The 58,929-nt window shown below is 39.1% G+C and overlaps 1 protein-coding gene across 1 annotated transcript; it reads left to right on the top strand.

Annotated features, from left to right (window-relative positions):
* The first annotated feature begins 5,272 nt into the window (after positions 1–5,272).
* On the top strand, positions 5,273–39,708 carry PPIL4 (peptidylprolyl isomerase like 4). Its single transcript, XM_082669153.1, has 13 exons — positions 5,273–5,385; positions 10,278–10,345; positions 10,433–10,497; positions 11,065–11,182; positions 11,781–11,923; positions 12,426–12,522; positions 13,271–13,387; positions 17,717–17,841; positions 19,332–19,398; positions 24,567–24,678; positions 27,409–27,505; positions 32,262–32,409; positions 38,400–39,708. The coding sequence occupies exons 1-13, from the start codon at positions 5,316–5,318 to the stop codon at positions 38,649–38,651; spliced, it is 1,479 nt and encodes a 492-aa protein (XP_082525279.1). The 5' UTR covers positions 5,273–5,315; the 3' UTR covers positions 38,652–39,708.
* Positions 39,709–58,929: the final 19,221 nt, after the last annotated feature.

Below are 58,929 nucleotides of genomic sequence, written 5' to 3'. Positions count from 1 at the left end.
TATTTGAGTCCCTAGAACACAGGAGCCGCACTTTATCATCTTCTACCGCATTTGGTGGCAAAATTATGGGCAACTTCATAATCTGTATGTATTAACTATATTTTCTTATTTTCTGTATTCTGGATGCTCTGTTGTCTGGGGCCTGGCTGACCCAAGAGAGACTCCCAGGGCTAAGCTAATTTCTAGAGTTAGTAAACTGCTCCCCTGTGAGCCTGCCTTTCATATGTAAACCAACCAATCCAGAGCATATACTCCAGATCACCTCCACTATCAGGCTTTTATTAAACTCCAGGAGGCAATATTTCTCTGCCCTAATCATCCCAGGGCCAAGTGCCAGAAAACTAGAGATAGCCTCCAACCCCCAGAGCCCACTGAAATTATTCAAACCAGACAATGCTAATCCTGCTTATGCTCCCTTGTCTTGCCTTCTCCAAAGAAACCACAGTAAAGACTTCTGTCTATGCTTTCCTCTTGCTCCTTCTGCCTCCTGACCCACCCTGGTGCTTTCCTGTGTGGTCCTTCACGGCATGGTGTGTCCCCCCTCCTCTTGGGATCTGTTGTCCTCACCACGTGTGAATAATACTAAAACCCACATTTCAAAACATTATACCAATATCTACTGAAAAGGTCATGCTAAAATAATCACAATAAAGAAAGAGCCGTTAGTCAAGGAAGCAACCTAAATGCTCATCGACAGATGAATGGATAAAGAAGATGTGGTACATATATACAATGGAATATTACTCAGCCATAAAAAGGAACGAAATTGGGTCATTTGTAGAGACGTGGATGGACCTAGAGACTGTCATACAGAGTGAAGTAAGTCAGAAAGAGAAAAACAAATATCGTATAGTAACGCATATATGTGGAATCTAGAAAAATGGTACAGATGAACTGGTTTGCAAGGCAGAAATAGAGACACAGATGTAGAGAACAAATGTATGGACACCAAGGGGGGAAAGCAGTGGCGGGTGGGAATGGTGGTGTGATGAATTGGGAGATTGGGATTGACATGTATACACTGATGTGTATAAAATTGATGACTAATAAGGACCTGTTGTATAAAAAAAAAATTAAATTAAATTAAAAAAATAAAATGGCAAAAAAAAAAAGAAAAGAAAGAGCAATTAAAGTCTTTGACAAGGACAGGCAGACGAAGAAGCAGGTGAAGATTGCTCCCAGAGAGGGCGGAATGTCCTGCTTTCCAGCCAATCAAAATGTTCTCAAAAGCCCCTGGATCTAAGCCCCTGCTATAGTAAGTTTAAGATTTTTATATGAGTGGGGTTGGATAGGAGTGGAAGCTTACTATCTCAGGGGACTCAATATTTAGAGATAATCATGGAAAATATAACCATAAAACAATAAAATATGTTAAGTGGTATATATGTAAAATTTAATATTTAGGACTGTTTATCTTTTGAATCACTTAAGTAAAAGTTGAAAATGGTAAATCTTTTTTCTGTATACACACTTTTTTTAGAGCAACTTAAGGTTTAAAGAACAATTGAGGAGAAATTATGGGGAGTTCCTATATACCCTCTCCTCCATCTCCCAGTTTCCCCTATTATTAACATATTGAATTAGTCTGGTACATTTGTTACAACTGATAAACCAATATTCATACACTATTATTAACTAAAGTCCATAGTTTATAATAGGGTTCACTCTTTGTGTCATACAGTTATTCAGGGTTTGGCAAATACATAATAGCCACCATTATAGCATCATACAAAATAGTTTCACTGCCCTAAAAATGCCTGTGTTTCAACTACTCATCTCTCCCTCATTCTGCCAGAAACCTGGCAACCACTGCTCTTTCTACTGTTTACATAATTTTCCTTTATCAGAAAAGGAATAGTTGTCATATAGTTGGAATTACACAGTATGTAGCTTTTTCACACTGGCTTCTTTCACTTACCAATATGTATTTAAGGTCTGCCATGTCTTTTCATGGCTTGCTAGCTCATTTCTTTTGATCTTTAAATAATATTCCATTGCATGGCTGTTTATTCCAGCTTGTTAAACCAGGTTGTTTATTCATTCACGCATTAAAAAAATGTCTCAGTTGCTCCTGAACTTTGGCAGGTATGAATTAAGCTGCTATAAACATTTGTGTGCAGGTTTTTGTGTGGACATAAGACTCAACTTATTTGGGTAAATACCTAGGTGAGTGATGGCTTGAGTTCATGGTAAGGTAATGTTTTGCTTTGTAAGAAAATGCCAAACTGTCTTCCAAAGTGGCCGTACTATTTTACATTTCCATCAACAATTGCATTGTTATTTTAATTTGCATTTCTTTAATTAATCACCAATATTCATTCATCAGTAAATAATTATTCACCTATTATGTGGCAGGCTGTCATAGGCACTAAGGATAAAGCAGTAAACAAAACAGACAAAATTGGCTCTCCCTCTGGAGTTGACATTCTAGTAACAACATACAAATATAAACAAATTCCTAACTAGCATGTTAGATGGTAAAAAGCACTATGTAGAGAAGTAAAAGTCTATGTATGTGGGTTTAACTTTTTTTTTTTTGGCTGCACCACGAGGCATGTGGGATCTTAGCTTCCCCGATCAGGGATCGAACCCGTGCCCCCTGCAGTGGAAGTGCAGAGGTTTAACCACTGGACCATCAGGGAAGTCCTAGGTTAGCTTTAATTATAGTGGTCAGGGAAGGGCTCACTGAGAGGTGACATATGAGCAAGGGACCTAAAGGAGGTGAAAGAGAGCTATGCAAATAGCTGGAGAAAGAGGGTTCCAATCAGATGGGACAGCAATGCAAAGGGCCTCAGGCAGAGCCCCTCACCCCATCCCCTCCCCCATAGTGTTCAAAGAATAGCAAAGGCTAGTGTGACCTCATGGGACTAAGAGTGAAGACAGCAAGAGGGGTGGCAGAATGTCATGTAAGGCCTTGTAGACTATAGAAACTTTGGTTTTTAGTCAGAAATAAAGTTATTGGAGGTTATAAGTGTGTATAAAATGGCATGAAAAAGAATGGTCAGCTTGACCAGGAGAGTTTGGGGAATAAACTTTTCATGGAAACCCTCAAAGGAAGACAAAAGTAGTTTCATAATTCTTCTAAGTTAGAGTGTCGATGAAAATATTAATTAATAGTCAACCTATGAAAGAAATGGAAAATTTTATTTGAGCCAACCTGAGGATTATAACCTGGGAGATAGTCTCTCAGAGAGCTCTGAGAACTGTTCTGAAGAGGTAAAGGCGGAGGCCAGTATATATGTGATTTTGGTGAAGGGGTACATGAAATCCATCACCTTAGTAGGTTACTGCTATTCGAGAGAAACAAATATCTTAGTTAATGGTTCTAGTGCTTTTCTAAGTGTGAGAAGATGCAAGAAACCGGGTTCATGAAACTTTCTCCTGTAAATATCTAACCGAGGGCCAGTTCTGTTAGTTTTCCCAGAGCACAAAGTGTCTCATCCTGACCTTCGCCCTGAATTCCTTTCAAGGTGTATTAGAGGCCAGTGACTGCAGTGGCCGATGACTTGATTCTTGTAGAACTGGATGGTGGGCAACATTTTTTAATTTTACAATCCCTTCCCTTTAGGTCTTAATTTCAACCAAGTTTTGCGAGGCATTTCATGACCAATCTATCCCGGGGTGCTAGGAATGCTCATTTCCAGGTCAAGCGAGGATTTCATTGATAGGCCGCTCAATGTGCTATGACTGTACTAGACCCTGTTAACAGTAGCCCAAAGCCTCTAGACCACCTGTCTTACTAGTCCGTTATGGTCCAGGAAATGTTCCCTATTGTTGCTTCTTCTCACATTTAGAGTTACACTATTACAATCATTGATCTTGAACTTCTCTGTCTTGTCTTAAAATTGTTTTCTCTTATTTCATCAAGATTACTGATAAAACCAGCAAAGATACAGGCTGAAGCCTACCATCTTTAGCTTGTTGCACTAAGGACCCACCCACCATCTGCTGCTGTAACAGGTATAGTCTTTTCCCTAGACGCAATTAGCCAGGAAAGAACTGCCTGTTAACCATCTTTCTGGGTAGCAAATTCTGCCTTTAAGGCCTAAAGTTTCTGATTCTGGGAGACAAAAAGAGACCAACTAGGAAACTCCGAGTGGTTGTCCCAGCAGGTCAGGGGAAGGTGGCGCCGCGGTCCCCCTCCCCGCCCGCCCCCCGCCCCCGCCCACACTGCGATGAAGGGAGGGCCTGAGGAGCATTAAAGAAAGGTCCGCCCCATTCTTTATTTTTTTTTAACATCTTTATTGGAGTATAATTGCTTTACATTGTTGTGTTAGTTGCTGCTGTATAACAAAGCAAATCAGCTATACATATATCCCCATATCCCCTCCCTCTTGCGTCTCCCTCCCTCCCACCCTCACTATCCCACCCCTCTAGGGGAACACAAAGCACCGAGCTGATCTCCCTGTGCTTTGTGGCTGCTTCCCACTAGCGATCTATTTTACATTTGGTAGTGTCTATATGTCCATGCCGCTCTCTCACTTCGTCCCAGCTTACCCTTCCCCCTCCCTGTGTCCTCAAATCCATTCGCTACGTCTGAGTCGTTATTCCTGTCCTGCCCCTAGGTTCTTCAGAACCTTTTTTTTTTTTTTTTTTTAGATTCCATATATATGTGTTAGCATACGGTATTTGTTTTTCTCTTTCTGACTTTCTTCACTGTGTATGACAGACTCTAGGTCCATCCACCTCACTACACATAACTCCATTTCGTTCCTTTTTATGACTAATATTCCATTGTATGTATGTGCCACATCTTCTCTATCCATTCATCTGTTGATGGACACTTAGGTTGCTTCCATGTCCTGGCTATTGTAAATTGTGCTGCAATGAACATTGTGGTACATGACTCTCTTTGAATTATGGTTTTCTCAGGGTATATGCCCAGGAGTGGTATTGCTGGGTGGTGTGGTAACTCTATTTTCAGTTTTTTAAGAAACCTCCATACTGTTCTTCATAGTGGCTGTATCAGTTTACATTCCCACTAACAGTGCAAGAGCGCCCCATTCTTGAGATAGAGCACAAAGGGTCACAAATCCTTCACAGAAGCCCCTTTGAGTGACAGGTTTCCGCGCCAGTCGCCAAGGGCTAAGAACGATTTTCAAAAGGGCCGCGCCATGGGCAGGACCCAGGGCACCGCCCGACAGCCGGGGGAGGCGGGGCACCGACCAGATCCGCCCAAAGGAGCCTCCCGGAAGGGGGCGTTGTCGCCGGAGGGATGACGTAAAAGGCGTCGCGCCGAGGGTGACGCCTGGCGTAGTTGACGTCGGGCTGAGCCTGTCACCCCTGGGGCTTGTTGCAGAGGAGGAGCGGGCGCCATGGCTGTTCTGCTGGAGACCACCTTGGGCGATGTCGTCATCGACTTGTACACGGAGGAGCGGCCGCGCGGTGAGGCCCGGGCCCCGCTCACCTCTCCGCCGGGCCGCTATCTGCCTTCCCCACTTTGCCTTTTCTGCCAGGTCCCCGTGGACTGGTTGGAGCTTCTGGGCTGATGGTGCCCGCGACTGCGCTGTTTTATTAGCGGGCCTTGGTTGAAAGTTTTTTTGAGGAGCAGCCCTTCTCCGCATCTGGTGCTGGGTCCGGGTGGCGGGTGCTTGTGGTTATTAAATGCGTGTGTGTGTGTGTGTGTGTGTAATGCAGCATATACAATGCCCATAGCTTTTGCGGCTTTACTGCTTTTCACTAGTCAGAGGAACGCAAGCAGTATTCCTTGGTGTGTAATCAGTATATCCTGATGAAAGCAGGGAGGATGGGCTTGGAGCCGTGAGTGTGGGCATCCCTCGTGGTTGGAGGAAGGGCTGTCCAGAGGTGTGCACCCAACCTTAGCAAACACTCATTGATCGTCCACTATGCGAGACTTTGTGCCAAGCCGTAGAATGGGCCTCTTACCCTTGAGGGTCTAATTTTAAATTGGTGGAAATAGGCGCCGCAACCCATTTAATTTCTTAAGCGTTGTAGTGGAAGAATGTGTAAGTTGCCATGGAAACCAGAGGAGGGTGTAATTTTGGCAGGGGGCGGGGAGAAGCAAAGCTAGCAAAGAATTCAGAGCCCTTGAACTAGCTCTTTGAAAAATGAGTGGGAGCGAGGGTTTTCTTGTTTGCTTGAAATTTAATGGAAATAGCAAGTAGATCCGCGTGGCTTGACAGTGGAATGGCCGACTGCGAGTCTGGTTGTACACGTTTTTAGGTTAGGTCAGGTCGTGAATAGCCTTAAGCCCAGAGTCTTTGAAGGGATTAAGAGCAGGATGGAGGCATGGCAAACTTCTTGTTTTAGGACGATAATAAGTAGCAGTGTGGAGAATGTTTCAGAGTGGGGAGAAGCTAGAGACCAGGAGAGTTTAGTTACAAGCAGGGTCCTGCCCCCACGGAATGCAGTCTATGAAAGAAGATGAAACAAGCTGCAGTATGGTACCTTGAGTGCCTTCCGACGTGCTGCACTTTATCCCACGCTCACTTATCGCCACCCCTCAACGCTCAGCCATACCTCTATGCCTTTCTCATACTGTTGCCTCTACCCCACATTTCTCTCCGCTGTTGTCCTTTTGGCAAAGTTCCTGCTTATTATTCAACTTTCAGATCAAGCATGATCTCTTCTGTGAAACTCTCCAGTGTCCCTAAGTAGAGTTCGATTGGTTTCTTGTGTTCTGTCTCAGGTCTTTTATAAATCACAGTACATATTTTGTTATACATTTACCTATTTTCCTGGAATTAATTTGCAAGTCCTGGGCTCCTCTCAAGAATGTAAACTCTAAGAGAATAGGGACTGTGTCTTAATTATCTCTATATCCTGAGCATCTACTGCAGTGCCTGACACTTTGAGGGCATACACCAAAGGTTCATTATATTGAGTAATGCAAATATATGTATTGTATTAAGATTCTTTGTGCAAGTGATAGAAACTCAACACAAACTGGCTTAAAGAAAACAGTTGATTGCCTCATGTTACTGGGGTAAGCTTTAAGGATGGCAGGACCAGGGGGTACACAGGATTTTTTAGGGAATTGTATTTTTCATCTCTTGGATTTGCTTTCCTTTGAGTTTGACACTCTCCATGTGGAGCAGCACCTGGCAAGTTTGTGGGCTTTTTTCCGTAGAACTATGAGAGACTAAAGGGGAGGTAGGGTTATCTCACCTAATTAACACGGACAAAATGGACAAGCAATGTTTCTGCAAAGATAGCTTGGGACACTAAAAACATAAGTCCACCCTATTTGTATATATTTGTAAGCAGGTGATTGGGTATCTACTTCTATATGTAACTACTTATCAATTTATAGTAAGTATATCCAGACTTACTTTTCTTTTTTCCTCCCTCCTTCTCTCCCTTCTTTTTCTTTTTTTTTTCTTTTTTTTTTTTGCGGTACGCGGGCCTCTCACTGTTGTGGCCTCTCCCGTTGTGGAGCACAGGCTCCGGACGCGCAGGCTCAGCGGCCATGGCTCACGGGCCTAGCCGCTCCGCGGCATGTGGGATCTTCCCGGACCGGGGCACGAACCCGTGTCCCCTGCATCCGCAGGCGGACTCTCAACCACTGCGCCACAAGGGAAGCCCTCTTTTTCTTTTTCTTTAAACCTTTTTGTTATAGAAAACTTGAAACATACACAGAAGTAGAAACATGTAAATGAACTCTCATGTGCTGATGATCAGCTTCTGTTTAACAGTTGTGAAATGTTTCATCTATAGCCCCACTCCACTGGATGTTTAAATTTTTTTATTTTTTATTTTTTTGCCGCACCCCTCGGCTTGGGGGATCTTAGTTCCCCCGCCAGGGATGGAACCCGCACCCCCTGCATTGGAGGCGCAGAGCCTTAACCACTGGACCGCCAGGGAAGTCTCTCTTAAATATCTTTTAATCTGTAGGTTCTCCCCTACCCCATTTTAAAATTAAGACTTTATTTTTTTTAAAGCACTTTAAGGTTCATAGCAAAACTGAGGTAAAGGTACAGAGATTTCCCATATTCCCCCTACACCCAGTGCACAGGCCTCTGCCATTGTCGTACCTCCCACCAGAATGGTACATTTGTAATACATTTGTAATGTTTCTACCATGTAACATTGTACATACTTTACATTTGTTACTACAGTGGTACATTTGATGAACCTGTATTGACACATCATTATCACCCAAAGTCCATTATTTATGTTAGGGTACGCTCGTGGTGGTGTGCATTCTGTGGCTTTGGACAAATGTATAGTGACATGTATCCACCGTTACAGTATCATGCAGAGTAATTTCACTGCCCTAAAAATCCTCTGTGCTCTGCCTGTTCATTCCCCTCCCCCGCATCTCCTGGCAACCACTTATCTTTTATTGTGTCCATAGTTTTGCTTTTTCCAGAATGTTATACAGATGGAACCATACGGTATGTAGCCTTTTCAGATTGACTTCTTTCACTGAGTAATGCATTTTAGGTTCCCCCGTCTTGTCATGGCTTGATATCTCAATTCTTTTTGCCTTGAATAATATTTCATTGTCTGGTTGTACCACAGATTATTTATCCATTCACTTACTGAAGGACATCTTGATTGCTTCCAAATTTTGGCAGTTATGAATAAAGCTGCTATAAACATCCGTGTGCAAGTTTTTGCATAGACCTGTTTCCAGATGCGTTGGGTAAATGCAAAGGAACATGATTGCTGGATTGTATGATAAGAGTGTGTTTAGTCTTGTAAGGAGGTCCATATATTATATTGGTTGATACATCTCTTAAATATCTTTTAATCTGTAAGTTCCCCCCGCCCCCCTTTTTTCCCTGAAAAATTTTTGAGAAAGAATCTGGGTCATTGATAGATTTTTCTCATTTTGGATTTGACTGATTTTATCCCTGTTGTATCTTTTAATATATTCTTCTATCCCTTCTATTTCTCATGAATTGCTACTTAGATCCAGAGCCTTGATCAGATTCAGGTTTAATGTTTTTGGCAAGAATATTTCATATCAGGTAGCCTGTACTTCCAGCTGCATCACATTCAGGAGGCACTCGATGTCTGGTTGGATCTTTTTGTGATGTTAAAATTGGTTAGTGGTTCAGGCCTGTCTACCTGATAATATCTGTTATAGTGTTCCCATTAGCTTTTCACCTAAAGATTTTGGCAACCATTGTTGATCACTACTTAGATTCATTATTTTTGTTTTCTAGTTAAAGGACTACTCCTATATGTTTAACAGTAACTCCAGGAATACATTTGTTTTCTAGAAAAATGATCAAAAACCTGATATTCAAGAACCTCCAATAACTTGGCTCCATCTTACCTCTCCAGCTTTTTAATCCTCTGTTCCTCTGTGTCACTGGAGAAGTTATAGAAGTTAGACTGGTCTCCTGGACCCTCCCCAAAACATTTAAATTCCCACTTCCAGGGTATTTCATAATGTCCTCCCAGCTTGAAATGCCCACTCTCTACTCTCTGCCAATCCAGTTCTTTTAGTGCTCCCTTAAGCCTCCAGGAGGTGTTCTCATTTCCCCAGCCAGAAACAATCTCTTTTCAACTTGTGTGGCATATTTAAAAGCACTTTTAAACTTTGTACCATTTAAGTGCACAGATGGTATTATCAGGTGTGCCCACTATTGTAACTATTTGTGTTCAGGTGAAAGGACCCTAGTTTAGTATAAGCTCCTTGAGGGCAGGGACCACCTCATATGTCTTTCTGACTGTTTGGTTTCTAGCTTAGTGCCTTGAGAAGTTGTTAGCATGTTTCTCTACAACTAGACTGTAAACTTGTTAAGGGCAGAGATCGAGATTTAATGGCATTTGACCTAACAACAGTGACAGGTACTTAGAAGATTCTCAGTCAGTGTTTATTGGATAAATGAGTGAATTTATTTAAAAAACATGGTACATGATAAGTATATGGATTTTTGTGAAGGGCTGTTTAATCATTGTGAAAAAAATGGTCCCAGATATTTTGTTTTCTCTAATATAAATAATCTGTACCCATTTTCAGATACTCTGCTAGATCCTTTGCAGTCATAGTGTCCTCTTCATTTTTTCTTTCCCTTACAAAATCAATTCATCAACAAATGATTGCTTATCCCAGATAAGTTTCAGTTTTCTATACAGTTCAGATGCCCAAGAAATCCAAAGAAAAAGAGAATAAAATGATAATTTAAAACATATTGCCTTTTTCTAGGATTACTACCTTTTTCAGTGGCTTTGGACATTTGACCATTTGGGGAAGTTTTTGTATGGTAACTTAGAAATTAAACTATACTAACTGTGCTTTTACTTGGTTAAAAATATATTTGTGAACTACTGTGATAAATTTACTATTTACTTTCTTTCAGCTTGCTTGAATTTCCTGAAGTTGTGCAAAATAAAATATTACAATTATTGCCTTATTCACAATGTACAGGTGAGTTGGTGGATATTAGTCATGTTCTTTGTTATTGGAACTATCTAGCAAGCTCTCTGAATTAACAAAGTATCCTATATATTATAGAGGGATTTTATCATACAGACTGGTGATCCTACAGGGACTGGCCGTGGAGGAGAATCAGTTTTTGGGTAAGTTCTTTTATTTTCAAATGAGTAAAAATAGAATTGCCTCGGGCTTTCCTGGTGGCGCAGTGGTTGAGAGTCCGCCTGCCGATGCAGGGGACGCGGGTTCATGCCCCGGTCCGGCAAGATCCCACATACCGCGGAGCGGCTAGGCCTGTGAGCCATGGCTGCTGAGCCTGCGCGTCCCGAGCCTGTGCTCTGCAACGGGAGAGGCCACAACAGTGAGAGGCCTGCGTACCACAAAAAAAAAAAAAAATCTATATATATATATATAGATTTTTCCCAAGTTCCATAAATGTCTATAGCAAATAAAAGGAATATTTTGAATCATAGTGGCATTTCTATAAAGAAATGGTAACCTGGGACTTCCCTGGCAGTCCAGTGGTTAAGACTCTGCCCTTCCAGTGCAGGGGGCATGGGTTCCATCCCGCAAGCCATGCGCACAGCCAAAAAAAACCAAAAACAAATGGTAACCTTATATGTTAACCCTAGCACCCTATATGTAACCCTAGTAGTTTTATATTTCATGTTGAGTATACTTATATTTTATAACCTTATTGTATGTATTTTTAGTCAACTGTATGGCAATCAAGCAAGCTTTTTCGATGCTGAAAAAGTGCCAAGAATTAAGCACAAGAAGAAGGGCACTGTGTCCATGGTGAACAATGGCAGTGATCAGCATGGATCTCAGGTAAGGAAATGGGTGAGGAGATGAGTTTTGCTCTAGGGAACCCACAAAATTATCTTTGTAAATATCTAGTAATGAGAGAATTTCAATCAAAGATATTTGTTAGAAGAAAAAAATGACACTATTTTTTCCTATGTTAAAAAAATCCTTATTATTTTGTCCGTTTAAAAGTAAAGCATGTCCATTGGGAGGAATTTAGAAAATACAGAAAAGCACAAAGATGAAAATAATATTGCCTACAATCCCACCATTCCTGGAATATCACTGTTCACAGTGTGGCCCGTTTCCTTTCAATATTGATTACTTATTTCAAAACAGGTCATGTTGAGCACCTTTCATTCATTGTCACAACAGCCCCATTGGAGTAGATGGTTTTTTTCCCTCACAGTTTACATGTGAAAAAACTGAGATTTGGTTTGTTCAAGTGTTTTAAACAATCAGAGCATCTGTATTTATTGATATTTTATGTTTAAGCTTTGTGCCTTATACTTAGTAGTAGTGACAAGTAGGTGAGAATTCATGCAATTAATGTAGTCTTTTGTAACTGATTTCAGTTTGAATTATATATATATTTGTATTTATTCTATGTCTTTCTATATAGTTTCTTATTACAACAGGAGATAATCTAGATTACCTTGATGGTGTTCATACAGTGTTTGGTGAAGTGACAGAAGGCATGGACATAATTAAGAAAATTAATGAGACCTTTGTTGATAAGGACTTTGTTCCATATCAAGATATCAGGTATGGTTATAGTTTACTGTTGAAATGTACTAGAATGTTTTATATGTGATGTTTGACAGGTAATGGGGATGGCATACATAGGACTGGTTTTTGGATAATTCTAAAATGTGTGACTATAAGAATCTTTATAATAGAGAAGACCTTTATTTAAAAAAATACTTGTACTAATTATAAATGCTTATGTTGGGAGGAATTATTAATCCTTTAGCTTTTAAAAAATGCAGATTATTGAGAGCTATGACAAAATTACTAGGATTTAGTCATTTATATTACATCTTAGCATAATGCAGAGTAATAAATATAATATATCAAACAATCAAAGACAGTAACACTAATTGTGAAAGTATACACTAGTAATATCCTTGTGCAATAAAATTTAAGAGCTTATGGTTTTTTTTGGTGTTAGAGATACTTAAGATATTTGTTATAATTTTTATAAAAAGTAAAACATGGATTCTGAAATGACATAAATGTAACATTTGACTTGGATTTATTTTGTAAGGATAAATCATACAGTGATTTTAGATGATCCATTTGATGATCCTCCTGATCTATTAATTCCTGATCGATCACCAGAACCTACAAGGGAACAACTAGATGTAAGTAGAGTCTTCTTGTGATTGAATGTATATACATATTAATGTTTTGCATAAAATTTGCTTTTTACCTTATTAAAACTTATTTCTTCAGAATGATTATCTTGCTTGATCAGTAATACTAGGACAAGTTTAGAGTTCTTTTTTCTCTTCCAGGGAGATACTCATTTTTCTACCTATCTTTTTATTTCCCTAATATTCTTTCCTTAGCTCTGGAAGCTTATATGAATACCTTGGGGAAATATTCTCTTATCTCTTAACTCTAGATAGGAGTGTAGCTTTAAGGCTAAATTAAATTATCAGCTTGTGAAGGAACTTTTCAACTGGGGATACTTTTGAGCCAGGCTAGAACCCAGAAATTTCTGTGGCATAATGGAGACTTTTTCCCTCAGATCTTTTGAGGTAAAAATTTCTGCATATGAGGCTTCCTCAAAGCTGAATTTATCTTTATAGTTGGGATTTAATGCTTAATTTCTAAGATCATTTATCTTCTGTATTCAGCACTTAGTTGGATACCAGGTAGTTCCTATATAAATGTTTATTTTGATTTCAAAATAAATTAGATGCCTAGTCTGGCTAGTATTATTGAATTCATCTAAATCAATTTTCAGAGGTTTGTAAGTTTGTTTCACATTTGTGAAACAAATGTTCTAACACATTTGATGGAACTAAGAATAAAGCATAATGTCTCTCATATTTCTTAGATTTTTCTATTCTTTAAATATATATATGAGTAACTTCTGCCTTACAGAGTGGTCGAATAGGAGCAGATGAAGAAATTGATGATTTCAAAGGAAGATCGGCTGAAGAAGTAGAAGAAATAAAGGCAGAAAAAGAGGCCAAAACTCAAGCTATTCTACTAGAAATGGTAAGATAATTACTTTGTTCGAATAGTTTTTCAGCAATATATTTAATACATACTCATTGTGAGTTTATTTCTGACTTTTTGATAGTCTTTAAAATATTAAAAAATTTAGCTAAGAGTTTTTTTTTGGATTAAATTTTGTATGACATAGTAACACAAATGAAAGTAAACAGATTTGGTGCTAAGTGCCTTTTTAAAAAAATGGGAAGTGGATATCCAGCTTACAAATATTAATTGGGTTTCAGTTGTTTATACTCATCTCATTTTTAAAGAGTTTCTTGGACTGAATTTTAAGTATATTAGAGAATAATTCTTTGTACGTCTCAAGTATTGAGATTAAATAGTAAAATACTAAGTACAGGATAAAACCTGGGCAGAAATTGAACACTGTAAAGTATACTCTTTTTTGTATTACTAGCAATATGAAGTCATTTGGGGAACAGTTATTCAGTACATGATTAGTTGACCTACTAGGCATTTTTTCCATTTCTTATTTTTGTGGAATAGGTATACCTTTCACGTAGTAGGTCATCAATAATATTGGAATGGATGGATAATAATTAAGTTTTTATTACTATCATTATTTTATATAGTAGAGCTTTCAGGTTCATTATGTTTTAAAATTCGTATTAGCATCACTAGTCTGAAGGAACAAATACTAAAGATTATAATTCAAGAAAACTTTACTGAATTGAAAAAAAATTAAAAATATACAGTTTAATGAGCACACTGTGTTATCTGAGAATATTGACCCAGAATAGCCAACACCAAGACAAATTCTAAGAAAATTACTGGACTTAAAAGAAAAATCCTTTGAGCACCTGGGCAGCAAGAGTAAGTGATTTATAAGGGAAAGAACATTAGCTTATCATCAGAGCTTTCATCAACAAAGTATAGAAAGTTTATGCCAGAATAAGAGGAGTTGACATATTCTTTAAACTTTTTATTTTCAGATAATTTCAAATTTACAGAAAAATTACAAATAACGCAGACAACTTCTATATACCTTTTACCCAGATTCACCCATTTTTAACATTTTGCCGCATCTGCTTTGATCGTTCATTTTTTCTCTCTCTCTCTCTCCTCTCCCTCTCTGTCTCTGATTATACATGCACATACGCACATACTGTTTTGGGGGGACCATTTGAAATTGCGGTGCAGGTATCTTTTCTCTTTCATTAGTGTGTATTTCCTAAGAGCAACAATATTATCCTACATATTCACAGTATAGATATCAAAATCATGAAATTTAAAATTGATAGAAATTACAGTCTACCTTCCAGTTTTGTCAGTTACTTCAGTAATATCCTTCATACCTTTTTTTTTCCTGCCAGTCTAGAATCCAGCTCATGATCAATCATCCGTTGCATTTAGTTGTCATGTTGCTCTAATCTCTTTAATCTGGAAGAATTCCTTAACTTGCCTTATTTTTCATTACATTAACATTTTTGAAGAATACAGGTCATTTATTTTGTAGAATATTCTTCAATTTAGGTTTATCTGCTGTTGCCTTGTGATTAAGATTCAGGTTATACACCCATAGCCAGAGTACTACATAGGTGACATTGTATCCTTCTCAGATGTCACATCTGGAGGTGGATAATATCCATCTGCCTCTCATTGGAAAGTGTTCGTTTTGATCACTTGGTCAAGGTAATCCATTGTCTGGGGACTCCACTGCATAGTTTCTGTTTTCCCCTTGCAACTAATAAGCCATCTGTAGAAAGGCACTTTGAGACCTTCAGATATCTTATTCCTTGTCAAACTGTCCCTCTGGATTTCTTAGCCATCCGTGACTATTGCTTGAACCAATCTTGACTCTGATGGGTGCAAAGTGGTGATTTCCCAACTCTGCCCTTTTTTCCACACTTGTCAGCCTGCCTTTTGTAAGGAAGAGCACTCCTTTATTATCTCTACTTATCATATATTCATTATCTATATGGACTTGTGGATTCCTTTTCTTGTTTTGTTTTTAATACATAGAATTTATTTTATAGAGTAGTTTTAGATTTACAGAAAAATTGAACAAGAAGTACAGAGAGTTCCTATGTACTCCCTTCACCCTCCCCAACTGTTTACCTTTTTAATTAGCATCTTCCATTAGTGTGGTACATTTGTTACAATTGGTGAGCCAATATTGATAAATTATTATTAACTAAAATCCTTAATTTACATTAGGATCCACTCTTTGTGTTGACAAATGCCATGTATTGTACAGAATAGTTTCACTGCCTTGAAAGTCTTCTGTGCTCCACCTGTTCATCCCCCTAACTCCTGACAACCAGTATCTTTTTTTACTGTCTGCATAGTTTTGCCTTTTCCAGAATGTCATATAATTGGAATCATACAATGTGTAGCCTTTTCAGATTGGCTTCTTTCACTTAGCAACGTATACTTAAGGTTCCTCCATGTCTTTTCATGGCTTGATAGCTCATTTCTCTTGATAGTTACATAATATTTCATATGGGTCTACCACAGTTTGTTTATCCATTCACCTATTAAATATCTTGGTTGCTTCCAAGTTTTGGCAAATATGAATAAAGCTGCTGTAAACCTTTGTGTGTAGAATTTAGTGTGGACATAATTTTTAACTCATTTGAGTAGATACCTAGGAGCACAATTGCTGGAGTGTATGGTTTAGCTTTGTAAGAAATGGCCAAATTCTCTTCCAAATTGAATTACCATTTTGCATTCACACCAGCAAGAATGAGACTTCCTGTTGTTCTACATCCTTGTTAGCGCTTGGTGTTGTCAGTGTTTTGGGTTTTAGCTGTTGCATTAGGTGATCCTGTGTCCTTTCAATTCTCACAATTAACAAGTTTCCTCTATTTTCTAAGAACATCAGTTTCGCTTTATTTGTGTATAATGTAATGGTAATTCAGCTAGTGTTTTGCAATATTGTTTTGACCTTCATAGCTTATGAATATTTTAAATTTCCTTGCAGTATTTTAAAGTTATCTTTGACTAAGTAGTATAACAAGTTCTTTTTTAACTCATTAACTTTTTTTTCTCATTTGTGCTTCCATTAGATGTATTTCTGCCATTATAGGTGCCTTTTGGGATTTTACTGATTTGCTCTTCCCCATATATGTTGTAATGCTGCTTATTGGGCATAGGTTATTGCTATCTTTTGATAGACTTCAGAGACACTGAGCAGATCTTACTGGCTCAGTTGCTTCTTACTGTTTATGATTTCCAAGATTTCTCTCTCTTTTTTTTGATGTGTTTGTCCAAGAGGAAACACTTTATATAGTAATCTTACCTGAAATCATCTCTGAGAGTTTTTGAATATATGTATGAAGGTATATTGTTTCCCTATCTAAAGGCTCATGGTCAACATACTTTTCCCACAAGGAAAACAACACCATCATTATATCATATCATTATATCATGGTTTTCTCTTACTGTCACCCTCTCTAGTTCTTTAGTAGGAAGTGGTAGGCTCGGCTCAGCACAGTAGTTGACCATGAAGTTGACTTTGGTTTGACTGAAGTAGAAGATGATAGTGAGGGTGAGATTAAAAAGCTAGAAACACTCTCCAGGAATTGTTGGTGTTCCATACTGAGCAATAATGTGGAGAAGAATTGGGCATTACTTATTGCCGAAGGCTAGATTCAGCATGACAGTATTTTGCAAAAGTTTAAAAACAAGTAAAACTAAACAATATGTTACTTAGGGGTATATACTTATGTGTCAGAACTCTATAAAGATCTGTAAGGGAATGGCCAGAAAGGAAAACCAAAAAGCTCATTCGTGGTGAGAGAGGCAGAGGGATAATGGGATCAGGGGACATTTTAGTTCTCAAGCTAGTTGGTGGCATCATGGGTGTTTTTATTTTCATGCTTCATAACTTAGATATACTTACATAAGTTCTTTCAAAAATATATTAAATACTTGAAGAAAGAAAAAAGTGGAGATAAAATTGGGACTTTGAAGCCAGGTAGACCTGGGTTCAAATCCCAACTCTGTTGCTTACAACTGTGTGACCCTGGGCAAGTTAGTTATTTAACCTTTTTGAATTTTTACTCATGGAAAAGTAAAATGGAAATTGCATGGTTGTTTTAAGAATTGACAGTAATGTATATGAAGTGCCAAACATGGTCTTCACACAAAGTAGGGGTCTGGTAAATATTTTGGCTATTAATATTGTTACTGCCAGGAAGCATGGAGTTTTGAATCTTGAAATCTATTAAGATTTCTTTTGCTGAGCCTGTAGTTTATAATGTAAATTTAGAAATTTCAGGGAATCAGCATTGTGGGCTAAATATGGGATATTTAGAATGCAAATTAAATAAAGGAGTTGATTTATATTCTTGTTTATTTGTCATTTAGGTGGGAGACCTACCTGATGCAGATATTAAACCTCCAGAAAATGTGCTCTTTGTGTGTAAATTGAATCCAGTGACCACAGATGAAGATCTGGAGATAATATTCTCAAGATTTGGGCCAATAAGAAGGTAGTCTCTAGAATTAGTGAAAGATTTAGAAAAACTAGGTATTAGTTAGTAGTTTTCTAATAACATTTTTGACGAGTCTGTGAACTCAAAGTGAATTTTATACTGGTGAGTTTTACAGATGAGTCTGTTGGACAGTAGGGAAGAAAAACATGTATGTAAATGTGTATGCGTAGATATATGTGTGTATATATATTATAATGTGTGTGTATGCATTATACATTGAATGATTCTCTCACTCCCAGCACAGACATTTTCAACTCTAAAACAGGAAGTGAATGGAACAGTTTAAGTCTAGTTCTGTAGTATTCTTCTTTAATATTTTAAATATCTATCTCATTTAAATTCTCCCTAGAATTACCAGCAACCTATGTCAAAATTAATTTGAATCTAAGTTTTCTAAAATTTTTCTTTTGGTTAATTTTCCTTGTATTATTAGTGCAAAAGTTTATGAAACTAGTGTTTCTGTGAGAAAGGGGAATATTTTGTAATTGATTAAAAAATATTATTTTAAGTTTAGAATTTCCTTTCATTTCATGTTTTTTCTTCTATGAAGCCATTCTTTATTCTTCCTATTGAAAGAAAAATCTTCCTATGAAAGACTACCTGCCTTTATTCCTCTACTCACTTATAATATATCATCTTTACAAAAATATTTCCTATACTGCTACTTCTTATTTTTAAATTGGAGACATTATGTTCTAACTTCTTGCTAAGGAAGATGAGGATTCACGTCTATTTCTATCCTGCCCTCTTCATTCTCCCTGCCTACAACTTTGGTTGTATCATAATTTTGGTTAGATCTTTGTTCAATATTTACATTTTAATGTATACTTAAATATTGTAGCAGCTGAACCATATGCTATAATGTGATTACTTTTCGTTTCTCTCACAATGTTTTATATCCCTGTTTCATTTCATGTGTTTAAAATGAGGCTTGAGATACATGAGGAAAAAGGATTAAGCCAGTTGCTTTAAATTCCATCTTATTGGCCCTTTCATTTGGTTAAGATGGATTAGTTCTGTTTAATAGCTAGACTTATGCGATTACATTTGAGCTTGGTTTATATTAAAATTCAAAACCCCCAAATCGTAAGTTTATTAAACATATGTATATGTATGAATGTGTGTGCATTATTCTACATTAGAGAATCTGTAATTCATCTGTATTTGGACTACAAATAAATTACGATTTAAAAGGATTTTTAGCAGTAATTTCCCTTTGCCAAAGGAAAATTAAATATTTTTATCTTATTCTTCCTTCAGTGTTTTGGGAATGTAGGATTGTAGGCTTAGATAGGGCATTTATAGTAGAATCTAAATAATTTAGTTTCTAGACTGGTGAACTATTTTTAAAAAAATAGTTATTATTGAAGAGATTTGGAGAAATATAGTTCTGTGAATTTAACTTTGGCTTATTTTGTTTTTTACTTTTGAAGAGTAAGAGTGAATGCTTTTTCTTTAAAGTCACTTTTTTCCAAACTATTTTTCAGTTGTGAAGTTATCCGGGATTGGAAGACTGGAGAATCCCTGTGTTATGCTTTTATTGAATTTGAAAAAGTAGGTCATAATATAGATATATTAAATATGTATTTTTTTTGTTCTATGATATTAAAGTGTGAAAATGTATAGAACTTTTTCTAGTCTCTAAGATTAGAAAATTAGTTTGCCCTTTCTTTAGGCACCCAAGAAAAATAACTTTGTTATATTCAAATAGGGGATAAATTTAACATCTATCAATGTTAATATATGTATCTTTAATTTAGGTTCAGTTTCAACCTACATGAATGTATCTTTAAAATTTTAAAGTTTTAGGTAAAGTTCTTCGCATTCTATAAATAATTTTTCAGTGCTATTTAGGTAGATATAATAATTGAGTAATAGAAAGAGAACCAATCTGGGGGTTATGATCTAGATATTAATTTCAGCTCTATCACTGACCAGCTGTTCTATGATATTTGGCAGTTTATTTAGAATTCTTCTTTCTAGGCATTATCTTCCTTATAAGTAAAGCTTGAGTATTAGGTTAGATGGGTACTTTCTAGATCTATAATAGGAATGATAGCTTATGTTACTCAAGTAATTTTCTTTAAGCAAGCATTATGCTATTTGACCTGCATTTAATCCTCACAACTCTGAGATAGGTACTGTCCTCCTTCTCCAAATAAGTAAACTGAGACACACAGTGGTAGCGTGACTTGTTTAAAATCATGTACCTAGTGAATGTCATAGCCTTCTGTCCTGCTGTTTTATTTTCAAAGAAATAGTTAATAACTCAATTAACATTTTATGTAACAAATATAAACTACCACCCATATTTATAAAATTGTTCAGATTTAAAACGTTGTTAATACTCATAAATTTAGTGTAATTCTTTTTAAAAAAACCATCAAATTTAAATGTGACTTATACAGTGACTAGGAACATTTGTATTAATTCTATTTCTTCTTTGCACTCTTCTTCATCTGATAAATAAATACAAAAGCTTGGGCTTTCCTGGTGGCGCAGTGGTTGAGAGTCCGCCTGCTGATGCAGGGGACACAGGTTCGTGCCCCGGTCCGGCAAGATCCTGCCGTGGAGCGGCTGGGCCCGTGAGCCATGGCCTCTGAGCCTGCGCGTCCAGAGCCTGTGCTCCGCAACAGGAGAGGCCACAACAGTGAGAGGCCCACGTACCGCAAAAACAAAACAAAACAAAACAAAAAAAAGCTTGTATTTGCTCTTAGGATTTGAACTTAGATATGTCTGATGCTGTTCCCAATGTGTTTAGCCATTTTGCTAGGCTACGTTATTTCTTTTTGCAGCTTTGGACTGAAGTATGTCCAATAGTAGCTCATTCTTAGTTATAGTTATCCCAAAGTACTTGTCGAACACCTTTTATATTTCAGGCACTGCAGTAGGCCCTAGGGGTACAAGATGAATAATGGAGGGTTGAGGAAGACAGACACATAACACATTATACCTAGACACTGTGTCAGGTGTACCAGAAATAATATTTACAAGGTACATTGGTGTCAGCAGAAAGGAGATTTCTACCTTTAGTTTGCTATGAATACTTTTTGTCAACTTGACAGTGTTATTCCATCACTGAGCATAGATTATATTGTTTATTTGCTTACAAACATAATTTCATTTTGTTTATGGCAGATTGACTAATATCTTCTGCACGTATCCCATTTGCCATGAATACATAGTTCAGGTCAACTGTAGAGCATAGAGTGGTTCTTTTTTTTTTTTTTTTTTTTTTTCCGGTACGCGGGCCTCTCACTGTTGTGGCCTCTCCCGTTGCGGAGCACAGGCTCCGGACGCGCAGGCCCAGCGGCCATGGCTCACGGGCCCAGCCGCTCTGCGGCATGTGGGATCTTCCCGGACCGGGGCACGAACCTGTGTCCCCTGCATCGGCAGGCGGACTCTCAACCACTGCGCCACCAGGGAAGCCCTAGAATCTATGGATTCTTTATCATGATTCAACATTTCAGTTTTTGAGGTGAATCTTTTATTTATTTTTGGCTGCGTTGGGTCTTCGTTGCTGAGCGTGGGCTTTCTCTAGTTGCGGCGAGCGGGGGCTACTCTTCATTGCGGTGCGCGGGCTTCTCATTGCAGTGGCTTCTCTTGTGGAGCACGGGCTCTAGGCACGTGGGCTTCAGTAGTTGTGGCACACGGGTTCAGTAGTTGTGGCGCACAGGCTTAGTTGCTCCGTGGCATGTGGGATCTTCCCGGACCAGGGATCAAACCCGTGTCCCTTGCATTGGCAGGCATATTCTTAACCACTGTGCCACCGGGGGAGTCCCTGAGGTGAATCTTTTGTAGCCTTTCTCTTTTCTTGAAAATTAGATTAAGCTATATTATTCTGCTTCATGATTCTCATGAGCGGTAGCCTCTTTGTAAGTGTCCATTGCTGAGTCTTTTCTGCATGTTATGCAAGTTCTCTATGCTTTGGATAATCTGATCAAAATGTTTTTAAAACTGAGGAATGAAATACATGCCGAAAACGTGCAGCTCATGAGTGAACAGCTTGATGAATTAATCACAGTTAATACACCCATGTAAATCACCACCCAGGTCAAGGAATAAAACGCCAGCAGAAAAAACATTACCGGAATCCCAGAGGCCCCCCCTGTGTCCCCTTCCAAAACTTTCCCCATTGCTGCTACTTCTGATATCATAGATTTTGTCTAATTTTAAACTTGATATCAGTGTAAACACAATGTGTGTTTTTGCTGTCTAGCTTCTTTTACTCAGTGCTAAACTAACATTTGTGAGATTTGTTCGTTACTGCATGTAGCTTTTAACTTTTTTGTTAATTTTCATTGGAAATACGGTATTTTATGTGTGCATGTAAATTTTCACTGACATATAGTATTTTATTGTGTGTATGTAAATTTTCGTTGCCATATGGTATCTCATTGCGTGTATATAACATTATTTAGATTTCCAGTCTGCTGTTGATGGACGTTTGGGTCTTTCCCAGTTTTGGCTACTGTGAATGGTGCTGCTCTAAACCATTTCTGTCATGTCTTTCAGTGTACAAGTGTATGCATTTTTGTTGAGTATATATCCAAGAGGGAATTGCTGGGTCATAGGGTAGGTGTAGCTTCAGGAGATAATTCCAGTCAGCTTTCCAAAGGGATTATCCTAATTTTCACTTCCACTAGCAATGTATGGGAGTCCCTATTATTCTGTAGCTTTACCAACTCTAGGTATGGTCTGTCTTTTAAATGTTATCCACTCTGGTGGATGTGTAGTGGTATCTTATTGTGGTTTTATTTTGCATTTTCCTGATTGAGCCCCTTTTCATATGTTTATTGCCGTTTAAACGTCCTTTATAAAAATGAAGTACCTGTTCAAGACTTGGCCACTTTGGGATTGGGTGTTTGTGCCTTTTTATTGATTTGTAAGAATTCTTTGTACTTCCTGGGTACAGACTGTTTTTTTGGTTGTATGTGTTGCAAGTATCTGCTGCTCAGTGGATTGCCTTTTTCCCTTTCTTAATGGTATCTTTTGATAAGCAGAAATTTCTAATTTTTAGTTCAGTTTGTCAGCTTTTCTTCCTTATTGCCTATTTTTAAAGATGTTTGCCTACCTGAAGTCATGAAAATATTCTCTATTCTATCTTTAGAAGCTTTGTTGCGAAATTATCTTTCCCATTTAGATCTGAAATTTGATTTTTGTATATTATGTGTTTCATGTTAAATTTCATTTTTCTTGCATAAGATAGCCAGGTGACCCAGCAAAATTCGTTAAAAAGGTTGACCCATTCGCATAGCTTTTCAGTACCGACTTTGTTATGAATCAGGTGTCCACATGTGTAAAGTCTGTTTCTGGATGCTGCACTGTTGCACTGGTCTATTTGTCTGTCCTTGCACCACTCTCAAATTGTGTGAATTACTATCGCTTTATTATGTCTTGATATCTGGTAGTGTGAGTCCTCCAACTTTGTTCTTCTTAAAGATTTTCTTGGATATTTTTGTCCTTGGCATGCATTTCCATATGTGTTTTTTATAATTTTTAATTGAAGTGTAGTTGATTTACAATGTTGTGTTTAATCTAAATTTTGAAGAGATTCCTTAACTATTGTTTAGGTATAAGTAAATTGAGTATTTGCAAATACTATCCTCCTGAAAAAAAGTATCTGAGAACTTTCTCTTCGGGGAAATGGCACAGTGATGGAATTATGCCTGCCTAGGGGTCATCAGTCAGATTTATCAAACATGCACTGATTGCCTACCATGTGCCAGATGATGGTCTAAATGATGTAGATTCAAAGATGAATAAAGTTTTGTCCCTTGGAGTTTATATTCCATTTAATTCTTGACATACATTGTAAATAAATGATTATAACTAGTTCTTTTATCTGCTTCTCTTTGGATTGTTTCTAGTTGAGCTGTGAACAGACCAAAAAATAAGTTTCCAGGGACCTAGGAGAAAATTGATCAGTGCTGGATTGAAATGTGTCATTTCTAGTCTTCAGATGTCAGAAATGGGGATGTAGGGCTTGCAAAGTTACTGGCAAGGATTCTTATGTAACATAGACCTTGGTATCATAGGCCCACAATCCATTATCCAAAATCCTTGGGAATAGCTGTTCCCATTTCAGACTTTTTCAGAATTTAGGAATGTAATACTGCGTGTTTGTGTGTGTGTGTGTGTGTGTGTGTGTGCGCAACACACATATCTCTGGATTACGTGGCACACTTCTGGGTCAGCATTCTGTAATCACAGAAATACTTCCGCTGTGAAAACAAATGAATATTCATACTAAGTAGAATAAGTTAAGGTTTATCATTCCATTAGGTTTTGCTGTCACATGGATTTTAACACCAAATTTATAAAAACAGTTTTCAGGATATTTTTGGGTTTTGAGTAAAAGGGATTATGGATTTGTATAACACAGTTGGTAAGTATATGTATGTGCACTGCAATCAGACTGCCTCGGTTCAAATCCTGGCTCTCGCCCTTGCCAACTGTGTGCCCTCTAGCAACTTCTGTACATCTCTAAACCTCTGTTTTCTCTTTGACAAAATGGAGGTAATAATAGGTAGTACCTCATAGGGGTGTTATCAGAGTTAATTGAGATAGTAGATGCAAAGCATTTAACAGCATTTGGTGCATAGTAAATATTCAAATTTTAGTTTTAGTAACAAGAAACTTTTTGTATTTTCAGTATTTGTTCTAGCTGCAGAAATCTTTTCCATAAAGATTTATGCTTGAGTTTTTATAATTACTATCAGGAAGAAGATTGTGAGAAAGCGTTCTTCAAAATGGACAATGTACTTATAGATGACAGAAGAATACATGTGGACTTTAGCCAGTCTGTTGCAAAGGTTAAATGGAAAGGAAAAGGTATGTTGGTTCATCTTCCTTTGTTTCTGTTCTGCTTTGCATCGTGTTTGTGTGTGTGTGTGTGTGTGTGTACCTCTTTTGACAGTGCTGTTAATTAGAAATGTTCAGTGATGTAACTCCTGCTATTTGATTTTCCCTAGCTGCTATCTAGTATATAAGATGGGGGTATGTGTGTGTGAGTGTGTATATTTGTATTTTTAAAAATTTTAAAATTTTTACTGAAGTATAATTGATTTACAATGTTGTGTTAGTTTCAGGTGCACAGCAAAGTGATTCAGTTATACATATACATATATCTACTCTTTTTTAGATTCTTTTCCCATGTAGGTCATTACAGAGTATTGAGTAGTGTTCCCTGTGCTATATGGTAGGTCTTTACTAGTTATCTGTTTTATGTATTGTAGTGTGTATATGTCAAACCCAGTCTCCCCATTTATCTCACTCCCCCATCCCCGTTAACCATAAGATTGTTTTCTGCATCTGTAACTCTATTTCTATTTTGTAAACAAGTTCATTTGTACTATTTTTTTAGATTCCACATATGAGTGATATCATATGATATTTGTCCTTCTCTATCTGATGTATATGTGTATTTTAAACTGATGATGAATATATTTTTTGCTTGACTGTATTATAAATTACTTATAATTACCCATTGCAGACATAACATGTTTCCAAAGTAATTATCATTTGGTGATTTGGCTCTTTTAGATGCAAAACTCTTAAAAATTCTTTTTTCTGGGGCTTCCCTGGGGCGCAGAGGTTAAGAATCCACCTGCCAGTGCAGGGGACATGGGTTTGAGCCGTGGTCTGGGAAGATCCCACATGCTGCGGAGCAGCTAAGCCCGTGTGCCACAACTACTGAAGCCGGCGTGCCTAGAGCCCGTGCTCCGCAACAAGAGAAACCACCGCGCTGAGAAGCCCGCGCACTGCAACAAAGAGTAGCTCCCACTCGCTACAACTAGAGAAAGCCCATGCACGTCAACAAAGACCCAACGTAGCCAAAAACAAATAAATTTTAAAAAAAATTCTTTTTTATAAAGTTTGTTTGTTTTAGTTGTCATATGGTACAAAATTAAAAGATCTTCTGTGTACTAGGTCCTATCCCTACACATAATGACATATCCCACATGTGCATATATATGTCAAATTTCTGCTAGTGGTACCATAACAAATTTAAGGTTGAATCTGTGTATACTGAAATACTACGGGTTTTTGATTGCTGATGCAGTGTTTTTATTTATTTATTTTTTATAACTTTATTTATTTATTTTTGGCTGCATTGGGTCTTGTTGCACGCGGGCTTTTCTCTAGTTGTGGCGAGCGGGGGCTACTCTTTGATGCGGTGCGTGGGCTTCTCATTGCAGTGGCTTCTCATGTTGAGCATGGGCTCTAGGCGCACGGGCTTCAGTAGCTGTGGCACGCGGGCTCAGTAGTTGTGGCTCGCAGGCTCTAGAGCGCAGGCTCTAGTTGAGGAGCACGGGCTTAGTTGCTCCGCACCATGTGGAAACTTCCCAGACAGGGCTTGAACCCGTGCCCCCTGCATTGGCAGGCGGATTCTTAACCACTGAACCACCAGGGAAGCCCGGCAGGTGGATTCTTTTGTTTGTTTGTTTGTTTGTTGCGGTACGCGGGCCTCTCACGGTTGTGGCCTCTCCCGTTGCGGAGCACAGGCTCCGGGCGCGCAGGCTCAGCAGCCATGGCTCATGGGCCCAGCCGCTCCGTGGCATGTGGGATCTTCCCGGACCGGGGCACGAACCCGCGTCCCCTGCATCGGCAGGCGGACTCTCAACTACTGTGCCACCAGGGAAGCCCCGGCAGGTGGATTCTTAACCACTGTGCCACCAAGGAAGTTCCTGAGATAATTCTGTATATTATGGATTCACATTTTAAAAAATTGAACATATCTTGTGTACCATTCACAGTGCTAAGTACTTTTCCTTATAGCCTTGTTTAATAATTCCAACAGCATTGTGAAATGTTGATATTATTTTCAGTTCCTAAATGAAGAGAATGACTTTCAGAGAATTGAAGTGTCCTACCTAGGACCTCCCACTGGAGTCAATATTTGAATCCAGAACTTCTCACTTGGATCTGTTGCTCCTTCTACTATATACCATAACTGCTTCATCCATAGTGAGACTTCTAATGGCAGGCACATGGCACATATTTTTCAGTGATGAAATGATGCCTGTTTTTTACAGTTACCAGTATTTTAACTCTTACAGTTGTCTGTTTCACATTTATATGAAACTTTGCCTACTGGCCCTTTTCCTTTACAGAGCTTCTGGAATTGCCAAATAGATTCATCTTGTCTTTGATTCTTATAAGCCTCTCAGATCTCAGACGCACGTCCCAAGCTCTCAATTTCCTTTGGGCCTAATGTTCTCATAGACTTAATGGCTCTACTTGAACCCTGAATTATTTTCCAGTGATTGTATTCACTGCGTAATTTAGGATTTGGAAGTTTGGTGTTGTAATATTCATGTATGTCATTAGGGGGCAGCATCTGGCTACCTAGCAAAATGGATATCTGATTTCAGTTAAAATAGTGGTGGAGAATGAATTACTATGATTCTTTTGTTTTCTTCTCAGCCTTTTTCTATCCCGTGATATATATGCCACTTATAAATAGTTCTTACATATTATACCTCTTATAAAATAATTATTGTTCTTGATGAATCAGGTGATTTTATTACTAGGTTGTTTCTTCTTTTTTTAAATAAATAGGTGGAAAGTACACCAAGAGTGATTTCAAGGAGTATGAAAAGGAACAGGACAAACCATGTAATTTGGTTCTGAAAGATAAAGTAAAGCCCAAACAGGAGTATCCTTCACAAGAACCAGTTGGTCAATACGTATTGACCATCCAATCTGGAGAGTTGAGTGTGATACCTTATAAAAAGGCTATAGAAGACAAGTTCCTGAATCCAGATGGTTTGTGAAGAAATCACTTAGTTTATTGTTATCTCTTTTCACCATTTTACATTGTATACCTTGCTTTTTCAGTATATTCTCTATTGTATGGAGAAAGTTAAGGTTGAAAGAAGTTTTGAGCTTAATTCTTTTACCTCCCTACACCTAGGTTAAGGTTATCTCTTATTCTCAGAAGATCTGCAGGTAAGAGTTGTATTTTCTATATATAATCTTAATGTTTTAAATTTCTCATAATCAGAAATTTCTTTGTTATAGCTAAGCTAAACTCTTTGTGTTAACCCTTCTTATATGTTTAACTTCTTTGGAGTTGGTGAATATGTAGATAAAATCCTGTTGTTGTTTTGTGTTATTAGATTGCTTCTTTCTGCATAATACATTGTCAGTCTAGCAACGAATATTTATTGGGCTCCTATTGTGTACAAGAGTTGACTTTTATAGGATTAAAAAGAAATCCATTGACTTGACCCTTTAGTTTATAGATTCTTTCAAGTTTTAGGCTGAGACAAATAAGAAGCAATGAAACATACTTCTTATATTATGTCATTTTAGTTTCTTCATTGATATTCTCATTATAAATCTATCACTCCATACATGGCAAAGGTTATTTCTTTTGTGATTCTTTCTCGTAAGTAGTTTCTTTGTTTCCTCGTTTCTGTTGGTGTTTTAGGGATTCTCTTTGCCCATACTATATAGACATTTTTTTTCCAAGTATTCATCAGGAAAGATGAATATCAGGTTGACCTGTTAAATATTTTTTATTGTATTGGCTGTCTAATGCACAAAGCATTGTAAGGAGTTAGAGTTGGATAAAGTCTGGAGTATACTGACATAATCAGCATGAAAAGAGGCTTTCACATACAGACAAACCAAACAGTAAACTAAGATTGGTCTTAAAACATGGACATTAGAGGGGGTATGATTGAAATCTTAGAATCATAAAAGGTGTGGATGGAATACACTTGAGACTTATTCACCAAATCTTTGAAATTAAATTGAGGCCAACCACTAGAAACTGCAGCTGGAAGAAGGGAAGTGTGTAGGACAAATGAAAGGAAGGTCAGCTGTGGAGTATGAAGTAGGAGGAGGCATCTTCCCCGCATAGCGGGTGTTCAGGCTGAAAAGGAAGGATACCTAGTATTAAAGTGTTTTAAATTCAAGATGATAGACTACTGAGAGTTAAGAAAGGAACTCAGTGTGTTTGAGAATCAGTCTATAGGCCAGTGCTGTCTAACGGGACTTCCTGCAGTGATAGAAATGTGCTGTAACTCCACTGTCCAGTGTGGCTGCTAACCACGTGTGGTTATCGAGCTTGTGAAATGGACTGAGGGACTGGATTTTAAAACTTGTTTAATTTTAATTAATTTAAATTTAAACCACTACCCATGGCTAGTATTGAACAGTGCTGCTTTTAACCTTTTGAAGTTGATGGAGAAGATAGGCATGTCCTGGTGCAAACCACTATTCATTATTCACAAACAGCATACTGAACAAGAGAAAGGAATTCATGAATCTGACCCAGTAGGATGATCTTTACATTCCTGGTAGTTGATAGGTTTCATTTTAGCAAGTCATTTGTAATCTACAAATTATAGGTACAGTTATAGAGGGACAGAACATATGTCTTCATATGTAGCACATAGATATATATTTTCACATACATTATTTCCATGGTGAAGAAAGGGGATTCTGATGATAATCTAAGTACAGATAAGCCAATTAGAAAGACATGGGATGTACTTTATAGGTCATGAGAGAGAAGGTGCTGTTAAACCATTAATAAGAAGATTCAAAAATAGAAGTAGAAGAGAGAAGTTTAACTTGGCTGCACTAGACCTCAGGGAAGTAATTGGGGAAAAGAGGACAGGGAGATCACAAAGTAGGATTTTGGAGAGATTTGACATCTTCTAGAAGTCTTGATTGTAGTGGTGAGTAGAAGATAGTGGATGAGCAAGGAAGGAAGAGATGCAACAAGTGTCTTGGTGGTATTACAAGTAATCAGCCGATACTTATTTGGCATCGGTTACATGCCCAGTGAAGTTTCGCAATGAAATGTAGCCTCTGGACCTTAAAGACATTAAGAACAGACATTAAATAATCACCATTAATTAAATACGTCTAGAGTGTTGCAGAGAAGTGCATTTGTGGGATATGGGACTCATAATAGAGGTAAGGGGTCAGAGGATCCTCAAGTAATACTCTTAGTGACATTAAAGCTACAGCTTGAATATGGGGAGAGAGGAGGGCTGAGGTGGGATACTATCAATATTTTCTTTATCTGTGATCCATTAAATACAGTTTACATCTTGACTCAGTACAGTCCAAGTATATAATCATTCTCACACACACACACACACACACACACACACACGTAATTGAAACAACAGTGTTATAAAATAATATTTTCATTAGATGCCGTGTACTCTATTTTCTAGTCTATGTTATTTTAAAATGCTGGCTTTTGGTGACCCACTAACTGGATTGATGGATTATGATCAGTAGTTTGAAACACTCTGAAGCACTTTTTTTGAATAGTTTATTATTATTTTAAATATTTATTTATTTATTTAGTTTTGGCTGCATTGGGTCTTCGTTGCTGTGTGCAGGCTTTCTCTAGTTGCGGCGAGTGGGGGCTACTGTTTGTTGTGGTGCGCGGGCTTCTCATTGCGGTGGCTTCTCTTGTTGTGGAGCACGGGCTCTAGGCGCGCGGGCTTCAGTAGTTGTGGCGCATGGGCTCAGTAGTTGTGGCACACGGGCTTAGTTGCTCCGCAGCATGTGGAATCTTCCCAGACCAGGGCTCAAACCTGTGTCCCCTGCATTGGCAGGCAAATTCTTAACCACTGCACCACCAGGGAAGCCCCCTCTGAAGCACTTTGGACAGAGAGCAGCATGTGTAGAGCAAACACTGAGGTGAAATCATAGGCAGGGACTATTGAATTTGTATCTGGAGAAGGAGACCATCCAGAAGGTACTATGGAAACATTGCGACATGGTATAAAGGAGAAAAGAAGTTGGAGATAATGGAGTAATAATAGGATGGTACAGGCTGATCAGCTGTCGTTAGCCGTCTTGTGAAAAGCCAGAAGTTGCAGTGTTTTCCTACTGAATGAGAGACATCGCTGAGGAAGCATAGAGCTGTAGCCTGGCGAAGCCCTAGTCCTGAGGGAAGTGTGTCTACTGTTACTCTAGTCCCACACGCCACTGAAATAGCTCTGCGCTTTGGGCTTCCTCCTAGCCTTTCTTTTGAAAACCACTGTTCTAGTCCTTGTCAGCCTTCCTCAGAATCTGTTTTAGAGTTTAAGATTCTTTTTAGAAGAGGTTCTAATAGTCTTATATTTTCTCTTATTCTAAGACATTATAGTATATTAAACACTTATTTCTGAATTAAAACATCTTATTACAATTTTTATAACATTTATGTGAAATTTAAAAATGATTCACTCATAATTCTACCACCTGGGCAAATGATACTTTTTATTTCTCCTTGTTCCTCTCAAGCCTTGATCTTTTATAAAGCTTTATAAAGTTATAATCACTGTGTGGTATATACAGTTTTTGCTTCAAGCTTTTTCCACTTTTAATTTTTTATAAACACCATTCCAGGTTATTTAATAGCATTCATTTGTCATTGTTAATAACTTCCTTTATAGTAATATATCAGTTGAAATACCCTGATGTATTTAAGTATATCTTTATTACTAGGCTGTTTATTGTTCTTAATTTCTGTATTAAAAATAATCCTAAAAAAAAAATTCTGTTATGTATACAGTCAGCCCTCTGTATCTGCAGGTTCTGCATCCATGGATTTCCAACTGTAGATGGAAAATATTCAGGAAAAGTATTCCAGAAAGTTCCAGAAAGCGAAACTTCAATTTGCTGTGCAGGCAGCTATTTACTAGCATTTATTTTGTATTTACAACTGTTTACATAGCATTTACATTGTGTTGGTTTTTAAGTAATGAGATGATTTGAAGTATAAAAGAGGATGTGCGTAGGTTATATGCAAACACTATGCCATTTATATAAAGGACTTGAGCATCTGCAGCTTTTGGTATCCTTGGGATCCTGGAACAAATCCCCTGTGGATGAGGGACAGCTGTGCTTATGTTCATTTAACTTACTGTTATTTTATAAATTCTTATTTGAATTTAAACATGGTAACTATTGATATGCATTGCTAAATTTTCTCCTATAGGACTGAACTAATTTACGCTCAAAAGAAGAGTCACACGAGTGTATTTTTCATCTATACAGCTTCTCTGGCATTGGGGTTTATAATGTCTTAATTTTTTCTAGTTAAAAATGTGCCTCATTTTCTAAGTTTAAGTTTTTCATTATTGACAAATATGCTTCCTTATTTTTTATGCTACTTATATTTTTCATTTTGTTTTTTTACTCTCTATATTTTTGGCCCACTTACCAATTTATAACCGTTTATTAAAGACAGGTGTTCTTTCCATTTTTCCTGACTCTGTAATGAAGTAAAATATGAATTAGTTTTGTTTTAGAAATATACTCTATGCTTCTGAGACGTTTCTTGCTTTAAGAAGTTACCTTTAACCTCATGGCCTACTTTGTTTACCAGATTCTTACGTTTTGATGTATTACCGGTGTCAGTTCTCATGTTTGTCCTTAACTAGCTGCTGCAGTGCAAAATATGATCTTATACTAGATGAGCAGGCAGAAGACTCAAAGTCAGGTTACTCACACACAAGTAAAAAACACAAGAAGAAAACCCGCCACTGCTCTGAAGAAAAAGAAGATGAGGACTATATGCCAGTCAAAAATACAAATCAGGTACTTACTGATGTTCAGACTTAGCTGTAGAGAAATAAATATTTCATCCATTTGTAAATTACATCTTAATTTAGGAGATAAGGGTATAGTCCTGAACAGGGATGGATGTGTTCCTAACTCTTAAGATGTAGAATGGTTTCTCTAGGGTAATGAACTTTAATTTTCAAGAATATATATAACAGATTATAAAAGATTGTTTTTGAAATAACTTAATATATCATATAGTTCCACATTGTGAAGCAAGAGTGATTTTCATACCTGTGGACACTCACTTATTCCCACCAAAAACAAGTGTGGTTATGGTAAAAAAGTTCTTATAATGTATCATGTTAATTTATCACCAAGTGTTATGTACAGCACTTAGAGGTCTTGAGGTTTTAGGACCTGAAAAACGTTTATGCCCTTCCATATGGTATATATGAAATAAAAGCAGCACTAATAATTAGCTTGATCATCCCCAAAGCTTTCTTGAACAATGCTTTTTCTAAGACAATGATAATAAAAATTCCCCAGAGAAAATTAATTATAAAGAGAAGGAATCATTTCCAGCCTGCATTTTGACTCTCAGTTAATTGAAAAGCAGATTATGTTATGTTCCCTTGCTATGGTTTTTGCCACGTAAGGGCATTTCAACCTGGGCCCTGGTAGACGAGGAGGCTTTCAGTTGGCAGAGGGGACTCAAGACTGTGAGAATGTTAAGCAAAGACACTGAGATGGAGAGATGTAGTGTGATTGGCAAAGTAAAGGATTTGCCGTCAGAAAAGCTGGGTTTAGATTTCTACGTTGCTAATCATTGATGCGACCTCATCAAGTTATTTAAGTTTTTTGAGCCACAGTTTCCTCCTCTGTGAAATCGAGATAATATTTATTGTCCAGGCACGTTACGATTAAGTGAAAAAGAAAAAAAATGTGTGTGCAAACATTTTCTACACTGGCTGTTACTGTTATTTTTACAGTCAAATCATTGTGTTTTAAATCACTTGGAATCATTTCTCTGGTAAGGCCATTAACTGGATTCATATTTAAATTAACTTGTTCTTTTTGATGTTTAAGGATAGCTTAAAATTTTTTCTTTTGTTTTGTCATTTAAAAAACTAATTGTATTGGGGCTTCCCTGATGGCGCAGTGGTTGAGAGTCCGCCTGCCGATGCAGGGGACACAGGTTTGTGCCCCGGTCTGGGAAGATCCCACATGCTGCTTAGCAGCTGGGCCCGTGAGCCATGGCCGCTGAGCCTGCGCGTCCGGAGCCTGTGCTCCGCAATGGGAGAGGCCACAACAGTGAGAGGCCCGCGTAACGCAAAAATAATAATAATAATAATTGTATGGTTCCAAAGTAAAATCTACAAAATGGTACGTATAGAAAACCTAGCTTCCATCCCTGTCCTTTCCCCCTTTTCTTCTTTCCCCAAAGGTAACCATTTTATGTATTTTATGGTTTATTCTTCATTTTAAAAATTGTCAGCAAATGCATTTTTTTTAATTTATTTATTTTTGGCTGCGTTGGATCTTCGTTGCTGCGTGCGGGCTTTCTCTAGTTGCGGCGAGGGGGGGCTACTCTTCGTTGCGGTGTATGGGCTTCTCATTGCGGTGGCTTCTCGTGTTGCGGAGCACGGGCTCTAGGCGTGCAGGCTTCAGTAGTTGCAGCACGCAGGCTCAGTAGTTGTGGCTCGTGGGCTCTAGAATGCAGGCTCAGCAGTTGTGGCGCACGGACTTAGTTGCTCCGCAGCATGTGGGATCTTCCCGGACCAGGGCTCGAAACCTTATCCCCTGCATTGGCAGGCGGATTCTTAACCACTGCGCCACCAGGGAAGCCCCGTATTTTTTATATATATTTTTAGCACCCTATTTTCTCGACAGCCGATCTTCCTACTCCTTGCTGTCATCCAGCAGAGATCTAATCTCTCCTCTTTCCATAAACCTTTTACTACTTAAAGATTCCCATCATTTATGCTCTGCCCTCCGTTTGTTTTTTGTTTTGTTTTTCTTGCGGTACGCGGGCCTCTCACTGTTGTGGCCTCTCTTGTTGGGGAGCACAGGCTCTGGATGCGCAGGCTCAGCGGCCATGGCTCACGGGCCCAGCCGCTCTGCGGCATGTGGGATCTTCCCGGACCGGGGCACGAACCCGTGTCCCCTGCATCGGCAGGCGGACTCTCAACCACTGCGGCACCAGGGAAGCCCCCTGCCCTCAGTTTTTAAGTTACATCCTTGTCAATCCTTCAAGTAATCCTCACATGAATCAGTAATAGTAACGTCTCTGTGTCCTTATAATGCGAGGTGGATACTATTGTCTCCATTCACAGAAAAGAAAGTAAAGAATAAAGAGGTTCAGCCACTTGCCAGTGGTTTTTCACAGCTAATAAGTAATGGAACCACAATTTAAATTTGGACTTGCACCCTTACTGCTGTTCCTCTTACTTGGAATATATTTCTGTCAGTTTCTTTTCTAAATCTTCTTACCTGGAATATATTCCTGTCAGCAGTTTTCCTTCCTCACTCCAGTTGTTAATTCTAATATAATTTGTCTCATAGTATAATATTCCAATGTCATCCAATAGGAACATCTCCCTCTTAGTTTTTATACTCTATTAATTTAGCCGAAGGTCACCCCAGCATCTTTTTTAATGGTGCCTGTATCACACTTCTGTGAATATTTAGCAGGTTTTCCCCTAAAACTCCTTAATCCCCCCACCCACCATGTGTTGCTTATAGCTACAGCTGCTCATCCTGCGCTTGTACATGGATTCCTTGATGAATTTAGGCCCGAAATACACATTGGTGTGTTTGAGATAATCAGACATCTTTAAAAACTCCAAAGACTGGCTGCATTTTAAGTCTGTGGTTCCCACCCTTGCACCCCTGCCTTTTTGTGAATCTTTTTTATCTTGCTGTTTGATTACTTAAAACTTTACAGCAGCAGTAGCAAATGTCTTTCTCTTTCTGCAATAATATTCTAACTTTATCTCTCCCTTCGAAGTGTATTAAAGCAATTGTTTCTGATTTTGTACTTTGATTTAATAATATAGCTGTACTAATTTTCTCTTCTTCCTAATGAAATAGCATCCATTTTTAAGATTTCAGTGGGCCCAGTTTTTTCTGTTATTCTGCTTTTTATCCTTTTGATTTTAATCTCAAAAACATAATCATTAAAGGGAATTTTCAGTGCTAGGGAATTTTCAGGTATAGCTCAAATTTTCCTGTTTGGTGGTGTTTTGCTTGGTGAGCTTAGTTTCCTAAGAATGTTTTAACTTACTTCTTCAAGGGCTTTGTTTTTTATTGAATGACAGCCTTACTGTTCAATTCGAAATCTCTGTTTAATTTTTCCACCACATGTCTTAATTCCAGAGCTGGTTACTGTGTTCTTGAGGTTTGAGTTTTACTGGGGTTACAGGAAATGAGTACTCGGCCGTGGGCTGCCTGGCTGAGAGGTACTCAGACTACTTGCCTGTCTCCTCTGGTTTTCATAGGTGTTCAGTGTTCTTATAATTTGGGACTTTTTGTTGTCATTGTCATCTTTTAATATTATTTTAGTGATTTAGATGTAACTAAACCTCTGATTTACTCCCAGAGACCTCAGCAAGGACAGTTTTTGGTTGATTTTTTAATTTTTTGACTACTAAACGTGAAATTATTGGCTCGGTTAAGTTGAGTGCCTTAAATTGAACATTTTATGGTGTTCTTTTTCTTTCTTTCTTTTTTTCAGCTGCTTGTTGGTTTAATCATCTTGTCTTATGTCTTAAATGCATAAAACAAATAGAATTTTTAAAAGTCCATACTGGAAAGGACTTAGAGCTCATGTGATTTGTTTCCCTCACCTTAGATATGAAGATCCTGACCCCACGAGCCCATGGGCCTTATAGTTTCGTGGGAGGACTGGAAGTTTAACATTTATTTTAATTCAGTTGGATGTGGTATTATTTTTTTCATTACTCTATACCACCCCCTTTTCAATTTTATATGTAGAGTTACTGATCAATGAAATAATTATCTCCAACCTATGGGGATCTCCTGAGTCTCAGTTGCCTTATATCTGGAAGGAGGATAATACTGTACTCCAAAAGCACTTAGCACTGTGCAAGCACATACTTAGATCTGTTCTAACATGGCTTCATCCAGCTGCCTAAACTTTTCTCCTTCATACATACAGTACTCATTCTTCCTTGCTTTTCAATTTTCACTTAACACTCCTTGCATTAGCCTTCTTGAAGCCATTCCAAGCCCTAACCCACTCATCCTTTGAGGCTCATCTCAAGTCCATTATAACTTCTCTATGAAACCTTCACTGATAAATCTAACCTCAAGAGCATTTCTTGTTTGACACGTCTAAATGGCAAAGACCATTTGAACCTAGAGCTGCCCGACTTCAAAGCTTGTGTAGCTTTGAAAACTGTGCCAAGTAGGAGAGGTTTTTAAGGTTTCAGTCCATTTCAGATTTTCAGCTTAGTCAATTTTTTCAAAGAATTAAATACTGCACAATCTTTTCTCTCTCTCTCTTATTTTAAACACTCAAAGCATTTAAGTGCCTGTTTGCATAATAATGTGCTGAAGGCTTTATAGGATTATACATCAGCCAAAACAGTCTCTCCATTGAAAAAGTTTCTTGCCTCAACCAGTACAGAAATAAGTACTAGGTGTACAGTCAGAATAGTACATAGATATTTACATTTTGTGTATGTTACAGGAAGCACAAAAAATTCTTTTATCTAGGGATGTCACATTTTGCTCGAAAATAGTTGATAAAAGGTTAAGCTGAACTACCTACTCATTTTCTACCTCCAGGACTCTTATAGAATGACAAGAACTATTGGTATTGTGTGGGAAATCATGAATCAGTTTATAGTGAGGTATTCCACAAACACTGTGGAATGTAACAATCACGTTAGGTCTGTTTTCACATACTGCAATCTCTATGCCAGGCGTAATGTACAGTATCTAGATAGTATATGGAATCATTGTGAATCATTTGCTTAAAACCCAGTCCTTAACCGTGGGTTTTCACCACTTGGGTTTTAAACCTTGATATTTACATCTACTATTATAATGTCTAAGGTGATAGAGTTGGGCGCATGGGAGTTCAGTCCTTAGAATTTTGCCTTTCCTTTGAGAAATCTTTTAAGAAAGTTGAATTTTATGAACTATTCTTAAAAGAGCATTGGCTCTGGCGTCCTTAGATTTCCGCCACTTGTGGAGGTACTCATTTTCATCAGGGATAAGACACAAGCGGAGATAGAATTGTGTTGTAACTAGCCCTTTTTTGTATATGGAAACGTTACTACTGCTCCTTAGTTATTGAGAATAGAACTAAATGTACCCACTTTGTTCTCTTTGGGGCAATGAATTATTTCAGTGTTTCTTAACTCATTTTAAAGAAATATGTCAATAATGATTGAAAAAAAACCATTTATCAGCTTAGTGTAAACCAGAAAATTTATTTAGAGATTTAGAGAGGAGCTGTCACAAAAAAATACTTTAAAAATAATTGCTCAGACCCAAGTATTCAGAATCTGTTTTCTCTTCTCTTTAGACTGATTGATCTGTCTAAAACGTCTTCTGGCTATGTTATTTAAATGATGTCTTCTTTATAGGATTCTTATCGGGATTTTAGTAGTTTCACTGCAGATCAGTGATGGAACCACATTTTTGGGGAGTGGAGAGGGGGAGGTGGAAATGTGACCACACATAACCAGAATTCTTGGTATTGCAATTTCACCCTAAAGGCTTCTTATTTCAATTGGGCTATTTCAGTTCCTTGTTTTTGGATCTGATCTTTCAGTTCAGCTGAAGTAGTAAGTACAGAATAATGAGATCGATGAGAAAATGGTTAAGTCTTTTTCTGAATTATTTTTGCGTTTTAACTTACAAGATTCTTGGCCTTAGTGGTAGCGTTCAAATTTGAGCTGTAAAAACCGCTTACTAATGGAGGACTTGTCTAAGTTTTGTTGATAGTGTGTACAAAATGATTATTTTACTGATTCACTTTATTCCTTTGACAGGATATCTACAGGGAAATGGGCTTTGGTCACTATGAAGAAGAAGAAAGTTGTTGGGAGAAGCAAAAGAGTGAAAAGAGAGACCGACCTCAAAACCGAAGTCGTAGCCGATCTCGAGAAAGGGATGGCCACTATAGTAATAGTCACAAATCCAAATACCAGACAGATCCCTATGAAAGAGAAAGGAGTAAAAAGAGAGAACGAAGCAGGAGTCCCAAGAAATCCAAAGATAAAGAAAAATCTAAGTACAGATGAAAGTTGAAGAATCAGACATGAGTGGCTAACATATTTGCTCTTGTATAATTTCGAGTACCAGACGTTCAGATTTTGTGTCAAAGCAGTTAAAGACACTGCCTGTTATTTTTTTTTCACAGTAGGATTATAGCCCTTTTAGATTAATACTGATTGTACGGGGCACTGAAAGAAATAAAGAATTGAACATTTTCTTTGTATACTTTTTTACACTAATTTTATTGTTATACATAAATAGTAGTCTTCATTTTTAAAGTCTTTCATATTTTTCAGTCTTTATTTTTAATGAAGTATTTCATGCCTACAAAAATACACAAATGTATATATATAGGTATAAAGAATAATATCTGCCGTGTACCCATTGGCCAGCTTAGGAAATGAATATTACTGGCATTTTAAAAGTACCCTCTCCTTCTCAAATAATTATTATTCTGTATTTTGTGTTTGTCATTCTCTTGCTTGTTATTATAGTTTTACAACGTTATGTACGTATCCTTAAATGAAATGTTAAGTTTTGTATGTTTTTGAATTTTATATAAATGGTATAAAGTACGTTTACTTCTGTGACTTGCTTTTTTCAGCTTAGTGTTTTTGGAAAGTCTTTTTTTTTTTTTTTTTTTTCGGTACGTGGGCCTCTCACTGTTGTGGCCTCTCCCGTTGCGGAGCACAGGCTCCGGACGCGCAGGCTCAGCAGCGATGGCTCACGGGCCCAGCCGCTCCGCGGCATGTGGGATCTTCCCGGACCGGGGCACAGAACCCGTGTCCCCTGCATCGGCAGGCGGACTCCCAACCACTGCGCCACCAGGGAAGCCCAGTCATTCATTTTTATTGCTATGTTATATGAATAGACCATAATTTATCCATTCTTCTGTTTATGGATGTTTGGGGTTTGTTTTTGTTTCTGCTATTGCAAACAATGCTGCTATGAACATTCTTTATCTAGGAGTGATTTGCTTGGTCACGTGATATGGATATCTTAATCTTTTTTTTTTTTTTTTTTTGCGGTACGTGGGCCTCTCACTGCTGTGGCCTCTCCCGTTGCAGAGCCCAGGCTCCGGATGCGCAGGCTCAGCCGCTGTGGCCTCTTCCGTTGCGGAGCACAGGCTCCGGACGCGCAGGCTCAGCGGCCATGGCTCACGGGCCCAGCTGCTCTGCGGCATGTGGGATCCTCCCGGACCGGGGCACGAACCCATGTCCCCTGCATCGGCAGGCGGACTCCCAACCACTGCGCCACCAGGGAAGCCCCTGGATATCTTCATCTTTATAAGATAATGCCAAGTTATATTCTGCAGTGGCTGTACCAGTCATATCCCTACCAGCACTATATGAACTACCTTTGTTTCATAGCCTTTCTAATACTTCTTAATTTCAGACTTTTTAATTTTGCCAATCCAGTGGCTGTTAGGTGGTATATTATTGTAGTTTCCAGCAAGAAGACTTCTATTACTCTTACATTTGTTCTTCTGTATGAAACTTTTTTTTTTTTAAATTTAGTTTTGGCTGTGTTGGGTCTTCGTTTCTGTGCGAGGGCTTTCTCTAGTTGTGGCAGGCGGGGGCCACTCTTCATCACGGTGCGCGCGCCTCTCACTATTGTGGCCTCTCTTGTTGCAGAGCACAGGCTCCAGACGCGCAGGCTCAGTAGTTGTGGCTCACGGGCCCAGTTGCTCCGCGGCTGTGGGATCTTCCCAGACCAGGGCTCGAACCCGTGTCCCCTGCATCGGCAGGCAGATTCTCAACCACTGCGCCACCAGGGAAGCCCCTCTTTTTCTTTAGTTGCTTTTAAGGTTTTTCTTGATCACTGCTGTTAAGCACTTTGATTATGATGTGCTTGGTGTAGTTTTTTTTTCCCCCTTCATGTTTCTTCTGCTGGGGCTCTTTACCTGTAGATTTATGGTTTTCATCAAATTTGGAATTTTGGAGGCTTTTTCATTTTTTTTTTCTGTCTCTGTCCTTCATTTCTTTCCCTGTGGGACTCTAATTGTATGTTAGGCTACTTGAAAACTGTCTCTTAGCACTCTGGTGCTCTGTTTTGTTTTATTTTTCTTTGTCTTTTTATTTATTTATTTATTTTTCTGTGTTCCAGATTGGTTTCCATTGCTATGTCCTCAAGTTCATTAATGTTTTCTCCTTAAGTATCTAATCTCTTGTTAATCCCGTCCAATGTATTTTTTACCTCATACATTATATTTTTAATCTTTAAAAGTTCCATTTGGGTCTTTTTTATATCTTCCATGTCTCTCCTTCCAGACTCCTGCTTTCCTCTCTTTTTTGGAACATCTGACTGAACATTACTGTTTCAATATACTTGACCATTCTGTCATCTGTCATTTCTTGTCTGTTGCTATTGATTGATTTTTTCCCCTCATTATTGGGTTGTAATTTCCTTCTTTGCACACCTGATAATTTTTGGATTTTACACTGTTGGGTGCTGGAGCTTTTTGTATTCCTTTTAATATGTTGAGTTTTGTTCTGGGACATAGTTATTTAGAAATAATTTGATCATTTCATAGCTTGCTTTTATACTTAATGAGATAGGACCAGAACAGCCTTTAATCTAGGCTAATTTGGCTCACTACTGAGATAATACCCTTCTGAATAATCTTCCTTACACGTGGTTTACTATGAGATTTCTCCACTCTGTCTATTGAGAGCGAGAACCATTCTGAGCCCTGTATGAACTTGAATTTTACCACTTATTCTTTTCTGGTTCTTTCCCACCTTGGGGTAGTTTTCTGAAGTGCATACACTGATTAGCCGAAGCCTCAGGGGAACTCTCTGTAGATCTGGAATCCTCCCTCTGTAGCTCCTCTCTCCAATACTCTACCCTACAGATTTTACCTTGGCTCCCCTAAGTGCTCTACCCGGGGAAACGCCCAGGCTCTCCCTGCATTAAGCTTGGGCAATGGTAGGACTTTCCCTGTTTGTTCTCCTCTCAAGAGTCACTGTCCTGCACAGTTGTCCAATGTCTGAAAAACTTTATTGTACATATTTTGTACGGGTGTTTTGTTGTTTAATATGGGGAAGGGAAATTCTGCCCCTGTTACTCCATTTTGGCCAGACTGGGAGTCTCATTGTTTGAATGTGCGTTTCCTAAATTCTAACAAGGTTGAGCTGCTTTTCACGTATATTATATTCATTCCTGATTGCTCTCTGTGAAAAGCTTATTTCCTGTCTTTTGCCCATTTTATATTACGTTGCTGCCTTTTTCTTAAGGAGTTAAAAAAAATAGATTGTGGATACTAGTCCATTTTTACTGTTATATGTTGTAAACATTTTCTCTCAGTTTGTGGTTATTTTTTCACTGATTGATGCCCTTGGGAGGGCACAAGTTGTAAATGCCCCCCAACTTTTTTCCCTCAACTTTTTAATATGAAAAGTTTCATACATGTGTAGCAACACAGAAACATAATGAACATCCATATATATTCCATCCAAATTAAACAGTAACATTTTGTTGTTGAACAATTTGAAAGTAAATTGAAAACATGATATTTCACCTTTCAGTATTTCACCATGCATTTTCTAAAAAGCAAGTGTCCTATATCACCACAATATTATTATTACAAACAGTAATCTCATAATATGTAATATATAGTATAAACTCAAATTTCTCCCATTGTCCCAAGGATGTCATTTTTATATGTTGGTTTGTTTTTAAACCCAGACTCAACCAAGCTTCATGAACTGCATGTTGTTTTGTCATTTTATTCTCTTAATCTAAAAGAGTTTCCTACCCATCCATCCACCCCAACCACATGTTTTTTAAATTTTTTTTATGACATTGACTTTTTGAAGAGTTCAGGCCAGTTGCTTTGTAGAATATTCCACATTCTGGAATTATTCGACGGTATCTTCATGGTGTCCTCCATCCTCTCTACTTTCTGTAAACTGTAAGTTAAGTCTTGATGTTTGATTGAAATTAGGTTATGCATTTTAGACAGAAATTTTTAAGTTTAATGTCAAATTTATTAGCCTTTCCCTGTGTGTTTTGTGCTTTTTTGTATTTTGTTTAAGAAGTCCTTAATAAAGATGTTCTCCCATATTCTAAAGGTTATAAAGCTTTCTTTTTTACATTTGACTTTAATCCATATTAAATTGTATGTGTATATGTGTATGGTGTGATAATAGGAATTCAAATTCACTTTTTTTTTTCCACTTAGGGATGTAACCAACTGTCCAAAATCTGTTATGAGTGGTTCATCTATTCCCCATTGATCTGTCATATAAGTTTCTATATATATGTGGGTTTTGTTTCATGGGCTCTCTACTCCATTGGTTCATTGTTTATTCCAGCACTGATACTAAACATCTACATTTCTGTGGCTTTATAGGAAGTCTTGATATTTCAGTAACCCCCCCACCCCGCCATCTGTTTCATTAGGAATACCGTGGCTCTTTTTTTCTGTGCAATTTTGGAACAAACTTGTTAGGTTTCCGAAAAAATTCTGTTGGGACTTCAGCTGAATTTGCAATCAAACAGTAGATTAGTTTGTGGAAACAACATCTTCATAATCTTCCTATTCATAAAGATAGCATACCCCTCCATTTAGTTCTTAGAAGTTTTCTTTTAAAGCTTTTGAGCATCTTTTGTTAGATTTACTCCTAGCCTCTTTATCCTTTTTTTTTAGAAGAGTAATGTTATTTATCTTGTTTATTTATGTATTTATTTTTTTATGTATTTATTTATTTTTGGCTGTGTTGGGTCTTCGTTGCTGCGCGCGGGCTTTCTCTAGTTGCAGCGAGTGGGGGCTTTTCTTCCATGCGGTGCGCGGGCTTCTCATTGCAGTGGCTTCTCTTTGTTGCGGAGCGTGGGCTTCAATAGTTGTGGCTCACGGGCTCTAGAGCGCAGGCTCAGTAGTTGTGGCGCACGGGCTTAGTTGCTCCGCAGCATGTGGGATCTTCCCGGACCAGCGCTCGAACCCATCTCCCCTGCGTTGGCAGGCGGATTCTTAACCACTGTGCCACCAGGTATGTCCTAGCTTCTTTATCTTTTATGTTCTATTACAAATGATACCTTAAAACATTTTTTTTCCTTTTCCTGACCTAAGAAGTTATATTTTTGACTACTCCTCTTATATCCAGTCATTTTGCTAAAAGTCTTATATTTAAAATTTATAGGGTTTTCTTGTTTTTTTGGCCATGTTTTGTGGCATGTGGGATCTTAGTTCCCTGACCAGGGAGGGAACCTGCACCCACCCCCTGCATTGGAAGCATGGAGTCTTAACCACTGGACCACCAGGGAAGTCCTCTTGGGTCTTTTATGTGGACAATAAATGATAGTGGTGTTCTTATAGTGCTTGCTGGCTAAAATTTCTAGTACCGTGATAAAATTGGCCTATAATCTTCCATTTTTGTGTTGCTCTTGTCTGGATTTCATGTCCATGTTATAGAATAACTTAGTGACTGTTCTCTTTTTTTTTCTATTGAAATAGAAGAGAAAGATTTAAATATCTTCCTTGAATATTGGATAGAGGGTGCCTATAAAATTGTCTGACATTTGTGTTTCTTTTGTGAGAAAATTTAACTAATGATTAGATTTCAATGATTATAGAATTGTTAACCTTTCTATTTCTCTCAAGAGTTTAGTCAGATTGGGATTGACATATATACACTAATATGTATAAAATAGATAACTAATAACCTGCTGTATAAAAAAATTAAATTAAAAAAAGAGTTCAGTCATTTTTGTTACTACATCTTTCTGTGAATTTGTCATTTTCATTGAAGTTTTAAATTTATTAACATAAAGATGCTCACAGTACACCTAGTAGATTTTTTACTTCCCTTTTAATTTTGTCTTAGTTGGTCCTGATGTTTTAGTGTGTCCCAGAAACAGCATATAGCAAATTGGATTATATTTAATCTAATCTTAACCTTAACTGATGAGTTTAGTCCTGATTATTTACTGATATATTTAGATTTATTCCTATCACCTTATTTTGTGCTTTTTTTGTTTGTTTTTGCTTTCCCTTCATTTTCCTTTGGATTAATTTAAAACATTAAAAAAAAGAAAATCTAGGGACTTCCTGGTGGTGCAGGGTTAAGAATCTGCCTGCCAATGCAGGGGACATGGGTTCGAGCCCCGGTCCGGAAAGATCCCATATGCCACGGAGCAACTAAGCCCGTGCGTCACAACTACTGAGGCTGCGCTCTAGAGCCCACGAGCCACAACTACTGAAGCCCGTGTGTCTAGAGCCTGTGCTCCGCAACAAGAGAAGCCACTGCAATGAGAAGCCTGCGCACCACAATGAAGCGTACACACTGCTTGCCGCAACTAGAGAAAGCCCACGTGCAGCAACGAAGACCCAAAGCAGCCAAAAGTAAATAAAATAAATAAATACATAAAATCTACCCTCCTTCCCCTCATCTTTGTTTTGGGAAATTGCTTTTGAATTTACCATCCATACTTAAAATGTAATGGTAATATCTTCACCTTCCTCTCTAATTGAAGATCTTAGAAATCTTTAAGTTTCAATCACCCCTCTTCCAACTTTTGTGCCATAATCCTCCAGTATTTTAGTCTAAGCTTGTGATTTTTAACCTTAGCAATTAGACATTGTTATTTCTCTTTTTATATAGGTAGTTGTTAGATTTACCCATGTGTTAATCATTTCTTTACTCACCATTCCTGCATCTCAGATCTTCCACATAGGATGTAATTTTCCTTCCTTCTGAAACACAACATTTGATATTCTTCAGTGACAGTCTGTTGATGGTGAACCCTTAGTTTCTGCTTATCAAAAATGTATTTAGTTCATCTATGTTCTTTAAAGTTGATTTTCTTCATACACAATTTTAAGTGGACAGCTATTTTCTCACCACTTTGAAGACGTTCTACTATCTTTCGTTATTGCTGTGGAGACGCCCATTATTATTCCTAATGTCATTACTTTGGAGGTAATGTGTCTTTTCTTTCTGGTTGCTTTTGTTGCTGTTGTTGTTGTTATATTTAGTATAAATAGTCTTTATTGAACTGCACTGAGAAGATTGCATCTACATAAGCATAAGTTGTAACATTTCACAACTTCTAAAAAGAATGTCAACAATTATAGTGGTCTATAATCACATTTAAGAAGCATATTCAACCATTTCTAAAGAAATGCTTTAACATTGTTATATTTGTTGTTATTAATTAAACTTTTCATGTTGTAGATTCACATGCAATTATAAGAAATAAACAGATGCTTGTACCCTTCACTCAGTTTCTCCCAGTGGTAACATCTTGTAAAACTGTAGTACATGGACTTCCCCGACAGCCCAGTCGTTAAGACTCCGTGGTTCCACTGCAGGGGGCACAGGTTCGATCCCTGGTCGGGGAGCTAAGATCCCACATGCCGCACAACACAGCCAACAAACAAACAAACAAACAAACCAAAAAAACTGTAGTACAATATCACAACCAGGATATTGACACTGACACAGTGAAGACACAGAATATTCCCATTACTACAAGGGTCCCTCCAGTTGCCCTTTTATAGCCACACCCACTGCCCTGCCTCTCCTAGTACCTCCTTAACCTCTGGCAACCAATTAATCTGTTTTCAATTTCTGTAATTTTGTCATGTCAAAAATTTTATATAAATGGAATTACATAGTGTGTATCCGTCTGAGATTGGCTTCTTTGTCATTCAGCCTAATTCTCCAGAGATTCTTACAGGTTGTTGCATGGAATTTAAGGAAAAAAAATGTCATGAAGAACCTAGGGGTAAGACAGGAATAAAGCCACAGACCTACTAGAGAACGGACTTGAGGATATGGGGAGGGGGAAGGGTGAGCTGTGACAAAGCGAGAGAGAGACATGGACATATATACACTACCAAACGTAAGGTAGATAGCTAGTGGGAAGCAGCCGCATGGCACAGGGAGATCAGCTCAGTGCTTTGTGACCACCTAGAGGGGTGGGTTAGGGAGGGTGGGAGGGAGGGAGATGCAAGAAGGAAGAGATATGGGAACATATGTATATGTATAACTGATCCACTTTGTTATAAAGCAGAAACTAACACACCATTGTAAAGCAATTATACCCCAATAAAGATGTTAAAAAAAAAAGTTAATTTGTTTTTATGGCCAGTAGTGTTTCCTGGTATGGATGTACCACAGTTTAACCATTCACCCACTGAAGGACAGTGGGTTATTCACCGTTTGGAGCTATAATGGATAAAGCTGCTATTGATTTTTGTGTGAACAGGAATCTTCATTTCTTTTGGGTAAATGCCCAGGAGTGCAATTGCTGAACATATAGTAATTGCTTGCATAAATGTTTACAGACTGCTAAACTGTTTGCCAGAGTGGTCATACCATTTTACATTTCCAGTGTATGGGTGATCCAGTTTCTCTGCATCATTGCCTATTCGGTATTTTCACTATGTTTTATTTTAGCCATCTGGTAGATGTATAATGACATCTCACTGTGGTTTAAATTTGCGTTACCCTAATTGCTAACGAGGTTGAACATCTTTTCATGTACTCATTTTGTCATCTTCATATATCCCCTTTGGTGCAATGTCTCTTCATGGTTTTTTGCCAATTTCTAATTGGATATTTTACTTTTGAGAGTTCTTTGTATATTCTAGATACTAGGTCTTTGTTGGGTATGTTGTTTGCAAATACTTTCTCACAGCGTATTGCTTGTTTTTTTCATCCTGTTAACAGGGTCTTTGTAGAACAAAAGATTTTCGTTTTATTCAAGTTCAGTTTATCAGTTTTTCCTTTTGTGGACCGTGCTTTTGGTGTCAAGAATAAGAATTGTCTAGCCCTGGATCCTGAAGTTTTTCTCCTACCTTTCTTTTTCTAAAAGCTTTGTAGTTTTAAAATTGAAGTCTGTGATCCATTTTGAGTTAATTTTTTTTTTTTTTTCTTGTGGTACGCGGGCCTCTCACTGTTGTGGCCTCTCCCATTGTGGAGCACAGGCTCCGGACGCGCAGGCTCAGCGGCCATGGCTCACGGGCCCAGCCGCTCCGCAGCATGTGGGATCTTCCCGGACCGGGGCACGAACCTGTGTCCCCTGCATCGGCAGACTCTCAACCACTGCGCCACCAGGGAAGCCCTTGAGTTAACTTTTGAGTAAGAGGTAATACTTAGGTTGAGGTTCTTTTATGGATATCCACTCACTCTAGCATGATTTGTTGAAAAGGCTATGGCAGCTTTTAAAGGTTTTTCTTTGTCTTTGGTATTCTAGAGTTTCACTATGATGTGTCTAGGTGTGGATTTATTTTATTTATCATTCTTGGTATATAATTTCTATGTTTGATGGCTTCATACTTTTCACCATTCTGGAAACTTCTCTATAATATTGCCTCTCCTCTATTCATTCTATTCTTTCCTTTTGCAATTCCAATCAGTTTTTTGTTAAACCTTCTCATTCGGTTCTTTGAATCTTAACTCTCATTTTCCATATGGTGTTTTCTGAATAATTTCTTCAGGTCTATATTCCAGGTCACTGATTCTTTCTTTCTTCCTATAAACATAATCGGCTATTTAATCCATCCAATGAATTTTTGATTTCAGTGATTCATTTTTAGAAGTCCCATTTAATTCTTTTTCAAATTTGTATGCTTATTTTTATTTATTTATTTTGATAGGTAAGAAGCGGATTTATTTAGAGAGAAACACTCCACGGACAGAGCGTGGACCATCTCAGAAGGTGAGAAAAGCCTGTATGGTTATTTTACATTTTCCTTGCTTATTTATTTCCATTCTGTTTTGTTTCCATGGTTACTTAATATTGTGTTTTTGACAATTCCAATATCTACATTTTTTGAGAATTTGAATCTAGTTTTTTTCTGCTGACTTGTGCATAGTGGATTATTTTGTGTTTCTGATGTTTTTTTAAATGGGGGATGCATAATTTGGGACTCCCAAGGTATGTAAATTGAGGATGCTTTTCTCCAAAGAAGATTTCTGTTTATTTTTTAGGCTCCAGGTGATGTTATCACTTGGGGCCATTTTAATTTCTTGGCTTACTATTTCCATGGGCATACATAGTGTACTTTTGAACCACAGAATCTAGTGAGAGTTTACAAAATATTAGGGAAGATAAGTCTATTATTAGGATCTATCCCCATCTCCATCATTGCAGAGCTGGGAAGATGCCTGAAGATTTTTTTTTTTCCTAGCCTAGTCCTTCTCTTCTAATCTCCTGGCTTCATGTGAAAATCTTAGATTCAGTTTCTGAACTTTCTTTCAAGCCAAAAGTCTAGTCTTCATCAATGTCTTTCATCACTGTGGCCTGAGGCTGTTAGTCCCCAAAGCTCTACATTGAGGGCTGGTGGTGGTTTGCTTACCATTTTGTTCATATATTTTTGATCTTGAGGAGTTTCCCCAACTGTCTTACAATCTCATCAATGCATTTAAAGTACGACTGCTGGAACTTATCTGGATTTATCTTACATGTGGATTTATCTGGCATGTGTAGGGAGAGGGGAATGTGAATGGTTACAGTTCAGAATATCCAGCCCACCACACTGCTAAGAGCAGACGTCTCTCCGCTAGTATACATAACCCTTAGCCACCAATAGAAGAAAACTGTAATGACATTACATAAGAAACTGTCACCCTGAATATAGAAAAATAAATATTGTCCACGCAGAAGATTCTAAAATGTGGTTTGAAAGATGAATGAGCAAGAGAGAAATGATTGCTGACTGTGACAGGAGTCATGAGAAGAAAAAACTTACTGATAACTAAAACTTGAATTCAATAGGTTCAGTGGGAAGAATAAAAGTAGTAAAAATTTCTGAACCTATTGTTTCAAGGAAAAACTATCCTTAATTGCAATAGCTGATATCTTAGGTATGAAAGACTCTAGTTTTAACAAAGTTGTATGTATGGCAACACTGAGTCCTATTAATCAGAAAGTGTTTTTAATGGTGATGACCTCTAATTACAGTGTCCATCAAGTCTCCTTGACTAGATACAGGGCAGCTGTGGTGCTATGTTAGTATTACTAACAAGTAGGGTAAAGTGACCATGTTTCCTGCTTCTTCTGTTTTGCGTCTCTAGGTTTTAGGTGAACTCTTAAAACCAGGCTCCAGTAATATCTTACTTTTGCTTAAAAAAAAAAAAAAAGTGAGCTGTAGGTATATATTATATATATATATATATATATATATATATATATATATATATATATATATATCCTCTTCCTTTTTAAGAGGAAAAAAATAGTTATTTTGGGACAAAATTGCTCATTCCTTGTAACTTTGCTGTAAACTTTCAGGTTTGATCTCCCTTACCCGTTGAATTTTCAAAGATTTTGATCGGAACTATTAAAGGCTAAAAGAAGAGAAACTTTAAATAGGTCCATACTTTCACAAACGTCTTTTAGTAAATTGGTTGCTTTTTATTACTGAAAGATATATTTCATACCTATGTTTTCCACTCATCATAAAAAATTTTTAATCTTGAATTTGACATTTCTTACCCACCTAGATCGAGTCACAAAGAATGCATTATAGATAGTAAAATCGAAATCACAGAAGACTTACCTTTCAGTAGCCGTTGCTATGAAACCATGTTTTGATGGGAAATTTTAGAGAAGCTTGTGCTTCCTGTTGTTAAATGATAGAATATGGAGATCCCCTTAATTTTTAGAATTGCCCTTTTTAAAAAGCAAGTAACCTCAATTATTCCTTCTAGTGGGACACTCTTTGCTCTTACCCTACCTTACCCACCCAGGACTGCTAATTAGGTTTAATTTTATCTTTGCTTCCTCTCCTATTCCTTGTGCATTGAATGGGCAGATGGGCAGAGTTTATGAGAGATGTTTTATGTGCAATTACAAGGTTGTGTTGCTATTATTTATTTTACCTAGGACACTAGGATGCTCAAGATAAAGAAAGAATCAAAAATATGGTAACTTACGAGCAAGAGAGCTTCCATAAAATGGGAAGTTAGAAAAGTGCCTCTTTGTTGTTGTGAATCTAGAAAAAGACCACAATGACCTCTGGTTCCTGAAAAAGAGAAAAATTTTGTTTAATTTTGTTTCCTCCAGGCAGTGTGATCTGGCGGAGAGAGCTTGGGATTCCAAGTCAGAAAACAAGTCAAAAGGCAAGAGGTGGAGGGAGAGTAATCTGCTGGTCTGACTAAAGCAGAGGACTGTGAAGCAGAGAGCGTGGAAAGGCGGGAGGAGATTAGGGAAGGGAGTGAGCTGAATGCAAAACTGGGCACCTTGGACTTGATTTGCCAGGCAGTGGAAAAGCAGAACATATTCCTAACAAAGGAAGCGGCACTGGGATAGTTGAGAAAGTTACTCTGGGAGTCGTGTATAGTTACTCAAGGGTTGGCACCAGATTCCTCAGATGGCACCGCGTATGATCCATTTGTCATCTATTGACACATAGCCCCCAATCCAGATTTACATCAAAGCAGGCTTCCCAGGGGAGACGATGTATATACGCTGACACCTTCTGCGTTTGATATCCAAGTTGGTGCAGAACGTGGAATGGGCCGCCCAATAAAATTTGTAAAACTCATACAATCTTGGCGACATAATCACTCATTGAGCATTACAGAAAACAATTCAAATATCTTTGGAATGGTGGTAGATGGACATGCTTTTAGTAAAACTTCGATATGGTGTAGGGTTGGAATGGAGACCCCCTGGCTGAGGGCTGCTCACTTCGTACTGCGTTGGTGGGATGTGTGTGTAGGGCTAGCCTGGAACCGTCCTGAGAACAGGCACCTCGTCAGATTCATCTCTGCACATCTGACACGCAAGAGAGTGCCTCACCTTCGTGGGAAACCAACCCACAGATTCTGCGATCTCAGCAGATGGCAGTAATGTGGTTTCTTTTGCGGTACGCGGGCCTCTCACTGTTGTGGCCTCTCCCGTTGCGGAGCACAGGCTCTGGACGCACAGGCTCAGCGGCCATGGCTCACGGGCCCAGCCGCTCTGTGGCATGTGGGATCCTCCCGGACCGGGGCATGAACCTGTGTCCCCTGCATCGGCAGGTGGACTCTCAACCACTGCGCCACCAGGGAAGACCAGTAATGTGTTTTTAACTTGATCATAAGTGGTGTTTCATTATTATGTTGATAATTATCTACTATTCATTCTCTGAAAATAAACCAGAGACACACATTCATGGCCTTTTCCCCTAGCGTGTGCTTATGGGAAAGAATGTGACAGGCATCCCCGTAAAACCTGCTTGATCTTCGGGCTTGTCTTAGATGTCTTCTCGCGGCACACCCCAGCATGTGTAGGCACAGGCCGTGTGCACCACGTGCAGATAGCCGCTTCTCGGCCGGCCAAGCAGCCCTTGGGCGCAAGGACTCAACTCTTCCCGCTACACAGGAGGAGTGTGCTTAGCTTAGTCAGCGGTTACCACGGCTAAGAGCCCTGAGGGAAGGCGTTTTGGAGGTTAAGGGGTGTATTCGTTTCCTAGGGCTGCCATTACATATTACCACCAACTGGGTGGCTTAAAACAACAGAGGTTGATTCTCACAGTTCTGGAGGCTAGAAGTCCAAAGTCAAAGTGTCAGCAGGGCCCTGCTCCCTTTGAAAGATCTAGGGAAGAATCTTAACTCGCCTCTTCCTAGCTTCTGGTGCTTACAGCTGCATCACTCCAATCTCTGCTTCTCTTCACCTGGCCTTCCTCCCGGCAGCTCTTCTGTGTCTCTGTATCCAGATCTTTTCTCTTGTAAAGACACTAGTCATTGGATGTGGTGGCCACCCGCATCCAGTGCAACAGCACCTTAGCTTGATTACATCTGCAAAGACCCTATGTCCAAGTAAAGTCACATTCACAGATGTTGGAGGTGAGGACTTGAACATATCTTTTTGGGGGGCACAATTCAACCCACTGCAAGGAGTGAGGTGTTGCAAAGTCCAAGAAAAGCCTCTGTAGCACTTTGGCCAGAGGCCAGAAAAGATGCTGTTAAGAGAATATGGAGCTGAGCCTTAGAGCCCAAGTTTCTAGACGTAGAATGTGTTGCAGGTGTTCAAATGTGACCACTTACATCTGCTGTCATTAGACCCAGAGTAGTGCTTTATCTGAACACAAGTATTGTCACTCATTCTACGCCCTTAACCTGGGTTCCTCCACCTGTTTCCCATAGACCTCACACCTTTTGATTCACGGTCTCTCTTCCTTGCAATGGCTAGAGTGTTAGACCATCTCATATTTCCCTCAAGGCTTTTTGTGAGACAACTACGGACTCCAGAAAATGTGGGTTCCCCAGAGTCAACTGAAACTGTAGGTGTGGTTGCAGCAGCTTTAGGGAGCTTTTCCAAAATGCCAACTTATTATAATTACATAGATGCAATCTCACGATCTAAGTAGAGACTGTCTCCAGGACCAAACACAAAGGCATTCGAGCCCTCAGTCAGCGACTCAGACACTAAACAATGGGGCAACGAATTCGGTAGCCAAGGGTGGAGAAAGAATAGAGTCAGTTGGACAGTGCCCTGGAAAACCGGTACTTTTCTTACTTCTGGTTGGTAAGAAGGTCTGAGATGCTTCAAAGATTAGATGACCTTTGAAAGGCCAGGCTGTTCTCTTTTTTTTTGCGGTACACGGGCCTCTCACTGTTGTGGCCTCTCCCGTTGCGGAGCACAGGCTCCGGACGTGCAGGCTCAGCGGCCATGGCTCACGGACCCAGCCGCTCCGCGGCGTGTGGGATCTTCCTGGACTGGGGCACGAACCTGTGTCCCCTGCATCGGCAGGCGGACTCTCAACCACTGCTCCACCAGGGAAGCCCCAGGCTCTTCTCTTGATAACTTCGAGTACTCTGATACCCTCTGTTTTCCCAACCTGGTAGCTTCATGACGGCCCAGAAATGGAAATCACGACAAAACAACCCATGTGTGAAAGAACATATTAATGATTCAGTTAATTGTATTTTAAAAAATGAAAATGCTTCCTAAAAAAAAAAAAAAAAGCGTAAGTTTTTCCTGAACTGAGTTGTTTCCCCTTGGGCCCGAGCCTCAGCCCCAGGGCGCTGGGCATGCTTCCTGTCCCTTTGAGCCTCTGCCTAGATTTCCCTCCATCTGGAATATCCCAGAGAACCCAGCCTTCTCTCGGGACACTCTGGCCTCTCCTTCAAAGTCACCCAAGCCACCCTCTCCTCCACGAGGCCTCCTCCGCCCCTCGTGCAGTCAGTACTTCCTCGTTGACGGAACCTCTTGCCCAGCAGTTCTGAATCAGGGGTGATTTTACCCCCAGGGGACACTTGACAATGTCTGGGCCCATTTTTAGTTGTCACCATGTGGAAGGTTGCGCCGCTGGAATCTAGTGGGTAGAGGCCAGATGAACGTCCTACCCCGCACAGGGCAGCACCCACCGCAAAGAATTATCCAGCCCATGACATCAGTGGTGCCGAGGTTGCTTTAGTCTAACGCTGCTTCACGCTAACATTTACAGTGTCTCTGTCATTCTTTGTTGACAATCATGTCACTTAGGGGGCAGAAACTTTGTTTTGTTGGTGTTTATGTTCTCAGCCTGGTGCGTGGTGTGAAATGAAAGTGAAACGAATTTAGCAATTTTTTTTTTTAAGCAGTGTGTTTATTGCCTTGATCCCTGCACTTGTTTATGGTAACATCTCAGGTAGAACTCAAAGAAAGTGACACATAGATTTTATTTAATAACAAAAATTGTTTTAAATGCACAATTGTTTTAAATGAGATTATTGGGCTAAGCCAATAACAACTGAGGTTAGATTATTGGCTAAGTGATAGAACAATGACAGCAGCTTCCCCACTTGCTTCTGTGTGGTTAGTGGACGTACACTTCCCTGTTGATGACCCAGAAGGTTGTTCTACTTGTCTCTGTAGCCCTCTGACAGTTTTGCAGTGTTCCCTGGGTGCTAGACTTGGCCATCATAAGTTCTGGTAATCCTATCTTCATTAAAATTTGTGCTCATAATAATAACATCTAACTATTAAGCACTTACTCTATGCCAAGCACTGTTCTAAGCACTCTGTGTGCATTAATTAATTTAATTATCACGATATCCTTGTGAGATAGGTGTAATTATTATCCCCATTTTACACATGAGGAAATGGAGGCACAGGGAGGTTAAATAATTTGCTCAAGGTCACACAGCTAGTAAGTGACAGGGCAGCCCGACTTCAAGTTCATGACACCAAACTGCCTATCCTGATAAGCTTAGGCCTTTTCTCATACAATTTGTAAAAAAAAAAAAAAAAAAAAAAAAATCCAGATCATGATAAAAGATCTGATTATGAAAAATAGAAACTTACAACTTTAGAGAAAATCTAGGAAAATATCTTTACAATCTCAGGATAGGGAAGGATTTCTTAAACAAGATTCAAAAAGCACAAATGATGAAGGAAAAGCCAGTAGATTTGACTACATGAAAGGAAAAACATCTGCAGGCCCCAAAACATCATAAACAAAGCTAAAAAGACAAGCATTTGACTGGGAGCTGAAAGCTACAAAAGATATACATATACAAAACATATACAAAAGATAAAGGATTAGTAGGAAGAATATATGCAGGTTAATACCAATTAATAAGGAAAAGACTACGCAGTAGGAAAATGGGCAATAGAGGGAAAAAAGAAGAAAACTGTGCTCTCCGTGAACATATGAAAAAATCCTCAAGTTCACTAGTAATCGGGGAAATAAAAGTTAAAATAACCATGAGACGTGACATACCATTTCTCACACATCAGGTTGGCAAGAAGCAAAAAGTCTCACAGGCTCAGATGTTCGTGGGGTGACAGAGAAACAAGAACTCCCACGCGCTGCCAGCAGCGCAGTCTCTGGGGAGGAAGCTGGGTGGCCTCCAGCAGGGCTGAGCCTTTGCGCGCCCTAGCTACAAACAGCTGCGCCCTGTTTCAGCTCACAGAGAAAACAGATCATACAATAAGACTGTTCTTGGTGCTCACTGATGCTATACATAGACGGGAGGTAACCAAGCCAGGGCTCCTGCCCTGGGTCCATCCGCAGGCTCCCAGGGTCCTGAAACAGCCCATGCCATCTGCCCGCGCGTTCATGTGTTCCTCTCTGGGGAGGGTCTGTACCCCACATTTAGGAGCACTGTCTCAACACCTCCAGGCTGCTTCCTGAAAGTACAGACCTCTGTCTCTTACAACGAGGGCCAGAGTGCAGAAAAAATAGCCTCAGGTCAGACTCAGTGCCAGTCTTAAACAGAGCAGAAGAAGGAAGTGTGCCACTGTTCTCCAAGTCTAATAGCTTTAGAGACATGTAGACATTGACCCAGTTACCTCTGCAAGTGGGAAGCTGCTGTCCTCTTTTCAGTCTACCGTAGACAGAGTCTAGTTGGGGGTGAGTGATACAGTACCTAAAATTGTAACCTCTGGCAAGTTACAACTGGGGAGAAATAACCTAAAACAGTGGTGCAAATCTTTTGGCTTCTCAGAGTGGTGGCAGCTAAGTCATTTTAGCTGTAGAGGAATCAAGGTGAGATTTCTTTAAATCAGATTATGTTATTTAAAGTCACCAGATGGTGGCTCTTTCCTCAGGAAGCCAGCTAAGTAATAATTTTTCTGGTCTACATAACATCTCCAAGATTTCAGACACAGAATTCTAGGATGTCTGCCAAATACTTACTTGTCTGATAGTTGAGCAGATTCAAGCATCTTTTTGGCGAAACTGTTAGCTGCTGGCCACTGTGGTGCCTGTCCTGTGCAGAGGTGCCCCTCGCCTGGGGTTAACACAGATCAGGATTCATAAGGTTCACCTCCCAGGTTCATCTTTTATTAAGTTCATAGCATGGTGGCACTTGACAATCTCTGCAGAGAATTCCTTCCTTGACGGGTTTCTATCCTGTACGTAAAAATATTGTGGCTCAGAATCCGGTATTTGGGAGAGATGGTCCAAGGAGCCCCTTTGCAGTGTGTGGCTCTGAGTTCTATAGCTTTATTTGGCTAGACAGAGAACAAGGCTCTTGGACAACGTTAGGTCATTTCCCCACAGAAACCCTCTCCTGAGTTGAGGTGTGACAATTCCGCTTTGATGGAGGCTTCCAGTAAAGAAGGGGCATTTGATGGCCCATGCCTCTTCTACAGGACTCGAGCTGAAGATATTGTCTGATATGTTACTTAACATAAGGACTTTGATTGCTCCTAAAATTTAGTACCAGGAAAATATTTACTTCTCTTGAAAACTGTGCGTGCTTTACTAGGGGGTGGGAGCTGAGACGCTACACGTGACCATGTAAAGAGTGTATTTTGGGGATTTCCCTCGTGGTCCAGTGGGTAAGAATCTGCGCTCCCAATGCAGGGGGCCAGGGTTCGATCCCTCGTCTGGGAACTAGATACCACATACATGTGGCAACTAAGAGTCCGCATGCCCCCACTAAAGATCCCTCATGCGGCAACTAAACATGCCGCGATGAAGATTCCGCAACTAAGACCTGGCGCAGCCTAAATTAAAAAAAAGAAAAGAAAAGAGTATTTTGAAGCCTGATGGCCCTGGGTTTCAATCCTGACTCAGCCACTTACGGAGTGAACTTGGGCAGTTTAGTTACCCTTCCTCAACCCCGATGACCTCATCTCAAAAATGGGAATAATAATTCCTATGCGTAGAGCTATTGTGGGATTAGGAAACTTTGACGGAACGTTAACAAATATACTGCAGGGGCTGGACACATGGCAGTTTATTTTAGAAAATCCATTGTGCCCCACATTTCAAAGCTATGATTAGTGTTCAAATGAGGTGACTATTTTCATCCAGGTTCTAGTACATGTTCTTTTTTTCTTTGAATGATTTCTGATTGTACTTTTATTTTTTATTAATTTTATGAATTTTCATCATTTAAAAAAAATTGGAGTATAGTTGATTTACAATGTTGTGTTAGTTTCAGGTGTTCAACGAAGTGATTCGGTCATATATATATATATATATATATATATATATATTTCAGATTCTTTTCCCTTACAGGTTATTACAAAATATTGAGTGTATTCCCTGTGCTATACAGTAGGTCCTTGTTGCTTATCTATTTTATATATAGTGGTGCGTTGATGTTAGTCCCAAACTCCTAATTTATCCCTCCCCTCCTCTGATTGTACTTTTTTTAATTTAGATGATCCATTCTATAGGTGCTTTAATATTCCAGACTGCGTCCAATCTTCTGTGGGAGACAGACGGGGAATAAATAAAGAAAAGCAGCAAAGGTCTGGGAACTTGTGACTTTATTTCCTCGGCACCAACTCCCAGGATCTAAACTCAGCTTGACCATCTGGCTGACTGTGCATTTCTGGACAGGTCACTTTAGGGGCGTTGTCACTTGCTGGCAGGTGGACTGCTCTGGGATTTGATTGTGTTCCTTCCTCTTATTCTGACCCCTGATGGGCATCCTCCAATGCAGGAGATAACCACAGAGCTCGGGGTCTGTTGCCTGTACCTGTTGAGGCTGCAGCAAGCTGGGCTGCAGGATGCTGGGGTCATGGTGTCCAGGGTTAGGCTCCTCCTGCCACAGTGAGAGAGAAGCAGCTGCACACCCCATACAGGGCTGCAGAGAGGGGAGCCCAGGGTCATATAATCCCCAACAGAGGCCAGTGCCCTGATCCTCGAGCTGGAAGGACTTTGTGACCTGCCTGGGACCCCTGTGATGGCAGGCACTTGCCCACACCCCCCTGCACCGAGTCTCCACAGCCATGTCTGTTCTCTCCCTGCCCTGCCCCCTCTTGGCTCCTGCATTCTGTATTTTTTGTTTGTTTGTTTTGTTTTGTTTTGCGGTATGCGGGCCTCTCACGGCTGTGGCCTCTCCCGTTGCGGAGCACAGGCTCCGGACGCGCAGGCTCAGCGGCCATGGCTCACGGGCCCAGCCGCTCCACGGCACGTGGGATCCTCCCGGACCGGGGCACGAACCCGTGTCCCCTGCATCGGCAGGCGGACTCTCAACCACTGCGCCACCAGGGAAGCCCCATGCTGTAGTTTTGTTTGTGAAGTTGTGAGCACCCAGCCTCCTAAGGAGCATCTAGGCTCAGATGCTCTTCTCCTCTGGCGGCACGAGTGGGAGCAGCTGTGTCCACTGTCGGAGGCCAGAGAGCTCATGCTTTTGTCTGCGGCCAGCCCTGCCCTCACAGAGCGTGTTTTGCATGTGGTTGTTGAACTTTGATTCAGTGACTCATGCTGAGGCGCAGGCTTTATCTCCCTCCCTCATCTGATTGCTTTCTTCCTTTCCTTTTTTTTTTTTTTTTTTTAAGTGCAAAGCAAAACTACCTTTGCAGCTGAACATGACTCTGGTGAAAGGAAGTGGAGCTTTGGCCTGAAGTGGCTCCCCGGGCCTCGGGGACACCTGGCCAGCAGGGAGGACAGTGTGTGACCGCTGCTGAGGGGAGCACAGC

The sequence above is a fragment of the Grampus griseus genome (assembly GCF_964374135.1).
Source record: "Grampus griseus genome assembly, chromosome: 13".
NCBI lineage: Eukaryota > Metazoa > Chordata > Mammalia > Artiodactyla > Delphinidae > Grampus > Grampus griseus.
The sequence above is the reverse complement of the archived record's forward strand: the minus strand, read 5'-3'. Positions and strand labels throughout refer to the sequence as shown.

Bases quoted from the DNA above. Each gene is read 5' to 3' on its own strand.
- PPIL4 (XM_082669153.1), top strand. From the start codon at position 5,316: ATGGCTGTTCTGCTGGAGACCACCTTGGGCGATGTCGTCATCGACTTG. The intron at 11,924-12,425 runs GTATGGTTATAG...TTATTTTGTAAG, and splicing joins GTTCCATATCAAGATATCAG to GATAAATCATACAGTGATTT. The intron at 13,388-17,716 runs GTAAGATAATTA...TTTGTCATTTAG, and splicing joins AAGCTATTCTACTAGAAATG to GTGGGAGACCTACCTGATGC.